The 71,261-nt window shown below is 48.2% G+C and overlaps 2 protein-coding genes across 2 annotated transcripts; one reads left to right on the forward strand and one right to left on the reverse strand.

Moving 5' to 3' along the window:
• Window positions 1–989: 989 nt before the first annotated feature.
• On the reverse strand, window positions 990–9,167 carry LOC123369568 (pepsin A-like). The gene is made up of 9 exons (XM_045015290.1): window positions 9,046–9,167; window positions 8,342–8,498; window positions 7,871–7,988; window positions 4,632–4,750; window positions 4,128–4,327; window positions 3,087–3,203; window positions 2,465–2,600; window positions 2,264–2,356; window positions 990–1,266 (listed from the first exon to the last, which is right to left on the reverse strand). The coding sequence occupies exons 1-9, from the start codon at window positions 9,114–9,116 to the stop codon at window positions 1,123–1,125; spliced, it is 1,155 nt and encodes a 384-aa protein (XP_044871225.1). The 5' UTR covers window positions 9,117–9,167; the 3' UTR covers window positions 990–1,122.
• Window positions 9,168–25,964: 16,797 nt separating this feature from the next.
• On the forward strand, window positions 25,965–56,186 carry LOC123369032 (pepsin A-like). Its single transcript, XM_045014404.1, has 6 exons — window positions 25,965–26,108; window positions 26,192–26,311; window positions 53,364–53,591; window positions 54,122–54,239; window positions 55,561–55,683; window positions 55,987–56,186. The coding sequence occupies exons 1-6, from the start codon at window positions 25,965–25,967 to the stop codon at window positions 56,184–56,186; spliced, it is 933 nt and encodes a 310-aa protein (XP_044870339.1).
• The last annotated feature ends 15,075 nt before the right edge of the window (window positions 56,187–71,261 follow it).

A 71,261-nucleotide genomic window follows, 5' to 3' on the forward strand; every position in this document is an offset into this window, starting at 1 on the left:
GGTGTTCATTTTTTTTGCAACAGTGTTACACTGTTGACTCATATTTAGCTTGTGGTCCACTATGAGCCCCAGATCTCTTTCCACAGTACTCCTTCCTAGGCAGTCATTTCCCCTTTTGAATGTGTGCAACTGATTGTTCCTTCCTAAATGTAGTACTTTGCATTTGTCCTTATTGAATTTCATCCTATTTACTTCAGATCATTTCTCCAGTTTGTCCAGATCATTTTGAATTTTAATCCTATCCTCCAAAGCACTTGCAGCCCCTCCCAGCTTGGTATCGTCCTCAAACTTTATAAGTGTACTGTCTATTCCATTATCTAAATCACTGATGAAGATATTGAACAGAACCTGACCCAGAACTGATCCCTGCGGGTATCCACTCATTATGCCCTTCCAGCATGACTGTGAACCATTGATAACTACTCTCTGGGAACGGTTTTCCAACCAGTTTTGCACCCACTTTATAGTAGCTCCATCTAGGTTGTATTTCTCTAGTTTGTTTATGAAATGGATGGATAACTGGAGGGACCTGCTTGTTTATCCGGATTATATGTAATTTATGGACAGCCCCAAAGCCCGTCTCATGAGATATTGTTGGAAGTAACAAAACAAACAGGCCAGGAGTGAGGGGCATTAGCATAGCAGGGAATAGGGTTGGACAAGAGTGGAATTGAAGCGTGGGGGCTGCAGGTCAGTGTAAGGGGGCATCAGCATAGCTGTGTGTGGGGAGCCAGGGCTGGAAAAGCAAGAGGCTGTGGGTCAGGTTGAAGGGGCTTTGGCAGAGCTGCACGTGGAGGGAGTTCAGGGCTGGCATATCAGGAGGCTGCAGGTCAGGATTAACGGCCTCAGCAGAAGATATGAGAATGTTCCCTACCCCCATCCTCTTCGGTGAAATGTGGGTCACTCTGCCCACCAGAGAGAAACAAGTCACTCCAATGCTCTTATAGTCCTTTATTCTACTGTTGGTAAGATTAGAGAAGAAAGGGTGAGTTTGGGGTGAGGAAGAGCGTGTGTCCATTAAAGTCCCAGCAGCAGTAAGAGTCACTAGATTGAGTTGCATTGTTGGGGCTCTGGAGAAACGGGTCAGTGTTCCATGGCAGTGTCCTGGGGATGGTGCTGTGTTCATGCCACGGGGGCCAGGCCCACCTGGTTGTTGGCCCTGTCGAAGACAACATAGTACTGGCGGATGAAGACGTCTCCGAGGATCCATTGCTGTCCATAGGAGGTGGGGATGCCTTCAAAGCCAGAAAAGCAAGAGCCTGAGCTCTGCACCGGGGGAAAATGGTATATGGGTTATTGGGCTGGAACTTTCATGTCCCCTTGAGTTACTGTCCAGAAGGGAGTGCACGTGCCTGCCCCTGCCCCATCTTGGGATGGGATCTCACCACGGCTCCCAAGCTAAGGAGCATTAGTCTGGGTCAGGCCTTGGCGTGGAGACTTTAAGGGACAGCTTGGGGATGAAAGCAGTGGGGTTGGTGAGTGAGGCCTGGATGCTCACAGGTATTTAGGGGCATAACTCCCAGTGAGCTACCTTTGTGGAACTGGGCCTCAGAACAGCCCCAGTGCCTAAGCCTGAGCCTAAGGGGTGCAGCCTGTCAACTGGGAAGAGAAGCAAGGCCCTGACCACTTCTGTCCATGACACATCCCTTGGGGAGGCAAAGCGTGCTCTCTCCAGGCTCCTGGCCAGATTCCAGAGGGAGCAATTACATTCTGCCACCAGAAATCCTGCTGTGATTATAAGTGGATTTGGGCTTCCCCACTGCCTGCCACCAGCCGGTGTTGCTGTGTGCTGTTTAAAGCAGCTTGCCTGTTCCTCCCCAGAGGGAAGCAAACCTTTATCATGGAGAAGGAAAACTCCTTCCTGATGCCCAGATGCCCAGGCCCTGCAGCACAAGGCAGTGATCTCTCTTGATCTAACCTCCTAGCTGCTCATTTTATTCTCTCCTAGTCCAGTAAGGCCCCTTTCCTAGTGATCTTCTACGATGGCCAGCTCTACACCCTGTCTTGCTTCTCTTGTGGTATGTCACTTTCACTATAGGCCTGCCTTGATCTAGACCGTTCCTTCCCTGGATCTGTTTGTGAAAAGAGCTCTCTGCTTCCCCACTCTAATACTGGTGACAGACCCTGAGCTGCATCTCAGCGATACATCTGCAGCCGTATACCAGCTGTGCAGGGGAATGTTGCCAGCACACTCAGTGCAATGGCCTCAGGCACAAGCCCTGGCTAAGAGGCCCCGAGGCGGCTTTCTGAGCAGGACACTCACATCTATGATGTAGGCACTGGCGGGCACAGGGAACTCGATGCCGTTGATGGTGAAGACGATGTTGGGCAGGCTGCTTGTGGCACTGCAGCTGATCTGCAGGGAGGAAGGCAACACACGGAGGAAAGTTTAGGTGTGTCTTGGTCACAAGGCTCTCCATAGCAGACACCTCTAGAAGTGTCGGTCCCCGATCCCTGCCCTTACCGTGCCATTGTCGGCGCCGATGTAGGACTCGATGTTGGAGATGCCAGTAGAGGGACCAACCAGCAGAGAAGTACCAGTGTCAATTATAGCCTGGCAGCCACCAGAGCAAGCGATGGTCTCTCCGTTCATGGTGATGCTGGAAGAGAGAGAGAGTCAGGGGGAACCTGCCTAGAAACACTCCCAATCTCATTCCCACTCAGCCCACGAGCCAGCAGCGAGAGGCCTGCAGGGTGGAGCTTTCCCCTGATGTGTCAGCCTCAACATTCCTTGGCTATTGCCCATCGCTCCTCATCCTACAACCTTCTGGGACTGTGACCAATCTAGCCTGGGGGTCACAAACAGATGTCAAGGGTTGTGACCACCAAGCCCTTTCCTTTATTGCTAAGCCGAGCTGGCCAGATGAGGGTTCCTGGTGTGGACAAGGTGGAGAACCACTGATCTAACCTCCTCGCGGGTGAGCCCCTTTCCTATAACTCCAAGGAAGGCATGATTCTGACTCCCATGTCTCTCATCTTGTCTAGACTCTGTAATTTGAGCTTCCCCAGGCTCCTGCATGCATCTCCTTTTGCCTGTCTCCTCAAGGTGGCCTGATGAAGGGGAAGGGCCAAGTGGTGGGTGATACCTGTCCATGGTGATTTGCCAGTAAGTCTCATTAGAGAGAGGGATCCAGTTGAGGTTCCCAGAGTAGTAAGATGAGTCAATGCCTCCAAACATCACGAAGCTCCCGCTCTGGTCATCCCTAAGAAGGGAGAGAGGAGAGTCAAGGCAGATGCATGAATGGTTGGCTGACGAGTCAATAGCAAACGCTCTGTCTGAACATAAGAACAGCCAGACTGGGTCACACCAAAAGTCCATCTAGCCCAGTATCCTGTCATCCAATAGTGGCGAATGCCAGGTGCCCCAGAGGGAATGAACAGAACTGAATCAACAAGTGATCCGTCCCCTGTCGCCCATATCCCAGCTTCTGGCAAACAGAGGCTAGCTACACCTTCGCTGCCCATCAATGGCTATTAGTCATTGATGGACCTATCCTCCATGAACTTATCTAGTTCCTTTTTTAACCCTTCCCTGTTAAAGAATGGACCACCACTGAGCAGTGCTGGGATACAATCAGAGTTGGGCCCATCAGCGTCGAGTAGCGGAGAAAGGGCAGCCAGCTGGATGTGAGGGGCACCTCTGACCGTACTTTGATAACTAACTTTTGCCCGGTCTCAAAAGCTAAGCAAGGCTGGGCCTGCCCTAAAACTGGATGGGAGATCTCCAAGGAAAGGCCCAGATGATTGAGGGAGTGGTGTCAGGGACTCAGTAGATGCTACTCTTCCCTCTGTGTCAGCACTGAGCATATGGTGCAGTCTGGTACTGGAAGGTGCTGAGCCAGGGAGTCATGTGGGTGATATGGGGTATTTTCTCCTCTAGGAGTCAGTCTAATACTGATGATCTGCAAAGGGTGTAGGCAGGGCCCCAATGCTTTAATATAATCATTAGAGAGACTAGTGTTCACTTCTGCTCCCAGAATGTACACCACCAGCATAGACTGGCTGCCATGTTCCACCCCAGAGATCTCTGTGTTTGGGAATTCTGATGCAAATATTGCAGGGCTCACTCAATGTGAGAGGTGCTGAATCTCACTGCAGCAGATGGGTTGTTTCCAGCCCTGACTTACGAGCTCAGGTAGACGGAGAAGAGGTCCTGGGACACCAAACCCTCATTCATCATGTTGTCAAAGACGGGTGTGGCTCCAGAGGAGGAGATGCTGGGGAAGGCCAGACCCAGGATCCCATCAAAGGCGGCGTAGTAGTTGGAGGAGCCAGGCTCGGTCTCGCTCAGGCCAAAGATCTGATTGGTGTCCACAATGCCGCTAACCTTAGAGGAGAGTTGGGGATAATCAGACACACCCTGCACCCTGGGAGAAGCTTCCAAGTCTACCAGAGGGTCTTTACAGCGTGCCAATTCTTAGAGGCTACCATGCCCTGAATTGTGCTCTCCCCTATATGAGAATAGTCCATGATTGGCTTCATTGTCTCTTCTCTGCCCTTTCTCTATTCCTGTCTCCCAGTTCACAGCCAATGGAGTTCCTGCTTTAGCTTTGCAGATGCATCCTGTCCTTCTAACTCCTAATAATTTCCCTTCTCTGCTCCAGGGTCTTTCATCCTTTCTTGTGATTTACCTGGACGGTGTCGTAGCCCAGGATTCCGGTCATGCTGCCGGTGCCATACTGGATGGAGACTTTCTCACTGGTGGCCTGGTAGGTGGAGGAGTCTGATGGGTTGAATTTCTTGTGGTTTGCTGCAAGTACAGAAGAGTCAGATGGTCACACAATGACACTTGTAACTCTCCCCATGTGTTGTATGGGAGACTGGTGAGGCTGTGAATTCTTTGGTGGGGGGAGGGTGCTTCAGAGTTATGCACTGCAATGCTCAGCATTGGAATGCCTAGATCCCTTTGTGGATCTAGCTCCTGGGCTTCCTAGAAACCATTCCCCTCCTCTGACACTGTACAATTGGACAATCCACAGACAATGGAAGGAAACCTATTCATCTCTGGCTTCCACGGTAGCTGGAAACTGATGCTTTTTTAATTAAAAAAATGTAAATATGTTTTTCTTTTTAAAAATACTCATTTAAATTAAAGTTTAAATTATCACAACATATGTGCAAGTATAAATTTACTAAAATCAGTTAAAATTAAATAAACAATTACTATTAAGTAATGCATATTTGTTGCTGAAGTTTTAAAGATAGACCACTGAATTGGTGGATTTCACTGGCTCAGCAGCTGGAACTAGACTTTGTTGAAGTGCCAAACCAGCTTTTCACAGCAGTAGCCTCTTCTGCAAGTGCACAGAGAATATTTTCTTCATGTCAGTTCATTCAGCTAGTTCAGTTCACGGACTAGTTCATTCTAACTTAAGAAATGGATTGGGGGTTATAAAAGCAAGACAGCTTGTTTTCCTTTTCCAATCTCCGAATAAAAAGTAAGTGTGAGAGGATGAAATCTAGTAGTTCTAAAATTTTGGAAGGACAACGGTGACCAGTAACAATCAGTTCAATTCACTGACTACAGATAAGAACACAAGAACATAAAAATGGCCCTACTGGGTCAGACCAAGAGTCAATCTAGCCCAGTATCCTGTCTTCTGACAGAGGCCAGTGCCAGGTGCCCCAGAGGGAATGAACAGAACAGCTAATCATCAAGTGATCTATCCCCTGTTGCTCATTCCCAGCTTCTGGCAAACAGAGCCTAGGGACACCATTCCTACCCATCCTGACTAATAGCCATTGATGGACCTATGCTCCATGAATTTATCTAGTTCTTTTCTGAACCCTGATATGATCTTAGCCTTCATAACATCCTCTGGCAAGGAGTTCCACAGGTTGACTGTGCGTTGTGTGAAGAAATACTTCCTTTTATTTGTTTTAAACCTGCTGCCTATTAAATTCATTTGGCGACCTCTAGTTTTTGTGTTGTGAGAAGTAGTAAACAACACTTTCTTATCTACTTTCTCTACATCAGTCCACGATTTTTATAGACCTCAATAAAATCTCCCCTTAGCTGTCTCTTTTTCAAGCTGAAAAGTCACAGTCTTATTAATCTCTCCTCATATGGAAGCTGTTGCATACCCCTAATAATTTTTGTTGCCATTTTCAGAACCTTTTCCAATTTCAATATATCTTTTGTGAGATGGGGTGACTACATCTGCACACAATATTCAAGATGTGGGTGTACCATGGATTTATATAGCGGCAACATGATATTTTATGTCCTATTATCTATCCTTTTCTTAATTGTTCCCAGTATTCTGTTCGCTTTTTGGACTGCTGCTGCACATTGAGTGGATGTTCTCAGAGAACTATCCACAGTGTCTCCAAGATCTCTTTCTTGAGTGGTAACAGCTAATTTATACCCCATCATTTTATATGTATAGTTGGGATTATGATTTCCAATGTGCATTACTTTGCATTTATCAACATTAAATTTCATCTGCCATTTTGTTGCCCAGTCACCCAGTTTTAAGAGATTCTTTTGTAGCTCTTCGCAGTCTGCCTGGGTCTTAACTATCTTTAGTCATTTTGTATCATCTGCAAATTTTGCCACCTTACTGTTTACCCCTTTTTCCAGATCATTTATGAATACGTTGAATAGGACGGCTCCCAGAACAGACCCCTGGGGGACACCACTTTTTACATCTCTCCATTCTGAAAACTGGCCATTTATTCCTACCCGTCGTTTCCTATCTTTTAACCAGTTATCAATCCATGAGAGCACCTTCCCTCTTATCCCATGGCAGCTTACTTTGTGTAAGAGCCTTTGGTAAGGGACATTATCAAAGGCTTTCTGAAAATCTAAGTACACTATATCCACTGGTTCCCCTTGGTCCACATGCTTGTTGACCCCCTCAAAAGAATTCTAGTAGATTGGTGAGGCATGATTTCCCTTTACTAAAACCTCGTTGATTCTTCCTCAACAAATTATGTTCATCTATATGTCTGACAATATTGTTCTTTATTATAGTTCAAACAATTTGCCTGGTACTGAAGTCAGGCTTACAGGCTTGTAATTGCAGGGATCACCTCTGGAGCCCTTTTAAAAAATTGGCATCACATTAGCTATTCTCCAGTCATCTGGTACAGAAACTGATTTAAATGATAGGTGACAGACTACTGTTAGTAGTTCTGCAATTTCACATTTGAGGTCCTTCAGAACTTTTGGGTGAATACCATCTAGTCCTGGTGACTTACTGCTGTTTAATTCATCAATTTGTTCCAAAACCTCCTCTAATGACACCTCAATCTGGGACAGTTCCTCAGATCTGTCACCTAAAAAGAGTGGCTCGGGTTTGGGAATCTCCTTCACATTCTCAGCCACAAAGACCGATGCAAAGAATTCATTTTGTTTCTCCACAATGGCCTTATCGATAACACGTCCTTTTAAAAATACATTGTTAGTTTTAAATGCAAATTGTTTTAATAAACTTTTTTTCTTAGCTATCCAGGACATTTAAGGTAGTTTTATTTTACCAATAATTTTTAAAAGCTTTTTTCCCCCCCATTTTTAATCAAATTCCAATTACCATGTAAAGGTGAACAAATACATCAAGTAACAATATTAGGTAGCTAGCAAAATGAAAAGTGCATCCTTCACTATTTTCTCATAATTAAAAAATGTACAAATTAAAAATCTGAATAAATGTATGTTAAGTAGCAAATTTAGTGTAAAAGCTATAATTAGTTGCAAATCAACAAAAACCAACATCCTTCAGGAAAATAACTAAAAAGTACAAATGCAAAGTAAGATTGAAATCAGTGATTTGAATCAAAGTTTCCTCATGGTTGATTTAAATCTCCCTGATTTCACTCAAACCGCCCAGATAGCATGTCAAGGCAAGAGGCGTTACAGGTGACTTACTGCAGGCTGGGCTGGAGCAGTACACGGAGGGCACCCAGAGATTGGAGGAGCCGGTGTCGAAGAGGACAGAAAAATCCTGGGCTGGGGTGCCGATGGAGATGGTTCCATAATACTCGGCCTGTCAAAGCACAAAGAACGATGTAAAGAGAGGGAACCATTGCCATCCAAGGGCTAGATCCTCAGTTCCCATCAATCTCAATGTGTTGGGAAGCGGGGAGCCAGCAGACATGGAAGTTCTATTCCCAGTGCTCTTCTTAATCCCATCCAATCACAGCTGGGGGCTGGATGGCCCAGCATGGGGGCTGGGGAGGGTTCTTGGCAGCAGCAAGGTATGTGCTTGGTTGGAAGCACATGGGTGGGGGAGTGGGGTTGGGATACTTTTGGGAGGAAGAGAGATCAGCTGTTGTCAGAGGAGTGGGAAGCTTTGGTGAGGAGAGGAAGCTACAAGACTTGCTCTCCTGCCATACTCACGTCCATGTAGTTTGTTAGGGGCTCGCTGGCAGCCTCGTTGGCCAGGCTGGGGAAATACTTGGAGGCCGGGTTGTAAGGGTGTTTCTTCAGGAAATCCTCCAGCAAGCCATGTTCCTTAAGGTTCTGCCTCAGGGATTTCCCCTTCTTCAGGGGGACCCTAATCAACAAGGGTAGGGAGAGAGGCCGATCAAAAACAAATAAACAGTAGACAAGCCTTGTGTTCAGGGAATATTGTGCAATCCGGCTTTTTACATTGCACAGAGACCCATTTTTATAGCTGGGATTAGCACGGGGTATAGGTGAGTTGGGTGACCAGTGCACAAAAAGTCAGTATGAGTTGGGCATATAATTCCCATAGGATGCTTTGAAACTCCTGGCCTATGTGTAACTAGCAGTGAGAGGGCCTAGTATGATGGGAGCTGTACTAATACATTGTATAAGACAGTCCCCCTGTCCTATAGAGCCTACTGATGAAATAGACAAGATGGACAAAGGACATATGTTCCAGTGTTGTAACCACAAGTCCATCCTTCCTCATACCTCTACTGTGCCTTACAGTCAAGGAGTAGTTCCCACCAGCTGCCTATTAAAGAATGAAGTATTGAGGAGAGAGATGTAGGAGCTGCTGCTGCTGCTAAGGGAACATTGCTCTGTAGAAAGCCAAGCTCAGGATCCCAATGTTTCTTTTTCTCCCCGGTACTCACTTTGTCACCCGGCACTGAGAAAGCGCCACCAGACTCAGGAGCAGAAGCCACTTCATGATGTCTCTGTACATCCAAACTGGTGGGGAAAGGAAAGTGTGGCTGCTAAATGCAGCACAACGCCGGGATGCTGCTCCTTATATGCACATAGTGCAGAGCCTTCCCTATCCCATTAGTAACCCTGATAAGAAATACAAACATTCCGGATAAGATTGTCCAAGATGTCCTTGAAAGAAAGGTTTGGAGAACACTCCAAGTTCACAGATTTCCACCTTCACTTGGCTGTGACCTGAAAATGGGGGCATCCTCTAGAGGGAAGGGGTGAGAGTTAGGGGAGATTTCCTGGCTAAGGTTTGAAAAGAGATGATGCTGGGTTGTTTTAAAGAGCAAACAGGAGGCACAGAGGAATTGGAACGGGATATGGAGATATTCACCTCTAGGTCACTGGTTCCAGTTTGGCGCAGTTGCAATACAGCCATGTAGTGGGAACTGGTGTCTCTATGGGAACTGGAATATGAAGCTTTACACCTCTATTTCATTGGTATGAATCTGAGCCCAGGTCAGCGCAAGGAGCTGAAGTTAGTAGACAGGGAAATAGGATGCATGGCACGCGACGGTCTGAGTAACTGGTTGACTCAGAGGATATGGAGCCATTCACCTCTATGGCACTGGTCCAGCTCACTCAGTTCAGTAGAAAAAATCTTTGTCACCTGAAAGTTTGTGGATGAAATATGCTGATGGTCTTCATGCATTTCCTAGTGAGACATGTCAGGGAAGGGAAGGATTGGGTATGAGGACTTGGTTTGGGTGTGGGTAGATGAATGGCACGATGTCTAGTTGGCAGCCGATATCAAAATGAGTGCCCCGGGGTTGGTCCTGGGGCCGGTTTTGTTCAACATCTTCATTAATTATTTGGATGATGGGATGGATTGAACCCTCAGCAAGTTCACAGATTACACTAAGCTTGGGGGAGAGGTAGATATACTGGAGGGTAGGGATAGGGTCCAGAGTGACCTAGACAATTTGGAGGATTGGGCCAAAAGAAATCTGATGAGATTCAACAAGGACAAGTGCAGAGTCCTGCACTTAGGACGGAAGAATCCCATGCACTGCTACAGGCTGGGACTGAATGGCTAAGCGGCAGTTCTGCAGAAAAGGACCTGGGGACTACAGTGGATGAGAAGCTGGATATGAGTCAGCAGTGTGCCCTCATTGCCAAGAAAGCTAATTGCATATTGGGCTGCATTAGTAGGAGCATTGACAGTAGATCGAGGGAAGTGATTATTCCCCTCTATTCGGCACTGGTGAGGTCACATCTGGGGTATTAAGTCCAGTTTTGGGCCCCCCACTACAGAAGGGATGTGGACAAATTGGAGAGAGTCCAGCGGAGGGCAACGAAAGTGATAAGGGGGCTGGGTCACATGACTTATGAGGAGCGACCGAGGGAGCTGGGTTTATATAGTCTGCAGAAGAGGAGAGTGAGGGGGGATTTGATAGCAGCCTTCAATTACCGGAAGAGGTAGGTTGTTTTCAGTGTTGGCAGATGACAGAACAAGGAGCAATGGTCTCAAGTTGCAGTGGGGGAAGTCTAGGTTGGATATTAGGAAACACTATTTCACTAGGAGGGTGGTGAAGCACTAGAATGGGTTACCCTGAGATGATTTAGTTGGGGTTGGTCCTGCTTTGAGCAGGAGGTTGGACTAAATGACCTCCTGAGGTCAGATGGACAAGATGACCTCTTCCAACCCTAATCTTCTATGATTCTATGATTCTATGAATGTGACGTGACTGCTCTGAACAAGTCTGAGGGCAAATGGTAAGTCGTGGTTGGAAATGACAGGACTAAGGCATTTGTGGGCTATGGAGGCCACCAGTGAAAGGGAAGAGATATCCAGCCCTCCTTGGGTAGAGGGTAAGTTCACCATGACATAGGATTTAGGGGGAGAGAAAAGGAGATCCTGGATGGCCCCCAAACTGGCGAGTGATTACCTGCACTGGGAGCAGATCATGGGTTCAAGTCTCCATGGCTGGGATGTGTGGGGAGGCCTCGCTGCTTAGCCCTGACACTGCAGGCCTTCCTATTCCTGGCAGGAGGCCATCCATGGACTTAGGCACCAGGCCATATGGAGACATGCCAGGAGCAGCTGCTCTGCCAGAAAGCACAATGAGAATCTCATGAGATTAAAAAATATCATTTAACTTTCCATTTAGCACTATCCGTTCCTAACCCTGTGGGGACAAGCAAACACCAGGGGAAGGATGACTGGGAGTTAAGTCACCTTAGGCCAGGGACAACCCTAAGAAAGGGGCCTGGAACTGGGCAGGCTTAACTTTGCCACATTGTGTATGAAAACTTATCAGTTTGAACAAGTTTATCTGAGCGGAACTGGTCCTGAAAATCAGCTTATCCGGTGTCCTCTGTTGCCCCACAGTGAGGTCCTGGCATCTGGTGTTAGTCTCGCAAATGTCAGTCTCGCAAATTTTCCATTCCCTGCTCCAGGTTTTTCAACACAGAGGTGAACTAGATCTCAGATTTAGAGAAGGGTGGTTTGCTCTGGGACATCTGACAGCAGAGAGACAATACAGGCACTTTGTAGCATCCTGAAGCAGTAGGGATAAATCCTGTCGTATAGCACCCCCTGTTTTCCAGTCTTGGGTCTCCATCCAGTTCTGCCAGGGCCTCTCAATCTTGACCTTATTATTATAGCCCTGGGATATGAAATACACACCCAGTGCTGCTAAAGCGCCTCAGTCCTGAGCCATAGGCCACCTTGCGGTTCCAGCCCTCAGGCCTGACACATCCACAGCTCTTCTGATGCCCCTCAGTCCTGACATGCAGCTCCCCCTGCTAGTCTATAATATAGTCTCTTCTACAGAAAGTTGGCTGATCATAACCAATTGTGCTATTCCCATTGCAGAATTCCTTGCAGCCTGCAAGAATTTGTGACAGATTTGAGGATGAAGAGCTGAACTTTTAAGTTTGGGGAGGCTAAAACTGAGTCCCTGATAAGAGTCCAGATTGTGACTGGGATCCGGAACAAAAATCTCAGAGGCTACTGGAAGAGCCATAATTAACCGTTGACAAATCTGTTAGAACTTGTCAAGCAATGGAAGTCACCCAGTCCAGAGGGAAGTTTGTGGAGGGTGGGCAGTGCTCTGAGACTGTGGACATGGTAGAGAATCCAAAATACTGCAAGAAAAGAGACCTGAGGCAGAAAGACATGGAGACTTTCAAGTCAGAGTTCTGCAAAAAGAGCACGTGGCTTGAATGGTTGCCACAGTGTGTACAGCTCCAAGATAATGCCCAGAATGTGGGAAAAAGATGCAAGAAATGCAATGGATCCCAACACTTTGCAAGAGCTTTCAAGGACCATTAAAAAAAAACAACTCAACAGCTTTCCAGTCTAAGACAAAATGTTGACAGTGAATGTGAGACCTACTCCTCAGGGTGAGACCCTGTAGCAAGTAACTCACAGAGTGGCCTGGACAGCATATTCCCAGTCCCTATTCTCGAGTTCAGCAGGAGCTGTCCGTATCAGATGGGACTATGTTTAAAGAAATCAGGATGGGGCTTCATAAGATGCTACAGTAAAATGTGTTATGAAGGAGAAAAGAAGGAGATTTAGGAATTGAGAAATCTAAGAGAAGCGCTGGAAATGTTTTACATTGGCCTCAAATGAACAGCAACATTGAGGAAGCCATCAAGGCTTGTCGTATATGCCAAAAGTACAGGCCAAGTCTAGCAAAAGGGCCAATGTTGGTGGCACAGGAATACTTGGCCCCCTGGAGCAAAGTAGGCAGAGATTTGTTTACATTGGCTGGAAAAAAACAATGTCTTCGTTCTAGACTATATAAATGTTGTTTGTTAAGTGGTGTTGTTATTACGTTGTGGCTGGACATTGGGAATTGTACCTTTCCGAGCATTCAGCTTCCCAGACACAGGAAGTCTGGGGGAGGGGCGCTGCAGAAGCCCAGGCCCTGTGAAGCAGAGGCAGGTGGAACTCAGTGACTGAGTGAAGAGGGGCTCTTTCAAGCCCCTTGGGCCAGAGTGTTTCCTGAAGATCACACAGGCCTCCACCCAGACCAGGAGAAGGAACAAACAGAGGCAGAGGCTCTAGAAGCTCTCAGACCTACCTGGGCACCAAACCAGAGCCAGCCAGGAGCATGGCAATTCTTGTGTTCCTAAAACTCGTTCCACACTGGAGCTTTGTCAGGTTTAAATTCTTGTAATCGAAACGTTTTCTGCTGTTTCTGTCGGTGAGCTCATGCATATTCATCAAATATTTAGATCAGGGCGTTGAGTCAGTGGAATAGAATCTCCATAATTTCTAGACCTTCCGCCTTAACAGGGCCACCAGTGGGAGGCAATATGGTACACACAGCTTCACCCAGACAGGAAGCTGAAGGGAAGGGGCATCAGGGATAGATCTCTTATTGTGAATTGAAGGTCCCAGGACAGCAAAGACCTCTGTCCCCAAGTCCAATAACTGTTCCAGCCCTGACCTAGAAGGGTTACCTATAAAGATGGGAGAAAAGAGAGGATTGGTTTCTATGACCCATTTGGTGTCTGACTTGTATACTGAGATAAAGGGGCCCAATTAGTGCCCCTTATGATTAATTTATCTGGTAATGTGGGCACCCGTCCCACCAGGGTCTGGGACTGAGACCCACCCCCTTCCCACTCATCTGGCATGGGTCCACCAAACATCCATCCTTTGACTTTGGCTCAGACTGTTCATAGGGGCCTAAAAGTAGAAGGCTCTGTATGCTAATCCTAATGGTTCTGAGCCAGTCATTCCCCAGCTTGTGGCCCGATTGGGCTGAAGCACAATAAGAAGCAAATGGCTCCATCTTCCATTCTTGAACTTGCCAGATGGCCAGTCCCCTTGGTTGTGATGCTTCTTAAAAGGCTCTTTATTTCAAGCCAGGAACTTCCCATACATGTTTATAATTATTAAGCCATAGTTAGTGGGTGGGGGAATGTGACTCGTGATGTGTTTGCTTGTCAGAAATCTGGTAGTGCTAAATGGAAAGTAAACATTGTGAAATCTGATGGGATTTTTATTCTTTTTCAGGCAGTATGGATGCTCCTGGTGCATGGCCTGGTACCCAAGTCCAGTGGATAGTCTCCTGAGAGGAACAGGAGGGCTGAAGTACCGGGGCTAAGAAGTGAGACCTCTCTCACATCCAACCCATTGGAACTTGAATCCATAATTTGCTCCTGAGCCAGGAAATCAGTCTCCAGGTTTGGGGCCATCCAGGATTTTCTCCTTTTCTCTCCCCCTAAGGTCTAAGTCATGGTGACCTACTCTGTTCCCAAGGAGGGCTGGACATCTGCTTTCTTGCCCTTCAACGGGGGCCTCCATGGGCAATAAACAAACATTCACAGAAGCCCACAACCTGTCCCTGACTTTTACTAAAAATGCCCGTGAGAGACTCTTAACCTTAGGCTACGTCTACACTGCGCAGCTTTTAGAGACATGCTGCTCCACCTGTGCCACTAAAAGGTGCACAGTGTAGCCATTGTTTGTCAGCAGGAGAGAGGTCTCCTGCCCACAGAAAACTTCAACTGCAACAAGTGGCGGTAGTGTTGTTGGCAGGACAGCGCTGCTGCATACAAAGCACTGTTCACACCGGCATTTGTCATTGGCAAAACTTTTGTCTTTCAGAGTGTGTGTGTGTTTTTAACACCTGTGAATGTTGTTAGCTTATAAGCTTGTTTGTCAGCCCGAGACAGAATTTTGGATTTGACATTTAATACTCTCACATCCTTACTAATATGAGTGAAGAACAAAGGACAAAGATGCTGTGTGTTGCATTTCCCACCACCAGCTGGGGCTTTTAGTACAATGAGACAGATAAGGGATGGAGCTAAAAGTGTTATAGGGCATGGTGGGAGTACAATATATGAGTGCACATTTGACAACTGTCTCAACTCCTTATCTTAAAGCAAGGTCAGGCAACCAGTCGGGAGGGGCAAGGGAGGATTGTGGGGGGAGGTAAAACACTAAAAGACCAGAGAAATGCCTGCCCCTGACCGGAGCACAACCTCACTCCTTACCCCTCCCATGGGGTACAAAAAGGGTGGGATGAAGGCCCCAACTCACGACTCTCCAGAACGGAACACGACCATAAGTTATAAGGGGTGTGACTAGGGGCGTGCAGTGCAGGTATATTTGGGCCTGCTAAGAAGAAGGAGGGGGAGTGGGAAGGGGAACGATAATGGTAATAGGGGAATGGGAAACTGGGAGAGAGGGAATAGGGGATGAGGAACAGGGACACAGGCAAGGCTTTGCAGCATCAGAGCTGGGAAGGGGGACACAGAGTAAGTGCTCTGCAGCATCAGAGCTAGAAGCAGAACACTGGGAAGAGGGAGCTCCATTGGAGTGCGGAGCTGGGGGTTTGAAGGAGAAGGGGTTCCATTGGCGTATAGAACTGTAGTTGGGGGAGGGGAAGGGGAAAACTCCATCGGCATATAGAGATAAGCCATTCTATCCCTTGGCTTACCATGCACTTACTTGTCCTGGTTAGCACAGACATTCTGTGTTCAGCCTACTGATCTGTTCACAGTACCTTACTAATCCTGTCTCCTAAAAAGAGGCCTCCCCATGTTCAATTACCGGTACTCCCATCAAGTCAGGCCTAGAAGGTCAAGATTTCAGTTTGGACAGAAGGAGACAGGTCTGGAGGAGGGAGGCAGATCTGTGAGTCATCAGTATAGAGGTTGTAGTGGAATTTGTGTTTGTGGATGAGATTACACAGAGATAAGGGGTAGAAGGAGAATAGAAGGGGCTCAAGGACAGAGTCCTGTGGGACTCCCACAGAATGTTGGAGGGCCGATCCTCTGAAGGCATCAAAGGAGTGATTACAGATGTACGAGGAGAACCATGAAAGGAGAGACATGGAAGCCAAGGGAGAACGTGATTTCAAGCAGAATGGCATGGTTGACCGAGTCAAGGTGGTGGCTACTACTTCCTTTGTCCATCTTGTCTATTTCAACAGTAACCTCTACAGGGCAGAGACCATCTCCTTCTATGTATTAGTACATAGAGTGCATGTATTAGCACCAGAACGTTGAGCCGTCTCTCTTCTAGTACATATAGGCTGGGATTTTCCAAGAGTCCTATGGGAATTATGTGCTCAACTCTCATTGACTTGCAGTGCACTAGGCACCCAACTCCTTTACATTCCTTTGATAACACTGCTCTACAGGCAAAATGCTTCTGAAATAAATGTAGTCCAACGTTACTAATTCTGGGTCACTGAGAACGAAAATGATGCTTAAAATTGTTGATTGGCTCTAGTTTTCAAGTTATGCTATTGGGTCAGTATATATGACCCTTGACTTGGGAATAGCGGAGGATAAGTGAGTTATAAAGGGAAGGGATCTCAATTTAAACCAGAAATGACTAAAATACATCTTTGACTAGATCTATGAATAAATCTATGACTGGGTTTGGACAGTACTTGCTTTTTAGGCAAAACAATGAATGATGCAATCTGAAGCTGGTATTGCGTCATACATGATATGAATTGCATCATGTTATTCCTAGAAGTCATGGATGATGCAATCATAATGAAACTTACATCACTCTGCTGAACAAATTGCCCTATATCAGCTCTAGAAATCATACAGTGTCGTGCTCTCTTATGTGTCAGTGTTTGATTTTGCAAAGGGACACATTTCTGTTTAGCCAAAGTGAGCAGAGATGCCTCGTACTTGTGTGAACAGTGAAGATAACTTCTGCTATGTTTGTGGTGAAGTGACTTTTGCATCACAAAAGCGCAGTATAACCACTATGGTTAAGAAAGCCTATCACCTTTATTTTGGCTGCAAAATTGGAGAGCAGGACAAGAGGTGGACCCCACACATATGCTGCAACACTTGTGCAACAAATCTTCGCCAGTGGTTGAACAGGAAAAGGAAATCTATGCCTTTTGCAGTGCCAATGATGTGGAGAGAGCCAACAGATCATACCAGCGATTGTTACTTCTGCATGGTGCCTCCAGTTGGGAAAGGTGTGTCAAAGAAGAAAAAGTGGACTGGGCATTATCCAAACATTCCATCAGCTATACGCCCAGTACCCCACGGAGAAGGACTGCCGGTTCCTGATGCACCAGAATCATTCTCACTTCAGATGAGGAAGAGGATGAAACTTCTGGTCCTGAACCATCAATGTCACAGGACCCACATTTTCTCCCATCTTCCTCCTCTGAACCATACCTCATAACACAAGGTGAACTGAATGACCTTGTCAGGGATTTGGAACTACCCAAGAGTAAGGCAGAGCTGTTGGGCTCCAGACTACAGCAGTGGAATCTCCTGGCAGGTGATGTTAGGGTTTCCATGTTCCGTGACTGTCAAAAGGATCTTGTCCCATTCTTCTTCATGGAAGGTGATCTTGTAGCCTGCAACAACATCGATGGTGTGATGGCAGCCCTCAACATCGTTCACGATCCAGATGAGTGGAGACTGTTCATTGATTCATTGATGTTTTGCCATCAATTCCAGTTGGTCATGCAGTCCATATGAAGGAAACCTATGACAATATGAAACAACTTTTGAGGTGCATAAACTATGACCAACATCAGTGGCAGCTTTGTGGCGATTTGAAGGTTGTTGCTCTCTTGCTTGGTCTGCAGACTGGATACACAAAGTACTGCTGTTTTCTCTGCGAATGGGATAGTCGTGCAAGAGATTCCCACTACATCCAGAAAGATTGGCCACTCCGACAGTCATTGGAGCCTGGGAGGAAAAGTGTTCAGCATCCACCACTTGTTGAATCAAGGAAGATTTTGTTACCACCCTTACACATCAAGCTGGGTCTGATGAAGAACTTTGTCAAGGCCATTGACAAAACACAAGCAGCTTTCAAGTACCTCTGTGGAAAATTTCCAAGCTTAAGTGAAGCTAAGATAAAGGAAGGTGTCTTTGTTGGTCCTCAGATTCGTGAACTTCTTCGAGATGATGCATTTGACCATGCACTGCGTGGCAAGGAAAAGACGGCATGGAAAGCCTTCCAGTTAGTGGCAATAAATTTTCTCGGAAACAACAAGGCAGACAACTACAGGTTGTTGGTGGAAAACCTCCTCAAGGCATACAAAAGCCTTGGTTGCAACATGTCACTAAAGATACTTTTTTTGCACTCTCATCTAGATTTTTTTTCCACCGAACTGCGGAGCAGTGAGCAGGGACACAGGCAAGGCTTTGCAGCGTCAGAGCTGGGAAGGGGGACACAGAGTAAGTGCTCTGCAGCATCAGAGCTAGAAGCAGAACACTGGGAAGAGGGAGCTCCATTGGAGTGCGGAGCTGGGGGTTTGAAGAAGAAGGGGTTCCATTGGCATATAGAACTGTAGTTGGGGGAGGGGAAGGGGAAAACTCTATCGGCATATAGAGATAAGCCATTCTGTCCCTTGGCTTACCATGCACTTACTTGTCCTGGTTAGCACAGACATTCTGTGTTCAGCCTGCTGATCTATTCACAGTACCTTACTAATCCTGCCTCCTAAAAAGAGGCCTCCCCATGTTCAATTACTCCCATCAAGCCAGGCTTTGAAGGTCAAGATTTCAGTTTGGACAGAAGGAGACAGGTCTGGAGGAGGGAGGCAGATCTGTGAGTCATCAGTATAGCGGTTGTAGTGGAATTTGTGTTTGTGGATGAGATTACACAGAGATAAGGGGTAGAAGGAGAATAGAAGGGGCCCAAGGACAGAGTCCTGTGGGACTCCCACAGAATGTTGGAGGGCCGATCCTCTGAAGGCATCAAAGGAGTGATTATAGATGTACGAGGAGAACAATGAAAGGAGAGACATGGAAGCCAAGGGAGAACGTGATTTCAAGCAGAATGGCATGGTTGACCGAGTCAAGGTGGCGGCTAATACTTCCTTTGTCCATCTTGTCTATTTCAACAGTAACCTCTACAGGGCAGGGACAGACAGTACAGCACCCAGAACGTTGAGCCGTCTCTCTTCTAGTACATATAGGCTGGGATTTTCCAAGAGACCTACGGGAATTATGTGCCCAACTCTCATTGACTTGCAGTGCACTGGGCACCCAACTCCTTCACACTGTTTTGATAATCCCAGGTGTACTAAGCGGTTTCAGTGCAATGTAAAAGCTGAATTGCACTGTAGGCTCTGAACAAAAGGCTTGTCTGTTGTTTATTTGTTATTCAACGGTCTCTCTCCCTACCCTTGTTGATTAGGGTCCCCGGTGCCCCTTTAGCTGAGGTGCTGACCCCTCGCAGTAACCCCTTTCTCTCAGGGACTACCCTACCCAGGGAACCCCACACCCACTATCCCCACCTCACCTCAATATACGGCTACTGCCAGTCATCGTCTCACCCCCATGCCCTGGGGCAGACTGCAGTATCAGCCATTCATCACTGGCAAGGAGGGTTTGGACCTGATGCCTTGGCTTACCCCTGGGCTGCCCTCTGCAACTCCCAGGACCTCTTGGCCTTCTGCTAGGCCCTGCTCCACTCAGGTACCCTGTCTCTAGCTCCCTGCAGCCAGGGCCGCCCCAAGCAGGGCGGCATGCCGCAGGGGGCACGCTGCCGGGCGCCGGTCCCGCGGCACCTGGTGTCCTCTTGCAGACTGTGGAGGGGCCGCTGGTCCCGTGGCTCTGGTTGAACTTCCGCGGGACCAGCGCACCCTCCGCAGTCATGCCTGCGGGAGGTCCGCTGTCCCGTGGCTCCGGTTGACCTCCCACAGGCATAACTGCGGATGGTCCACCGGAGCCGCCTGCCGCCCTTCCGGCAAAATGCCGCCCCACACGTGCGCTTGGCACGCTGGGGTCTAGAGCCGGCCCTGCCTGCAGCCAGACCCATCTCCCTCTACAAACAGAGAGAGACTGATCCTTCTGGTTTCCCTGGCCTTCTCATAAGGCCCTGTTGCTCCGTTTGGGGCGTGGTCCCAGCTGCAGCCACTTCCTCCAATAAGCCAGGGTTTTACCTTGCCCAGCCCCAGCCCTCTGCAGGGCTTTTCCAACTCCTTTCAGGCTGGAGTGGGGGAGGTCACCCTATTATACAGCACAGAGATAAAAGATTTTCTTTCTATTCCAAAAAAACCAAAGGAAATTAACAAACAAAAATCCTTCATTTAACGTTACTTACGTTTGCTTTCATCAATAAAATCATTAGGAAATACAAAGTCAAGGTTTTTAAACAGGATGGAAAGGTTACAAAGTGAAGCATTCTCAGGTTAGCAAATGTCCAAAGAAGTGTTGCCCTGGCACCCTCAATTCAGTCCTGTTGTGCATTTGCAGGATGATGCAGTCTTTAATGACATGATCCCATAGTATTTTTTTTCCATGGGACCCCTTCCTCATTCAGTGCACAAGGTTTTCTTCTCTGGGGCTGTGTATTGAAGGAGTCTGTTGCCAGTAGGATGCCTTATTTCTTGCAGAGTTAACGTTGTACAGGCAATGCTCATTCTGGTATTTCCTAACCTGAGAGTGCTTCACTTTGTAGCCTTTAGTCCTCTGTGCATTTCCTAATGTTTATAGCTTGCTTTACTGAGGAGAACAGTCTTTATGACAAAGGGTTGGGGGTTTTTTTTGGTAATGTCTCCATTATTTATCTGATCAGTGTCAATAGTGTATGCTTTACAAGACAGAGAAAGTAAGGACACTCCCCGATACAAAGCCCCTATGATCTAAGGAAGACTGACACATACAAAGAAAGCAGGAGATGTAAGAACTAGGACGTTCTTTCTTTCTTTTGATGAATAGTAATTTATTTATTATGAATTATTATTATGATTAAAGAAAGGGTTGTGGATTGGGGAACTTGTGCGGTGAGAATGTTCTATGCAGAAGTTTCCATTGTTTGGCACATGCAGCTGATCTGAAGTGCCACGCAGTGCTAGGTTTTGGGTAGCAAGCCCTCTCACAATGGCAAAGAGCCTTTTCAGAACTCTGATGCAATCTTCTCTTCATGCTGATCATCTATAGTGGCCTTTAACCTTACGCTCATCTCAAGTTCTTGGGGATTTCACACCAGGAATGTGTTGGATGCAAACTTCTATTTTCATTGTCTTTGGGGAACGTGAAGTTTTTCACTTGCTGTGGCCCAGGCAGTACAAAGAAGTCCTTCAGGCTATTGCTCAAGTGGGTCCACAGCCCTGGATCATCTAGATTTAAAGAACTAAACTCAGCAGCAGCTGTTTCTTGTGCCTCCACCACACTCTTTTCTGATCTACACTTTTCTTCAGGAATGTGCATGGTTACATCCATTTGAGATGGAGCTATGGATGCTGCAGTAGCTGCCAGATCACCTGCACTCTGACTAACTGGAAGATCAGGCATCTTCTCACCACTCACATCCTCATTGGGGCCGGAAGGTCCAGCGTGAACATTTGTGTCTCTGTATCTCAGGAGAGCTCCTTCCTGCTTAGATAGAAAAGCTTCCTTTGCTTTCATTCTTTTTCTGAATGTTGCCCCAGAGGGGCGTTTTCTTCTTTCACTCATGACTGCTGTTCTGTGCCAGCTAGAGTGGCTCTCAACACTCAATTGAAGGGGACAAATAAGCAGGCTGGTAGCAGGGCCTGAGTGAGGGAAGATATCAGCCTCTTAAGGGCCTAACCGGCTCCTACTACTTCAGCTGACTGTCTGTTCTCCTCAAGCAGGTTCAGGGAAGCAGCAGGAAATAGGAAGCTCCCTGATAAGCTGGTGTTAATCAGTCCAGGCACCAGCGGGTGCTCAAGAGGTACATAAGAGGCTCCTCCTCTCTCTCTTGGACCATTGAGTAGCCTCGTGAAAACATCCCAGCTGTGGACATAGGCACCAGCAACCGATTCCCCAAGCTAAAGTCCCTTTTGCAATCCAGGGAAACAGCCGGGGTTGTCTGGAGTGCAGGGTTTGGCCCATGGTGACTGCAGACCCTGCCCCTGCTGCACAGCGACTCCTGGGACCCCTCTAGCCCATCACCACGTATTTTTGACAGGTTTTTACACCCTGTTTAGGGCTTATGTCCCACCCTCCGTTCCCGTTTCCGTTGGTGTAGAGATGCCCAGGGTTCCAGAATTGCCACCGAGGCTGCCAATTGGGCACTGGGGAGTCTTGACAGAGGCTTCCTGGGCCTGACTGGGGAATGTCTGAAGCCCCTGAAGCTCTCCTTGACCTGCCAGAGGGGGATTAACAGTTTGCCCGAGGACAGACTACCAGCTCTCACCGTGGACAGTTACCCATTTCTGAACCGTCTATCCCGGTTTTACCATGCCTGATCCCATATTACTTCGGACCGTTGGGTCCTCCGCATGGTGCAGACAGGATATTCTATCCATTTCCATTGCATCCCACCCTCCCACCCCATCCCTCTTCAGGGACCCTTCTCATGAGAAACTCCTCGTCCAGGAGGTACAATCCCTCCTTGCCCTAGGGGCAGTGGAGGAAGTGCCTCAGGAGCTCAAGGGCAAGGGTTTCTACTCCCGTTATTTCCTTGTCCCCATGGCAAAGGGAGGCCTACGGCCCATTCTGGACCTCAGGGAGCTCAACAAGCACATCGTCAACCTGAAGTTCCATATGGTCTCCTTAGCCACTATCATTCCCTCGCTGGATCCGGAAGACTGGTATGCCGCCCTCGATGTGAAAGACGTGTACTTTCACATTTTGATTATCCCATCTCACAGACCTTTCCTCCGCTTCGTGGTGAGCAACACACACTATCAGTTTACGGCCCTTCTGTTCGGCCTGTGCGCAGCCCCTCGTGTCTTTACCAAGTGCATGGCGGTTGTGGCAGCCTTCCTTCACTGTCACCGTGTGCATGTCTTCCCATACCTCGATGATTGGCTTATATGGGGTTGGTCTCATCAGCGTGTCCAGTCTCAGGTACAATTGGCCATGGACACGTTCACTTGCCTGAGCATCATGCTGAATGTCAGCAAATCTGTCCTCTCCCCTACTCAAATAATAGAGTTTATAGGTGCGGTCCTGGACGCAAACCAGGTGAGGGCTTTTCTTCTGGAGGCATGGCGCTTGGCTATGGCAAACATAATTACCATCCTCTGCAATTTTCCCACCACCACAGCAAGACAGTGCCTCAGGTTGCTGGGTCACATGACATCCTGTACTTACGTGGTACAACACGACAGGCTGAGGCTCAGGCATCTACAGACGTGGTTGGCGTCCGCCTATTGACCGGGACGCAACAGCCTGGAAATGGTCCTCACAGTCCCAAAGCGCACACTCGACTCCTTCTGATGGTGGCTGGTCCTCGGATGGTGGGTGCTGGGATCTCCTTCCACCCCCCTCAACTCACCTTGACCCTGGTCACAGACGCGTCTGCCCTGGGATGGGGGGCTCACCTTGGGAGCCTGACAACGCAGGGCTTATGGCATGAAAGCAAGCTGTTGTTGCACATCAGTATCAAAGAGCTCAGGGCGATTAATCTTGCATGCCAAGCCTTCCTTCCTCACAAGGGCGCTGCGTAGCGGTCCTAACAGACAACACCACCACCATGTTCTACCTGAACAAGCAAGGCGGAGCCCGGTCATCGCCGCTCTGCCAGGAAGCCCTCCTTCTGTGGGACTTCTGCTTAGCCCACTCCTTCACCCTTCAGGCCTCGTACTTCCGGGTGTCCAGAACATACTGGAGGACAGCTTGAGCAGGTGTTTTCTCACACATGAGTGATTGATATACACGGATGTCATTCACTCCGTTTTCCGCATCTGAGGGTTTCTCTAAGTCGACTTGTTCACTTCACGGACTAACAGGAAGTGCCCAACCTTCTGCTCTTTTTGGGGTCACAGCCCGGGCTTGATAGTGGATGCCTTCCAGATCACGTGGTCCAGCCAGTTGCTTTATGCTTCCCACCATTCCCGCTCGTTCACAAGGTGCTCCTCAAAGTCTGCCAGGACAGAGTGGATGTCATACTGGTAGCCACCGCCTGGCCGCGCCAGGGTTGGTACCCGATCCTGCTGGACTTGTCAGTTCGAGCTCCCATACGCCTTCCTCTCTACCCCGACCTCATCTCCCAGAACCACGGTCGTCTCCTGCACCCGGACCTTCCGTCGCTCCACCTCATGGCCTGGAGGATCCATGGCTGAACCAGGCCAAATGCACCTGTTCAAAGTCAGTGAGGCGGGTGCTCCTCGAAAGCCGCAAGCTGTCGACTAGACTTACCTACGAGGCTAAGTGGAAGAGGTTTTCCAGCTAGTGTGCTCAGAGGCAGGTGCTCCTGTTCCAGGCTTCAATCCCTTGCATTTTGGACTACCTGATGTTCATAAAGGACCAGCACCTAGCTTTTGGATCCCTTAAGGTTCACCTCGTGGCCATCTCTGCGTTCCACCCAGGCGTGGCAGGGCACGCGGTGTTTGCACACCTGGCCGTGCGACGTTTCCTCAAAGGCCTGGAAAAAATTCATCCTCCAACAAAGCCACCCGTGCCTGTGTGGGATCTTAATCTGGTCCTTTCCTGCCTTATGGGCCCTCCCTTTGAGCCGCTGGCCACCTGTTCACTTCTCTGTCTCTCCTGGAAGGTCGCCTTCCTAGTGGCCATCACTTCCGTACGCCGGGTGTCCGAACTATGGGCTCTCACCTGTGATCCACCCTATACCATTTTTCATAAAGATAAGGTTCAACTAAGGCCTCACCCAGCCTTTCTGCCAAAAGTGGTGTTCCGCTTCCATGTAAGCCAGGATATCTTCCTGCCGGTTTTCTACCCCAAACTGCATGCTGACCTTCGGGAACAGCATCTCCATTCCCTGGATGTTAGAAGGGCACTCACTTTCTATATAGACCGAACAAAGCCCTTCCATAAAACAACCCAGTTATTTGTCACCATCGCGGAGCAGATGAAAGGCGCTCTGGTTTCCTCTCAGCGAATATCTTCCTGGATCACCAGCTGTATTCGTGTTTGCTACAACTTGGCAAATGTCCCTCCACCTGCTGTCACGGCTCACTCCACGAGGGCTCAGGCATCATCAGCTGCTTTTCTGGTGCACACTCCGCTCCAGGAAATCTGCAGAGCTACCACATGGGCCTCCGTTCACACCTTCACGTCCCACTATTCCATCATTCAGCACTCTCGGGACGATGCGGCCTTTGGCAGAGCGATCCTCCGATCTGCGGTTGCTTGACTCCGACCTCACCTCCGAGATAAGGCTTGGGAGTCACCTAACTGGAATTGATATGAGCAATCACTTGAAGAAGAAAAAACGGTTACTTACCTTTCTGTAACTGTTGTTCTTCAAGATGAGTTGCTCATATCTATTCCATTCCCCCCCACCTTCCCCCCTGTTGGAATAGCTGGCAAGAAGGGGGATTGGGCCGGCAGGGTCTTATATAGAATGCCATATCGGCACCACTCCAGGGGCTCCCCAGCCGGGCTGATGGGTAGCTGCTAGGGAAAAAGTTTCCGACTTCCGTGCACATGGCATGCACACACATCTAACTGGAATAGATATGAGCAACACATCTCGAAGAACAACAGTTACAGAAAGGTAAGTAACCCGTTTATTTTAGGGAATAAAAAAAAGCAGCAAGAGAGTCTGTGTTATTGAACACATGCAGAGTGAAACATCCTACCCCAGCGACTGCTGGTAGTGAAGTGATAGCTGTTCTGGGCGGTGAACCTTGGGAACTGTCCCCGCTCCTCGGTGGACCAATCAGAAGCTATTTTATGTCTATGTCACAGAATGCACTTTTTGAGCCAATCCTTTCATACCAAGATTTTAAAACAAGAGCTTTTCATAGACGGGCTATCACAGTGGATTATTTGAAAATCTCTAGCCAATGAGCATTTGACCGTGTGTATAAAACCATGTACTTTTTTGAACTGTGGTTTTAAAATTGGGAGCTTAGACACAATGGCCATGTCATTTTATAAGACACCTACAGATGCAAAGAAGCCTGAATTGGGTGCCCCAGCTCATGTTCAGAAGAGAAGACCCATTTACACTTATTTTACTAAAGAGGCAGCCCCGATGCTGAGCCCCGTGTTTCATCCTGAAATTGAACCAAAGAAACAGGAAGACTTTATGGGGGCATTGCCAGTTGTAAAAGAGAAAAAGGATAGCATGTGTAAAAAATTGTTGCCGGCTTTGGAGGAAGCAGACTTGAAGGCGGAGGTAAGGCACTCTTTAGAACAAATTGATGAAAAATTACACCCTTTTGATAAATATTTATGGTTAAATATGTTTGTTTTTTATAGGTAGGAATGGAAGAAGAGTCTGTATACAAGGACATGGCAGCTGAGAGGTTGTCAGAGGATAGCGATGTCGAGAACCAACCGATAGACCCTGAGTCATGGAAAGACGGCGACATTGTTACAGTAAAAGCAAATGAAAGTTTTACTAGTTGTGAAAAAAATTATTACATTTATGTGCTTAAAATTAATTATTTTGTTCTTTGGGCAGATAACCAAGCCAGGGCCATACAGGATCACTGTGCTGGTGTGTGACGAGTGACTGACAGATGCAGAGCCAGAAGAGCATAACGAGGTAAAAGCATCTTAAATTATTTGAAAGAAAATAAATATATCTATGTAAGGCAGGAGTTAAACGCAACTATACATTTGTGCTTAATAACAGGTTGGAGTGCCCGCCGAGGTGATTCAAAAACAAATGACACAGCATGGGTGTGTAGTGAGCAGACGTCAAATGTAGAACTAAAAGAACATGAGGAGGTAAAAACAACTTAGAATATTATATATATATACATATATATAATATTCTAAGTTAAACATGGCTATATGTTTGTGCTTAATAACAGGAGGCTGATATGGTTCCTGATTGTATGACCGCTGGGGATGATGATGATGATTCAGAATCAGATGCGGGTATGATTGAGATAGCACGAGTAAATTGTTTGCCTTTTTTTATTTTTAAATGATTGCAACAAAGAATTTAAAAAATGCTTTTTTTCTCTGCTTTTGACAGACATCTTCAGAGGATGAAGAGGAAAAAGAGAGACAGCCTTTGAGAAGAAGCACCTGCTGTTTTTTCATGAAGCAAGATTTAAAAAAAAAGACTGTAAAAAGTAAGGAGGATGACCAGCAGAGCTGCGAAGATGACATTATGGCTGACATTATCAGGGCTGTTGTAGTAAAAACTATTTACTTTTTTGAAAACTGTACATCCTGTGCAGTAGACGCTCCCAATCCACTTAGTCACTCTTGTATTTCTTGGGATCGCTCAGAAGTATTTCACCAGATTAGATGTATTTCTTCTAAAATCAAAGATGTGGAGGTATTTTACCGCCCGTAGCACCTTTTGATACATCGATGTGCTGCAGGCAGTGGTGAGCTCCAGCCGGTTTGCACCAGTTCGCAAGAACCGGTTGTTAAATTTAGAAGCGTTTTTAGAACCGGTTGTTCCAGGACAAACGGTTTTTAAAAGCTTTTAAATTTAACAAAGACTCGGGCAGCTGTCCACCCACCCGTGGCCCCAGCTCACCTCCCCTTCTCCCCTGAATGCTCAGCCCTCCTTCTCCTCCCTTTCCCTTGCTTCCCGCAAATCAAATGTTCGCGGGAAGCCTGAAACAAGCAGCAGGCAGGTAAGCCGGGTGTGGGAGGGGGCGGGACGGCACATGCAGCCTAGTCCGGCTCCACCTGAGCGGCTCCCCCTGGCCCCGGCTGAGCGCCCCAGCCCAGTCCCAGCCAAGCACCACCAGCTCGGGCTGGTCCCGGCTGAGTGGCTCCGGCCCGGCCCAGCCTGGGGAGTCGGGCCCTGCGGCGCCGGCCCCGGAGCTAGCCGAGCAGCTCCGGCCCGGGGAGTCGGGCCCTGCAGCGCCGGCCCCAGCGCCGGCTGAGCAGCTCCGGAGCCCGGGAGTTGGGCCCCGCGGCGCCGACCCCGGCATTGGCCAAGCAGCTCTGGCTTGGCCCGGCCTGGGGAGTCAGGCCCCGTGGCGCCGGCCAAGCGGCTCCGGCCCGGCCCGGGGTGTCGGGCCCCGCGGCGCTGGCCCCGGTGCCAGCTGAGTGGCTCCGGCCCGGCCCGGCCCAGAGAGAAGGCGTGGTTGGATGGGGCAGGAGTCCCGGGGAGCCATCAAGCATGAGAGGAGGGGTTGGATGGGGCTGCAAGGGGCAGTCAGGGGACAGGGAAGGGGGGGATGGGTCAGGGGTCCCGGGGGGGTGTCAAGGAACATGGGGGTTTGGATGGGACATGACCCCCCGGGGGGGCACGACCCCCTTGTGAGGTGAGGAGGAGGGAACTGGTTGTTAATCACTGGCTGCAGGTCTTCATAGATGGTTACAACAGAAGTTATCAGAACTGTCAGAGGACGCCCAATCAACGTGACATGCTAAGACACTGAGCATATGGAAAATCGTCTACGGGGATAGTTTTAAAATCAAGGCACCGTGAGTGATTTTTAAGAAAGGGGATCACGTAAGGGTATCTAAAACGAAGGGTACTTTTGAAAAGGGATATCAGCAAACTTTTACCAATGAAATATTTATTGTGTTTTGGGTTTTATTACGAGGACAGTGGCCTGTGTATGCATTTTACCCCAAAGAATTACAAAAAGTAAACCCTAACCAGGAATGTATTTACAGGGTAGAAAAGATTCTAATGAAGAAAGGCTGGGGAAGGCACAAGTATTTCTTGGTGAAATGGAGAGGATGACCTGAAAAATTTAACAGTTGGGTTAAAGTGTTTCCAGTTCAAGACCTCTAATAAAGGGGGGAAAAAAAATGACTGAAGGAGGTTTTTACGTTACCTTACCTAGCAACGCCTCTGTGGGGGCTTTTCCTCAAAATACTAGTTCCAATTTTACAATACAACTGGCCAAGCCTTTAAATTTGATTGGCTATTGGGATGTTGCTTTATCGGAAATTCATTATTGTCACTCGTGGAACACACTCTTTCATGATACGCCGTTTGTGATAGCATCAAAAAAGAAATTAGATCCTGCAACATAGAAGCCAGCTATTATTCAAGCATTCATCATTCAACAAGAACACCGACAAAGATTCTGAAAAACCGAAGGTCAGCATCATTTACAACTCGGTGACCAGAAGGGTTCAGTTAAAAGCAAATGATGAAAATTAATTTTTTTCCACATGGTTAGAATTGGCAGCAGTATTGGGAATGATTCCAAACAGTCCATGTAAGATAGCACCACACCCCACCGACATCATGGGAGGGTTTAACTCTTTATACGTGTACATGGACATAGTGGAACATCAGTTACTGGGGAAATACTAGTGCTGCTGTTGCGCCGTGTTCCCATCCGCGGCAGCAACAACGAATTTAAACCATCAGGTATAACAAACCGCACTACATCCCTGTGAGTAAGCAGCACAGCGGTACCATAAATACTGAAATAAAGACGGATCAGAATAAACACGTTTCATTTAGTTTCGGGAAGGTGATTGTTAAACTGCATTTGTGCCCCAGAAAAGTTAAAGAATAGTGACTATAAAAAACTACAGGGACTCCTTTTTGTATAGGAACTACTACAAGGCTCAGGCTGGTTATGCCTTACCGAGATATCAAGGATTACCCATCATGTACAGGGCCAGTTTAGGAGGGATATTCCGCAGTCTTTTTAGAAAAGCCGTGCTGCTTTTGAGAAGGCGTTTTGAAGTTATTAAACCCCACATGAAAACAGCTGCAAAAAATATAACTAGAGACGTAGTGAACCCCATGTCTAGTGCTGTTATAAACAAAATAGGAGCGCAGACGCCACAGGAAGGTTCCGGTTTAGTGGTGATGAGGAGAAAAAGAGCAGGATTGTGCCTGCCATTTAAAGAACCTCCTTGGCCCTTTTAAAAAAAGCTGCCAGAAGACGCCTCAGCCATAAACCTAAAAAGTGCCCCAAGAAGAGGAAGCGGAGCATCGCCTGCGGTAAAAGGGACATGTTTTTAAATGGCTTTCATTCATTGTGGTCTGAAGAATTTACCAACTCAGAACTGGATTTATTTCAAATAGCCCCCACACAAACCAGCATTGAGAATAGCTTTTATGGAGAGGTGCTGCCTTTGGCCGCTTTAATGGTGAACATCCCTCTAGAATTTTTTATTTCGGAACACGAGGATCATTACTTAGATGGTAACAACATGCTGTCAAACGTGTGCTGCGACGAGGTAAAAGAAGATGGATCAGGCATTAACACCGCCGGGGTTGCCCTAACAAACTACCCCATCGCCACCCTTTTTAACCAGATGGATGTCACTCAAGGCGACTGTCTTATCGGTCAGAGCAACAAATGTTACCCTTACAGAGCCTCGATAGAGCTGATTCTGAACTACAGCCATGACACCTGCTCTATGCAGATTTTGTCAGGAGGGTTTTATAAAGACACGGTGGGAGCCCATGAAAGCACTGTTTTGGATGGCACGGGTAACAAGGGGCTTATGCGCAGGGCCAGACTGACAGCCAGCAGCAGGAAGCTGGATATGTTGGGGGTCTCTACACAGTGATTTGTTTTCTCAAGAAAAACTTGCTGAATGGCGTAGACTTGAAAATTAAACTGATGCGTAGCAAAGATGTTTTTTGCTTCATGAGCGGGATTATAAAGTTCACATTATTTCAGCATCCCTGTTTGTAAAATGGGTGAAAGTGACCCCGGGGGTCCTCTTGGGGCACACTGAAGCTCTAATGGCCGCCAACCCTAAGTACCCGGTAGACAGGGTGGGCGTAAAGGTTGTTTAGCATTCTGGCCAGCAGTCATGTCAGTAACCAGGAAAACCTCTTTTTGGGACAGCTACCCAAGGAGCTCGTAATCGCTTTTATAGATAACAATGCCTTTAGTGGCAGCTACGTTAAAAACCCTTCAAATATTACAATATTAATTTTGTGGCCTTGTATGCGGATGGCGAACTGGTGCTGGCGAAACCCCTACAACCCAGTTTTGAGAATGGAAACCGCATGAGAGAGTATATGCAGCTCGTGCAGGCTACTGGGAAATATGTATGTGATTGACTGTAGTGAATTTGCCCAGGGCTACACGCTGTACGCCTTCGATCTGACCCCAGACCGATCTGATTAAAACTGGAAACCTGAGAGCAGAGATTTGGTTTGCAACGGTGCTACCCTCTATGGTTAACATGATAGTGTATGGGGCTTTTGATAATGTGCTTGAAGTGAACCATAGAAGAAATGTCCTGTTTGACTATATGTGATTATGAACACCATGCAGCTAAAGCATGTTTTATCAAAGAACGCATCTTTTTTAGATGATTTTCCTAGTGACTTGCTCCCAAAGGGATTTGTGTCAAGAAGACCTTTGGGGCTTATTATTAAGTTATACACACCCCCATGACTTACCCGGGGAACACTGCCTGGCCCTCTATTTACCAAAACAGGGGCCAGGTGAGTTCTTTGACTCCTGCAGATTTCCTCCATACGGTAACTTCTTTCCTAAATCTATTATAACTTTTTAAAACCGTAACTCTAGTAACGTGTTTCACCAGAGACAACTACAGCACCCTCTAGCTGTAACCTGCGGTTATCACTGTATATATATTTTTAAAGCAACATAGTAGGGGTTTCTTTGGATTGCATTTTAAAATTGTACACCAATGATTTACCAGAAAATGACTGCATTGTGGTGCGGTTTGTAAAAGGGAAAAGGGCAGGTATGTCCAGACTCGTCCCAAACATGTTTCAACATGTCCAGACATATTTGTCATGTCGTGAGCTTAAATAGGTACATCAATAAAGCATATGTTGAATTTTGTTCACGTCTTTTATTTTACACCATTAATCAATTAAGCTTTCATTTTTTAGCAGGTACATTTTTAAAAAGGGGTGATGCTACTTATGGCCTTGGCAGGCTTTAGACCCGTTTTTAGATGTTCTAAAAACTCGTTATAGGTAACGTCCTATAATGGACGTGGCATGTTCACCTCTGCCAAGGCTTTCATAAAAACATTCCACCCTATAGGAGGCCTCTTGACTTCAGGAGGTTGAATTTCCTCTTGCTCTCATAAAGTTTCACCTTTTTGTAGGCTTCTGACGACCCGGTAGCGGCCATCTCAGAAATAGCACTCAACGCTTTAAAAGGAAACATTCCTCTGAAACCCCAACCAATAAGTGTACTAAAAAGAAAACGGGGGATGATTAAAAAGTGGAGCGATAAAAAGTTATCCCTCAAAAGAAAAACGCGAATTGTAAAACAGGCCGGGGGCTTTATCGGGCCTCTGTTGAGCTTTGCACTCTCTTTACTGTCAGGCCTTTTAATTAACAAATAACGGAACACACTGAAAAATTGTACCTCCTTCCTAGCCATCAGTCAGAACAAATAAAACACCCCTCTAGTGGTGAAGAAAATATCAGAACCACAACCACTTGCCAATTGGATTCAGAGATAAAAGACGTTCTTCAAAGAACCTGAGCAAGGTGACACCCCTGACCATGCCCAGAGCATGGACGGGCCCCCAGCATGCGATCGGCCCTGCCCCTGCCCTCGAGCCTTGCTGTCCCCACTGTATGGCGCCAGCCCTGGCCTAGCCTCCAAACCTGGGGGCCCCCAGCACGGCACCAGCCCTGGCCCCTCCCTCAACCCTGGCCAGCCCCACATCATTGCGCTGGCCATGGCCCCACCCCCGACCCTGGCCGACCCGTCAGCAAGGCGCTAGCCTTGACCCCGCCCCCAAGCCGCCAGCCTTGGTACCGCCCCCGAGCCTGGACGGTTCCCAGCAAGGGGCTGGCACTTGCCCCATCCCCGAGCCTGTCTACCCCACCAGCATAGCATCAGCCCTGGCCTCACCCCCGAGCCTTGCCAGCCCCACACCAGGGCACCAGCCTTGATGCCACCCCTGATCCCGATCGGCCCCCAAGCAAGGCACCGGCCCTGACCCCGCCCCCAAGCCTGGCTGCTCACTTAGACACCGGCCCTGACCCTGCCCCTGAGCCTGGCCAACCGCCTGCAAATCGGCAGACCTGGCCCTATCCCCGAGCCTGGCTGCCTGCCAGCTAGGCACTGGCCCTGGCCCCTTCCCCGACCCTGGCTGACTCCCCAGCATGGCATAAACCCTGGCCGGCCCCTCCACAAGTCACCAGCCCTGGCACTGCCGCCAAGCCTGGGCAGCCCCCCAGCATGGTGCCGGCCCGTGCCCCGCCCCCGAGCCTGGCCATCTCTCCACAATGGCACCTGCCCCGGCACTGCCCCCGAGCCTGGCCACCCCCCCAACAAGGTTCCAGCCCTGGCTCTGGCAATGCCCCCGAGCCTGGCCACCCCCCCAACAAGGTTCCAGCCCTGGCTCTGGCAATGCCCCCGAGCCTGGCCACCCCCCCAACAAGGTTCCAGCCCTGGCTCTGGCAATGCCCCCGAGCCTGGCCACCCCCCCAACAAGGTTCCAGCCCTGGCTCTGGCAATGCCCCCGAGCCTGGCCACCCCCCCAACAAGGTTCCAGCCCTGGCTCTGGCAATGCCCCCGAGCCTGGCCACCCCCCCAACAAGGTTCCAGCCCTGGCTCTGGCAATGCCCCGAGCACGGCCGGCAAACCAGCATGTTGCCAGCCCCGGCCCCGCCCCAAGCCTGGACGGTCCCCCAACAAACTGCAGATCCTGGCCCAGCCCCGAGCCTGGCTGGCCACTCCGGATCTGTGAGGGGGGCACTGTACTCTGCCAAAAGGCAGGTGATGTGCATTTTAGCCCCCCTCTTTTTCCTCAGGGCGTAGAAGAAGAGTGAGCCGCTATCCAACTCCTGAGGGAGATGGATGTGGGATCGAATGAACATGCCCTGGGCCCAATGACCCTCCAGGGCCCAGAGCTTCTCCCAGCACGCTCCGCAGAGGAATGGATCACCGGGGCTGGCGGCCAGATGCCTCTCCAGCTCCAAGACCTCCCACTCCAATTGTCCTATCGCTGCATCCCTCCACTGGCTGGGATCCTGGCTGTAGTCATGGCAGAAGAGCCAGGCGCGCACCTTCCCAGGTCCCACCACTGCCGCGCCGAGGGAAAGGTGCGCCTCTGCCCTCGCCAGGCCAGCCAGAACTCCCGGAAGGATATCACAAAGCCGGCCCCAGTCTCTCCAAGCTGAGAGGCCTTCATGGTCAGCAAGTGGTGATCCGAGAACAGGGCCGGCCGAATGCTGGAAATGTGATAGATAAATATGGTCCAACTGGGAGTGGCGTGACCTATCACCCTCCACCCAGACATAAGTGAAGGTGGTGTTGTCATCTGGATGGTGGTCGTGCTAGACATCCACCGCGGAATGATGGTTGATGATCTTCCTGAGGATGCCTGTGGCCCGGCTGCTCTCGAGCCCAGAGCAATCCCAGTCCTCAAGGCTGGTATTAAAATCCCTGCCCAAGACCAGGCACTCGCAAGGATCCAGAGTGCTGAGGAAGGTGGACGCCTGCTGATAAAAACGCACCCACTCCAGGCCTGAAGTTAGGGCATAGATGTTGACTAAATTCAACGTCAGCCGCTCTGCACAGGCCCGGACATGCAGCAGGTGACCCAGCACGACCTTGGTGACCCCCGAGTCTGGGCGTTGAGGTGGCTAAAGTACACCCTGTCTCCCGCACCACAGCTGCCAGCTAGCCTCCGAAGCAGGAGCCATGTGGGTTCTCCTGCAGGAAAAGCACAGAGTACCCCCCACTCCTGAAGGAAGGAGAGCACCTGACTCCTGCGGAGACCTACCCTACAGCCCCAGGTGTTCACGGTGGCAAAGATGGCACCGGTGGTCAAGAGGTTAGCTGCCGGGAGACACAGGGGAGGTGGTGGTGGTGCGGGGTGGGGACCACAGAGTCAATGGGAGGGGCTTCCCCCAGTTTCCCTGCAGTGTTACCAAGGGGCAGGGGGCTTCACCTGTGGAAGGGGTAAGTAAGGAAACAGAAGGTAGAAGCCTACCACTGCTCCCTGCTAGGCTGCGGGCAGGGGAGGAGGGTGCCAATGGGGTGGAGGGACAGGGGAGCCGATTGAGGAAGGGAAAGGGGGGTGCAAGTACTGGTGCGTGGCAGGGATACCGGCTCCTCTGGGTGCACTGGGAAGTGGTGGGGACTATAGCATCATGAAGGGGTGCAGTGAACAAGAGCAACAGAAAAGGGGGCAGGGGCAAAAGCGCCTCGGGAGTGGGCATAGGTGCACAGGGCAGATGGACTAAGCTGGGGGGAACAAGGGAAGGTAGGTGGAAAAGGGGCGCATTCCCCCAAGTGGCCACCCAGTGTCACTGTTCCTCCATGAGGGAAATGCTCTGTGCAGTACCCAAACTTGGCCACCTGGTGTCACTGTTGCCCAATGAGATCAGGGCTCTGTGCTTTACCCCATGTGGCCACATGGTGTCACTATTGCTCCATGAGTGAAATGCCTTGTGCATTCCCCTGATATTCCACTGGGTGTCACTGCTGCACTGTGTGGGAATTGATTTGTGCATTACGCTGAGTGGCCACCTAGGGTGTCATTGCTGCTCTCTCAAGGAAATTATTTGTGTACAGGTCTGTCTCATCTTACGCTGGGGTTACGTTCCGCAGTCAGCGCCTAAAGCGAAAATCGCGTATAGTCAAAATTACATTGAGTGTAATGAAAGGGGGAATCACCTGCACTACAGTAAGAGTATTTAAATTGTTACTTTTCTCTTTTTTGTTTGTTTTTTTCTAGGTTTTGCTAACCACATAAAGCTGAAATTGCGCATGTTCAATGCGCCTAAAATGCGACAGACCTGTATTACCCTGAGTGGCCAACTGGTATCACTGTGTCTCCATCACGGAAATGCTCTGTGCATTAAACCAAGTGGCCACCTGGTGCCACTGTTGCTCAAGGAGGGTAATACTTTGTGCATTACCCACAGTGGCCACTCGGTATCACCGTTGCTTTGTGAGGGAAATGCTTTCATCTTATCCCAAGTGGCCACCTAGTCGCATTATTGCTCCATCAGGGAAATGCTTTGTGCATTACCGAGTGGACAACTGCTATCACTGTTGCTCCGTGCACTCACACACACTGTCACTATTGCTCCATGAGAGAAATGCTTTGTGCATTCCCCTGACATTCCACTGGGTGTCACTGCTGTACTTTGGGAGAAATGATTTGTGCCTTACCTCAACTGGCCACCCGGTGCCACTGTTGCTCCATCAGGTAATTGCTTTGTGCTTTACCCTGAGTGGTCAGGCTGCAGCTTGTGCGGATAATTGGGCAAAAGCCCTGGGGTGAACACTGGAAAAGGTTGTGCTGTCCCAGGCTACATTACGCTCCTACTGTAAGTTAAGGTTATTTGCTGGGTGTCCCATCCCAATACCTGGGGAAGAGGAGTTTGAACCCTGGTTGGAACATACCACTGAAATGCTGCAGGCATGGGCCGTACCAGATGTAGAAAAGCGAAGATGTCTAGTAGAGAGCCTAGACATCTACAACTTCATGCCTGATTATGGGGTTGCTAGGAGAGCAAGAGCCTGAGTTCTGCACCGGGAGAAAATGGGACATGGGTTATTAGGCTGGAACTCCACTAACTTCCTGTATGTTGGGCTGAGAGCTCAGAGCACCCAAGCTAAGCTGCATGAGGCTGGAGCAGGCATGGATAGGAGACAGGGAATGAGTACAGTTGGTGAGTCAGTACCGACTCAATGCCTCAGCCAGCTGCTAGGGGTCGCCGCCCTTCAGACGGGATATACAATGATCACTCTGGGATCAAGGTGCTTGAAGGAATTCCCTGGTGCTCAGTTCTAACTGCTTCTGCAGAACAGCACATGGGTCTCAGCAGCCCCTCCCCTAGACTTCCTGTCTGGGATGCTAACCCTCTTAAGGGACAGTGACCAATGCCACCTCCTTCTTTTCCAGACAGTACTCAGTCACAACTCTACGTAAACAGCACTCATAGAATGCTCTTTTCCATATACTTATAACCAACCACTAGTAACGCTCAATTGATTTCCAAGGCACCCTTCGCTCTAGCTAGGATTGCCGATTTCCCTTGATGTGTCAGTGCTACTGCTGCCGGGAGGCAGTCAGTCCATTTGCTCCATGGTGGTATGTCCCGGGGCTCACTTGTCTCCACCTGCTCTATTTGTTGCCTAAGTGAGACATCCTTTGGCCAACTAGCTGACCCAGCGCCCCTCCTCCCTCCCTTCTGGATATTGGAGGTGTCACTTCTTCCTCTTCAGTATGTGTCCGTCTGGGATGACTGCCTCATACGAGCTCAGGCAGCCTCACGTGACCTCACCGCTGTTGGTGGCCATTAATTTCCATCACAGATGTGCACTGCATCATGTCCACGATTTGGTGGAAGCTCCTGGGATCCCAAATCATCTGACTTTTTTTTAGTTGTCTCTGTCTCTCTTCATTCTTCTGCAAATCCCCAGTTCCTTGGACAGCAGATTCTATTGTCGCAGGCGTCCTAGTTCTCAGTATTCTGTTAAACCACGTCTGCAGGTGACAACCCATGTTCATTGGTGCCATCCCGTAGCTGAACTGTGATAAGCATGGACCAGAGTTTGATTCTCAGCCCTTTGTTATTTTAACACTATTTGTCATCGTTCTATTGGATGTGGGATAATGGGGACTAGCGTGGTTTTTACAGGGTGTGCCATGCCGCCAAACTTTATACAGTCTCTCTGGGAGTGTGCCCCTTAAAATACTAGGCCCTAGGCCCCCAATTTTTCAAGGGCAAGCCCCATGGCTCCAGTACTTCAAGACCAGGCCCTCTGGATTCAGCCGCTGTGTTTTTCAACAGGGTTCTCCAGTGAGTCCAAACGAGTGAGATTTTACCTCTTTGGGAGCAATATGACCATTAGAGATTTGCTGTGCTGCCTTTTCAAAACAATCCAGCATTCATTAGTCACCTGGAATCCAGGGCTGAGGAGTTCTTAGATTAGCCTAGGACAGCACAATTTAACTCTAAATCCATGTTGGCGGAATCTCCTGCCCCCTCTTCCATAGCCTCGTGTATGTAATCTCTGTGAATTGGGAGCAGCCTGCTTAACAGTCTGTCCCCATCTCCAGTTGCAGTTCCACTGTGGTCACATGTTCCACTTCCCTTGGCTGCCAATCAGTGCCCAGTTGTTGGTCTTCCATTGTCTCTGCAGGGCACTACATTGCTATGAGGTCAGTTCCTGATAGGTCAGTCATGCCAACCTGGGCAGGCTTCGGTGACCAGCAGCCATCTCTTATTCGCCCTGTCCCTGAGAAGAAATTAACTCCTCCAGACCCAGTGCTTAGCAATACAAAGTAAGTAGGGGAAACTGAGTCATGCATATTTTCCCTATAAATATTACAGACATTTCCATATTCTCCCCACTTCTAAACCCAAGCTTCACAGCAAACCGCTAAAACTCATGCCTCAGTGCAGCCCATTGTCAGACATCACTATGGCAGGTGTACTATGACTAGCGAAAATAGAGATGCACAATCAACTGTTTAGCTGTAGTACCTTTTAGTATGGCTGCCTCAGGGAAGTGAGACTAGTAGTTTAGGAGAAATATATAGTCGTCTTTTTTCCAGCCAATATAGACAAATTTGTACACCAGGGGGGAAATTTTTCCTCTGCCACTAACAGAGGTTTTTGCTTGACTTGGTCTGTATTTTTGGCATATACAACAAGCCTTGACAGCTTCCTCAATGTTGTTGTTCATTTGAGGCCAGTGTAAAATGTCTCTGATCCTTTGCTTTGATTTTTCAATCATTAAATGACCTTCATGTCTCCTTTTTAACATTTGTTTCTGCAATAGCTCAGAGATCACCGTCCTGGTGCCTTTCAACAAAATCCCATCTAGGACTGAGAGTTTCTCCCTGAACTGGTGATGGGGCTGGGAACATGTGGTCACAGTCACTCAGTGCTAATAGCCGTAACGGATTTCTGCAGCATCTCGTCCTAAGTAACTCTGGCAATCGCAGTCCATGTTTTGTCTGAGGCTGGATGGGTTTTTTAATCAAATTGACATGTAGAACAGCTCTGGACTTTGCTCCACTGCTGTCTTGTCAAATGCTCTAGGGACCGTGTCTGAGACCACCCAGGATCGTATTCGATTTGCAAATCCTGCCTTTGCAGCTGAAAAAGTAATCTTTGTATTCTTGGGGGCAGTGGGATGGTTCTCACCCAGGCTCCTTTTGGCAATGGTAATACGTGGTTTCTGGTCAGTTTCAGCGAACACTGGCCTCCATAAATAAAGACATGAAACTCTTTACATCCGTGGACAAATATCCGAAGTCTTCTCCTCTCTCTGAATGTATGGACACTCCAGTTTTGTTTGCATCTGTGATGCGTAAGCCACTGGTCTCTCGTTCTGACCATCCTGCTGTAGGAGGGCTGTGCCAATATCTTCTTCAGAGGTGTCCATGGACAACTGAGTTTTGAGCTTACTGTCAGAGTTTCACAGGACTGTGGCCTTTTAAACCCCTTCATTGTCTCAAACTTTCTATGAAGATTTGCACCACAGTGCATTGCATGTCTTTGCACAGCAGTGCTCTCAGCTGGCTTGTCTGAGCTGTTAGTTTAGGCACAAATTTCCCTACATAGTTCACTGTTCCAAGGAATCATTGTACCCTTCCTTGTCTGTTGGGGCCGGCATGTTGGTGATGGTCTCACTTACTCTGTGATCGACCTGTGCCCCTTGCTAGACTAACTTCTCGCCCAGTGACATTGTTTCCATTACACAGAATTTATATGCTTGTTCATTTCCCAGCTGCCCAGAGCCTCTGATCATGATGTTCTATTGGTTTTCTCCAGATCAGAACATCTCCTGCGTAAACCATGGCACCCTCCATACCATCAAAAGCATGTTGTATTTTCCGGTGAAACACTGGTGCTGAACACAAGCCAGGTGTCCCTCTGTGGAAATGGTGTCTCCCAAAGGAGATGCTGAAGGAGAACAAACATGTACTCTGTCCTTCTTAGGGCACCAGCCAGAACCCTGCTGTGATGCATCCCCTGTAGAAAAACACTTGGCATTCGCCATCTCCCCCCAAATGTCTTTCCCTGTAGTAGTGAAAAACGTCCCCTTTTTAAAGACATTTAATTCTTTTGAGGTTATTCATAAGTGAAGGGTTCTATCTGCTTTCTACAACAACCAATGATTATACCCACTCTGTTAGTTCCTCTACCTGCTCTGTGATTCCCAGATCAATGAGTCTATCCAGCTCCTCTCTCAGCCTCTGCCTTAGAGTGAGGGAAGCTTTCCTTGGGGTGTGAATTGTGGGATGGTTGGGCTCTTTCAGATCTATTCTGTACTCTGCTGAAAGATTCTCCATCCCCTGGAAGATGTCCTCAAACTCTTTGCACCCTCTTGATGAGACCAGGGGCTTGACACACGTAACCCAGTAACATGTGCACTTTTCCCGGGTACTATCCCACATTGTAGCTTTCCCAGTTTACCCATATGTCTAGTTCACATACTCCTTTAGTGGGGATAAGGGCACTGCTATAAGCCCTGAGTTTACCTGTGGCTTTTCTTTTAGTGTCGATAATACTGTTTGTGGAAACTCACCGTCTTGTGCACCAGTGTCCAACGTAACATCAATAAACCTCCCATTTGCTTTCTGGCTGTGACAGCCCGGTCATCTTTTGCTGCAACCGTTGCTCCTCTGAAACATACAGCTGAGCTAGTGGTACTGTCATTGTCCTCTTTGTCCAGGCTGCGTGTGCTCTGCCGGTGCTGGCAAACACTTGCAAAGCGATGGAATTCATGGTGGTTCTTGTATCTCTTCTGATATACCAGGCATTGCCTGAACTTCTGCTGGTGCTGTTCTTCCCTGATTCTGTCTGAGCTGCATGTGCCTTTCTGCCTTAGGTTCCCTATTAGAGAGACAGGGTGGGGGAGAGAATATCTTTTATTGGACCAGCTTCTGCTGGGGAGAGAGAAACTTTTGAGCTACACAGAGCTCTTCTTCGGGTTTCCTACAGCATTTTGGATTCTCAATCATGCCTGTAGCGCCAGAGCTCTGTCCATCCTCCATGAGGTTCATTCTGGACTTGGAGTGCTTCATGAAGGGTTGATTCTGGGTCTCCTGGCTTTGTTCCACATTCCAGTCACAGTGTTGTCTCTTCTCAGGGACTCAGTTAGTCCCCACTCTGCCCCCTAAAAAAACCTGCAAAATTGGCTCCCCAGCTCTAGATCAGGAACAAATTCTACTCTAGTTTCACTTTCCTTTTGGAACCTCAGGTTAAACTCTCCTAAGTTTCAGTTTTATGTGGAGTGCAGTACTCCTTGCATTCTTGTAATACAGTTCCATAGTTAGCCTGACTTAACTGAAATTTTAGACACACATGCACGAGAACCTGCTCTCGTCAGAAATAAGGCTACGTCTGATTGCCTCCCTTTTCACTGGCACCTGTTGCTTGCAGACACAATGCAAGACCCTGTTTAAATCTCTTCCACTTGAGATTCAACAAGGACAAGTGCAGAGTCCTGCACTTAGGACGGAAGAATCCCATGCACCGCTACAGGCTGGGACCGAATGGCTAAGCGGCAGTTCTACAGAAAAGGACCTGGGGATTACAGTGGATGAGAAGCTGGATATGAGTCAGCAGTGTGCCCTCATTGCCAAGAAAGCTAATTGCATATTGGGCTGCATTAGTAGGAGCATTGACAGTAGATCGAGGGAAGTGATTATTCCCCTCTATTCGGCACTGGTGAGGTCACATCTGGGGTATTACGTCCAGTTTTGAGCCCCCCACTACAGAAGGGATGTGGACAAATTGGAGAGAGTCCAGCGGAGGGCAATGAAAGTGATAAGGGGGCTGGGTCACATGACTTATGAGGAGCGACCGAGGGAGCTGGGTTTATATAGTCTGCAGAAGAGAAGAGTGAGGGGGGATTTGATAGCAGCCTTCAATTACCGGAAGAGGAGTTCTAAAGAGAATGGAGGTAGGTTGTTTTCAGTGATGGCAGATGACAGAACAAGGAGCAATGGTCTCAAGTTGCAGTGGGGGAACTCTAGGTTGGATATTAGGAGACACTATTTCACTAGGAGGGTGGTGAAGCACTAGAATGGGTTACCCTGGGATGATTTAGTTGGGGTTGGTCCTGCTTTGAGCAGGAGGTTGGACTAAATGACCTCCTGAGGTCAGATGGACAAGATGACCTCTTCCAACCCTAATCTTCTGTAAGCAGAGTCAGGATGAGCCCCACCCTGACATCTGGTGGTAAATTATGGGGAGTGCGGAAAGTGTTGCATTGGTATTTCGGTTATTTGCATGGGCACTCCCACCCCACTTAGCATACCGCAAAGCAGCATGGGATCGTTATTTTCGCAGCTGTGGGAGCCCCAATTTCGTTGTTATTGGGGCAGGAGGAATGAAATGTTGTCACCCTGATTGGGTAAATGGGGAACTACAAAATTGTGTTGTGATGGGGGGTTTCATTGTCAGCTGGATAGCGCTTGCTAGATGGGGCACATGGGTTCCAAAACCCATTGAAAAGAGAGAGGCTGGGGACAGAGATCTGTACTTGGTGGTGCAGGCTCTTTGTGTGAGCCAGAAGCACCCGTTCCACCTATGCCTCTCTCCACTGTGGAATGTAAGAGTTAATTTTTGATTCCCTTAAGAATCTAAATGCAGGTTACTGAGCTGAATTCACTGGTACTGGGGCTCCCCTACTAAGAGCTGGAATCACTGAAGAGCTGGACTTGCTGAGCTGAGAGCACTGAGTACTGTGCTAATGAGTGGGGGAGCCTGAAGCCATACCGTGGAGCAGAGCAGCTGGCAGAGCAGAGTGGAGCAGTTTGTGCAGCCACTGGGTGAGTGGAGCCAAGCAGCTCGTGAGGATGGCTGGAGTGGCTCACAGGACAGCTGGTGGACCAGAGCAGCTGGCAGAGCGGAGCAGCCCACAGAGCAAGCGGAGCTGAGCTGTTTGTGGAGATGACTAGTGGAAGCAGAACCCCATGAAGAGGCAGGGCAGTTGGCCCCGAAACCACGTAAAGTGCCCTTTTTCTTCTACCCAGGCTGGGGAGGGGGACCTCTGCAGAGAGACTCTTGAGCTCTGGGGCTGCACTGACCCGGGGCAGAGACTTTTGGATTGTGGGACTTTTGGGACTGTGGGTGATTTGGGGGTTGCTGGACTCAAGGACCCCGAGAGAAGGACATGGCCCAATTTGCTGGAGTGGGTCTTTGCTCACGGTTTGACCTATGAACTCTAGCTGAGGTATTTTCCCAGTTTAATGCTTGTTGTTTGTCATGTAATTAAACATTTTCTGCTACACCAAGACTCTGTGCTTGCGAGAGGGGAAGTATTGCCTCTTCGAGGCGCCCAGGGGTGAGTGTAAGATTTTCCCAGGTCACTGGGTGGGGGCTCAAGCCGGTTTTGCATTATGTTGTGGGGAAGGGACCCCTATGTATTGAACCCGGCCCTTGCTGCTATCGTTTCGGCCCGGCAGAAGGGTTACACTTCTATGATTCTATGATTCTATGAATGTGACGTGACTCCCCTGAACAAGTCTGAGGGCAAATGGTAAGTCGTGGTTGGAAATGACAGGACTAAGGCATTTGTGGGCTATGGAGGCCACCAGTGGAGGAGAAGAGGGAAGAGATATCCAGCCCTCCTTGGGTAGAGGGTAAGTTCACCATGACATAGGGTTTAGGGGGAGAGAAAAGGAGATCCTGGATGGCCCCCAAACTGGCGAGTGATTACCTGCACCAGGAGCAGATCATGGGTTCAAGTCTCCATGGCTGGGATGTGTGGGGAGGCCTCACTGCTTAGCCCTGACACTGCAGCCTTCCTATTCCTGGCAGGAGGCCATCCATGGACTTAGGCACCAGGCCATGTGCCCACATGCCAGGAGCAGCTGCTCTGCCAGAAAGCACAATGAGAATCTCATGAGATTAAAAAATAGCATTTAACTTTCCATTTAGCACTATCCACTCCTAACCCTGTGGGGACAAGCAAACACCAGGGGAAGGATGAGGTTTCCACATGACTGGGAGTTAAGTCACCTTAGGCCAGTGACAATCCTAAGAAAGGGGCCTGGAACTGGGCAGGCTTAACTTTGCCACATTGTGTATGAAAACTTATCAGTTTGAACAAGTTTATCTGAGCGGAACTGGTCCTGAAAATCAGCTTATCCGGTGTCCCCTGATGCCCCACAGTGAGGTCCTGGCATGTGGTGTTAGTCTCGCAAATGTCAGTCTCGCAAATTTTCCATTTCCTGCTCCAGCTTTTTCAACAAAGAGATGAACTAGATCTCAGATTTAGAGAAGGGAGGTTTGCTCTGAGACATCTGACACCAGAGAGACAATACAGGCACTTTGTAGCATCCTGAAGCAGTAGGGATAAATCCTGTCATATAGCACCCCCTGCTTTTCCAGTCTTGGATCTCCATCCAGTTCTGCCAGGGTGTCTCAATCTTGACCTTATTATTATAGCCCTGGGATATGAAATACACACCCAGTGCTGCTAAAGCGCCTCAGTCCTGAGCCATAGGCCACCGTGCGGTTCCAGCCCTCAGGCCTGACACATCCACAGCTCTTCTGATGCCCCTCAGTCCTGACATGCAGCTCCCCATGCTAGTCTATAATACAGTCTCTTCTACAGAAAGTTGGCTGATCATAACCAATTGTGCTATTCTCATTGCGGAATTCCTTGCAACCTGCAAGAATTTGTGATTGATTTGAGGATGAAGAGCTGAACTTTTAAGTTTGGGGAGGCTAAAACTGAGTCCCTGATAAGGGTCCCGATTGTGACTGGGATCCGGAACAAAAATCTCAGAGGCTACTGGAAGAGCCATAATTAACCGTTGACAAATCTGTTAGAACTTGTCAAGCAATGGAAGTCACCCAGTCCAGAGGGAAGTTTGTGGAGGGTGGGTAATGCTCTGAGACTGTGGGCATGGTAGAAAATCCAAAATACTGCAAGAAAAGAGACCTGAGGCAGAAAGGCATGGAGACTTTCAAGTCAGAGTTCTGCAAAAAGAGCACGTGGGTTCTGTTGGTTGCCACAGTGTATACAGCTCCAAGATAATGCCTAGCATGTGGGGAAAAGATGCATGAAATGCAATGGAGTCCAAAACTTTGCAAGAGCTTTCATGGACCATTAAAAAAAAAACCCTCAACAGCTTTCCAGTCTAAGACAAAATGTTGACAGTGATTGTGAGACCTACTCCTCAGGGTGAGACCCTGTAGCAAGTAATGCACAGAGTGGCCTGGACAGCATATTCCCAGTCCCTATTCTCGAGTTCAGCAGGAGCTGTCCATACCAGATGGGACTATGTTTAAAGGAATCAGGATGGGGCTTCATAAGATGCTACAGTAAAATGTGTTATGAAGGAGAAATGAAGGCGATGTAGGAATTGAGAAATCTAAGAGAAGTGCTGGAAATGTTTTACACTGGCCTCAAATGAACAGCAACATTGAGGAAGCCATCAAGGCTTGTCGTATATGCCAAAAGTACAGGCCAAGTCTAGCAAAAGAGCCAATGTTGGTTGCATAGGAATAATTGGCCCCCTGGAGCAAAGTAGGCAGAGATTTGTTTACATTGGCTGGAAAAAAACAATGTCTTCGTTCTAGACTATATAAATGTTGTTTGTTAAGTGGTGTTGTTATTACGTTGTGGCTGGACATTGGGAATTGTACCTTTCCGAGCATTCAGCTTCCCAGACACAGGAAGTCTGGGGGAGGGGCGCTGCAGAAGCCCAGGCCCTGTGAAGCAGAGGCAGGTGGAACTCAGTGACTGAGTGAAGAGGGGCTCTTTCAAGCCCCTTGGGCCAGAGTGTTTCCTGAAGATCACACAGGCCTCCACCCAGACCAGGAGAAGGAACAAACAGAGGCAGAGGCTCTAGAAGCTCTCAGACCTACCTGGGCACCAAACCAGAGCCAGCCAGGAGCATGGCAATTCTTGTGTTCCTAAAACTTGTTCCACTCTGGAGCTTTGTCAGGTTTAAATTCTTGTAATCGAGACGTTTTCTGCTGTTTCTGTCAGTGAGCTCATGCATATTCATCAAATATTTAGATCAGGGCATTGAGTCAGTGGAATAGAATCTCCATAATTTCTAGACCTTCCGCCTTAACAGGGCCACCAGTGGGAGGCACTATGGTACACACAGCTTCACCCAGACAGGGAGCTGAAGGGAAGGGGCATCAGGGATAGATCTCTTATTGTGAATTGAAGGTCCCAGGACAGCAAAGACCTCTGTCCCCAAGTCCAATAACTTCCAGCCCTAACCTGGAAGGGTTACTTATAAAGGTGGGGGGAAAGAGAGGATTGGTTTCTATGACCCATTTGATCTCTGACTTGTATACTGAGATAAAGGGGTCCAATTAGTGCCCCTTATGATTAATTTGTCTGGCAATGTGGGCACCTGTCCCACCAGGGTCTGGGACTGAGACCCACCCCCTTCCCACTCATCTGACATGGGGTCACTAAACATCCATTCCTTGAGTTGGGCTCAGACTGTCTATAGGGGCCTAGAAGTGGAAGGCTCTGTATGCTAATCCTAATGGTTCTGAGCCAGTCATTCCCCAGCTTGTGGCCCAAATGGCTCCATCTTCCATTCTTGAACTTGCCATATGGCCAGTCCCCTTGGTTGTGATGCTTCTTAAAAGGCTCTTTATTTCAAGCCAGGAACTCCCCATACATATTTATAATTATTAAGCCATAGTTAGTGGGTGGGGGAATGTGACTCATGATGTGTTTGCTTGTCAGAAATCTGGTAGTGCTAAATGGAATGTAAACATTGTGAAATCTGATGGGATTTTTATTCTTTTTCAGGCAGTATGGATGCTCCTGGTGCATGTCCTGGTACCCAAGTCCAGTGGATAGTCTCCTGAGAGGAACAGGATGGCTGAAGTACCAGGGCTAAGAAGTGAGACCTCTTCCACATCCAAACCATTAGAACTTGAATCCATAATTTGCTCCTGAGCCAGGAAATCAGTCTCCAGGTTTGGGGCCATCCAGGATTTTCTCCTTTTCTCTCCCCCTAAGGTCTAAGTCATGGTGACCTACCCTGTTCCCAAGATGGGCTGGACATCTGCTTTCTTACCCTTCAACAGGGGCCTCCATGGGCAATAAACAAAAATTCACAGAAGCCCACAACCTGTCCCTGACTTCTACTAAAAATGCCCGTGAGAGACTCTTAACCTTAGGCTACGTCTACAGTGTGCAGCTTTTAGAGACGTGCTGCTCCACCTGTGCCACTAAAAGGTGCACAGTGTAGCCATTGTTTGTCAGCAGGAGAGAGGTCTCCTGCCAACAGAAAACTTCAACTGCAACAAGTGGCATTAGTGTTGTTGGCAGGACAGCGCTGCTGCATACAAAGCACTGTTCACACCGGCATTTGTCATCGGCAAAACTTTTGTCTTTCAGAATGTGTGTGTGTGTTTTTAACACCTCTGAATGTTGTTAGCTTATAAGCTTGTTTGTTAGCCCGAGACAGAATTTTGGATTTGACGTTTAATACTCTCACATCCTTACTAATATGTGTGAAGAACAAAGGACAAAGATGCTGTGTGTTGCATTTCCCACAACCAGTTGGGGCTTTTAATACAATGAGACAGATAAGGGATAGAGCTAAAAGTGTTATAGGGCATGGTGGGAGTACAATATATGAGTGCACATTTGACAACTGTCTCAACTCCTTATCTTAAAGCAAGGTCAGGCAACCAGTCGGGAGGGGCAAGGGAGGATTGCGGGGGGAGGTAAAACACTAAAAGACCAGAGAAATGCCTGCCCCTGACCGGAGCACAACCTCACTCCTTACCCCTCCCATGGGGTACAAAAAGGGTGGGGTGAAGACCCCAACACACGACTCTCCAGAACGGAACACGACCATAAGTTATAAGGGGTGTGACTAGGGGCGTGCAGTGCAGGTATATTTGGGCCTGCTAAGAAGAAGGAGGGGGAGTGGGAAGGTGAATGATAATGGTAATAGGGGAATGGGAAACTGGGGGAGAGGGAATAGGGGATGAGGAACAGGGACACGGGCAAGGCTTTGCAGCATCAGAGCTGGGAAGGGGGACACAGAGTAAGTGCTCTGCAGCATCAGAGCTAGAAGCAGAACACTGGGAAGAGGGAGCTCCATTGGAGTGCGGAGCTGGGGGGTTGAAGAAGAAGGGGTTCCATTGGCGTATAGAACTGTAGTTGGGGGAGGGGAAGGGGAAAACTCTATCGGCATATAGAGATAAGCCATTCTGTCCCATGCACTTACTTGTCCTGGTTAGCACAGACATTCTGTGTTCAGCCTGCTGGTCTATTCACAGTACCTTACTAATCCTGTCTCCTAAAAAGAGGCCTCCCCATGTTCAATTACTCCCATCAAGCCAGGCCTAGAAGGTCAAGATTTCAGTTTGGACAGAAGGAAACAGGTCTGGAGGAGGGAGGCAGATCTGTGAGTCATCAGTATAGAGGTTGTAGTGGAATTTGTGTTTGTGGTTGAGATTACACAGAGATAAGGGGTAGAAGGAGAATAGAAGGGGCCCAAGGACAGAGTCCTGTGGGACTCCCACAGAATGTTGGAGGCCGATCCTCTGAAGGCATCAAAGGAGTGATTACAGATGTAGGAGGAGAACCATGAAAGGAGAGACATGGAAGCCAAGGGAGAACATGATTTCAAGCAGAATGGCATGGTTGGTGGAGTCAAGGTGGCGGCTAATACTTCCTTTGTCCATCTTGTCTATTTCAACAGTAACCTCTACAGGGCAGGGACCGTCTCCTTCTATGTATTAGTACATAGAGTACATGTATTAGCACCAGAACGTTGAGCCGTCGCTCTTCTAGTACATATAGGCTGGGATTTTCCAAGAGTCCTATGGGAATTATGTGCTCAACTCTCATTGACTTGCAGTGCACTAGGCACCCAACTCCTTTACACTCCTTTGTACTAAGGGTATGTCTACACTACCAGAGTAGTTCGATTTAACTTAACTCGAATTTGTGGAATCGACCTTACAAAGTCGAACGTGTGTATCCAAACTAAGGACAGTAATTCGACTTTGTGAGTCCACACTAATGGGGCAAGCGTCGACATTGGAAGTGGTGCACTGTGGGCAGCTATCCCACAGTTCCCGCAGTCTCCGCTGCCCATTGGAATTCTGGGGCGAGCCCCCAATGCCTGCTGAGGGAAAAAAATGTGTCGAGGGTGGTTTTGGGTAACTGTCGTCATTCAACCGTCACTCCCACCCTCCCTCCCTGAAAGCGCCGGCGGGAAATCTGTTTGTGCACATTTCTGGTCAGTGACAGCGCGAATGCCACAGCACTGCGAGCATGGAGCCCACTGCGATCATCGCTGCAGTTATGGCCGTTGTCAACTCCTCGCACCTTATCGTCCACCTCTTCCACAGTCTGATGTTGAAAAATCGGGCGAGGAGGCTCCGGCAGCGCGGTGAGGACATGAAGTGTGAGAGTGGCACAGCCCTCTCACAAAGCACGGGACCCTGCGCCGTGGACATCATGGTGGCAATGGGTCATGTTCATGCTGTGGAACGGCGATTCTGGGCCCGGGAAACAAGCACGGACTGGTGGGACCGCATAGTGCTGCAGGTCTGGGATGAATCACAGTGGCTGCGAGACTTTCGCATGCGTAAGGGCACTTTCCTTGAACTGTGTGACTTGCTGTCCCCTGCCCTGAAGTGCAAGGACAACCGGATGCAAGCAGCCCTGAGTGTGCAGAAGCGAGTGGCCATAGCCCTCTGGAAACTTGCAACGCCAGACAGCTACCGGTCAGTAGGGAACCACTTTGGCGTGGGCAAATCTACCGTGGGGGTTGCTGTGATGCAAGTAGCCCACGCAATCATTGAGCTACTGCTCTCAAAGGTAGTGACCCTGGGAAACGTCCAGGTCGTCATAGATGGCTTCGCCGCGATGGGATTCCCAAACTGCGGTGGGGCTATAGATGGAACTCACATCCTTATCCTGGGACCGGACCACCAGGCCAGCCAGTATATTAACAGAAAGGGCTACTTTTCAATGGTGCTGCAAGCACTGGTGGACCATAGGGGACGCTTTACCAACATCAACATCGGGTGGCCGGGCAAGGTTCATGACGTGCGTGTTTTCAGGAACTCTGGTCTGTTTAGATGCCTGCAGGAAGGTAGTTTCTTCCCGGACCACAAAATAACTGTTGGGGATGTGCAGATGCCTATAGTGATCCTCGGGGACCCAGCCTACCCGCTAATGCCCTGGCTCATGAAGCCCTATACAGGCGCCCTGGACAGTGACAAGGAACTCTTCAACTACCGGCTGAGCAATTGCAGAATGGTGGTGGAGTGTGCTTTCGGGCGTCTCAAGGGGAGATGGAGGAGCTTACCGACTCGCTCGGATCTCAGCGAAACCAATATCCCCATTGTTATTGCAGCTTGCTGTGTGCTCCACAATCTCTGTGAGAGCAAGGGGGAGACCTTTATGGCGGGATGGGAGGTTGAGGCAAATCGCCTGGCTGCTGATTACGCTCAGCCAGACAGCCGTGCGATTAGAAGAGCCCAGCGGGAAGTGCTGTGCATCCGGGAGGCTTTGAAAGCTAGGTTCCTCAGCAAGCAGCGTGACCTGTGACTGTTCTGTTTCTTTACAGAGAAGCTGAACCTGCCCCTGTTTCTTTACCCAGTTACTGTTGACTATCCTCTGCAGTTACATACCCCGTTCACCCCGTTTCCCCCCTTCCAACACACATTTAAAAATAAAATTCATGGAACATTGTTAATTAACAACGTTTTCTCTTCTAATGACTTCGCGTTAAAGGGTTGAAACTGGGACACAGACTGTGCTGGGTAGGGTGTGCAGTGATGTAAAGACCGCCTCTGAACTCGAGGAATGACAGGCTCCTGCTCCTAGAGCGGTCTGCAGTGCTGGACTGGTTGTTTCAACGGAGCCTGCCATCCCTCCTTTTCAGGACTCTGTGTGCGGGGGCTATGTGACCTTGTGGCGGGGGAGGACGGTTACAGATTCCCCTGCTGCGTGGCTCTGTGGTCCAGGACAAGGACCGCTGCATAAGATCTGTAACCGCCCTCCCCCGCCACAAAGTCACGTACCCCCCACCCACACAGAACATGAAAACCACCTCACAGACCGACCAGGGTGCCTACTGACTGCACTGTGTGTGTGACCTGCTGCTGATCCGGCCCCCGTGTCTGTACCCTGGTAAAGGTGACTGTCCTATGCAATTTCCAACCCCCTTCCCCCCCCATTCAAACACAGTCTTCTGTACAAGAACATGATGGAAACAGTAATTAACAGCAAAGTATTTTTAATAATCAACTAAACAGTTAGGGGATGAAACTGGGACTGGGGCTTGGGTGAGTCAGGAAGGGAAGGACTTCTCAAAATTTAGGGAATGAGAGTTTTTTGCTAATTGAGCACTCTGCAGGGGTGGAGTGACCATTTTCACAGCCCCTGGCGCCCCTCCTTGTTACTTTGGGTGAGGGGGGTATGGGACTTTGTGGCAGGGGAGGACGGTTGCAGATACACTGCAGGGGGGCTCTGTCCTCCTGCCTGCGGTCCTGCAGAACATCCACAAGGCGCCGGAGCATGTCCGTTTGCTCCCTCATTAGTCCAAGCAGCGTTTGAGTCGCCTGCTGGTCCTCTTGTGAGTGCTGGTACTGAGAGAGGTTCTCCCTCCATTGGCTCTGCTGGGTCGCCTCTGCTCGGGAGCAGACCATAAGTTCAGCGAACATCTCGTCCCGTGTCCTTTTATTTCGCCGCCTAATCTGCGCCAGCCTCTGTGAGGGGGATGCTGGGGAAGGTCGGGAGACAGTCGCAGCTGTGTGATGGGAAAAAGGGAGTGAATTCCTTACAAAGATACATTTTTGTGAACAATGAACATAGTCTAGTCTGTCTCTGTGAACAAGACCATGCATAGCACCTATCTCATGCGCACTCAGGACAAGTTCGAACTTTCGGCCTTTGCATTCATTGCCTGGGGTCTTGCACTGGAGATCAGACAAGCGGGGCAGGACAACAGAATCCGTGGAGCAGGCAGGCATGGTAAGCCGTAGACTTTTGGCTGCTTAAAACTTAATGTATAGCAGTGCCCTCCTGCTGCAGGCAATCCCGAAAGCATGAACTCTGCCCCTGTTCCACCCCCTCGCGGCTGTCCCCGGGAAAGATCCCTGTATGCTGCCCCTCTGCAGCCTCCACCACGTGGCTGTAAACCGACGCTTATTGTTATGCAAAGGAACAGTGAAGCATTCCCAATACTAACATTACCCTAATTACCCTAATTCAATGCAGGAGTCGCCGAGTGAGATCACCCTGAGGAGGATCACTGACAGTGATAGAGAGCGCATGCTGCGTGAAAGCCAGCACAAACCAGGGGCCTATGCTGCCATGCTCGTGGAGGCAATGCTTCCAGCATACCTGATGATAGCCTGGCGCGGAAAAGTGTCCTACCATGGAGCACCCGATAAGGCAGCTCTCCCCAGGAACCTCATGCATAGGCTTTTCGATTACCTCCAGGAGAGCTTCGTGGAGATCTCCCAAGAGGATTACTGTTCTATCCCCATATATATAGATCTTCTTTTCACATAGTTCAGATTCCTGTTCCATTAAAAATAAATGTTTACATGTTTAAAGCACTTACCGACTGATCCTTCCCCCGATTCAGGGTCCGGGTTAACGGCCGGGGAGGGTTGGTAGGGGATCTCCGTGAGGGTGATGAAGAGATCCTGGCTGTCGGGGACATCAGCGTTCTAAGCGCTGTCGACTGCCTCGTCGTCCTCATCTGCTTCCTCATCTTCCCCGTCCGTGAACATCTCAGAGGAACCGGCCGTCGACACTATCCCATCGTCAGAGTCCACGGTCAGTGGTGGGGTAGTGGTGGCGGCCGCACCTAGAATGGAATGCAGTGCCTCGTAGAAGCGGCATGTCTGGGGCTGGGATCTGGAGCGTCCGTTTGCCGCTTTGATTTTTTGGTAGCCTTGTCTCAGGTCCTTGATTTTCACACGGCACTGCGTTGTATCCTGGCTGTATCCTCTGTCTGCCATGGCTTTGGAGACCTTCTCATAGGTCTTTGCATTCCGTTTTTTGGAGCGCAGCTCTGAAAGCACAGACTCATCGCCCCACACAGCGATCAGATCCAAGACATCCCGGTCAGTCCATGCTGGGGCCCTCTTTCTATTCTGAGATTGCATGGACTCCTTTGCTGGAGAGCTCTGCATCGCTGCCAGTGCTGCTGAGCTCGCCACGATGTCCAAACAGGAAATGAGATTCAAACTGGCCAGACAGGAAAAGGAATTCTAATTTTCCCGGGGCTTTTCCTGTGTGGCTGATCAGAACATCCAAGCTCAGACTGCTGTCCAGAGCGTCAACAGGGTGGTGCACTGTGGGATAGCTCCCGGAGCTATTAGCGTCGAATTCCATCCACACCTAGCCTAATTCGACATGGCCATGTCGAATTTAGCGCTACTCCCCTCGTCGGGGAGGAGTACAGAAATCGAACTAAAGAGACCTCTATGTCAAACTAAATAGCTTCGTTGTGTGGACGGGTGCAGGGTTAATTCGAATTAACGCTGCTAAATTCGACATAAACTCCTAGTGTAGACCAGGCCTAAGGGGTCTCAGTGCAATGTAAAAGCTGGATTGCACTGCAGGCTCTGAACAAAAGGCTTGTCTATTGTTTATTTGTAATTGAACGGTCTCTCTCCCTACCCTTGTTGATTAGGGTCCCCCTGAAGAAGGGGAAATCCCTGAGGCAGAACCTTAAGGAACATGGCTTGCTGGAGGATTTCCTGAAGAAGCACCCTTGCAACCCGGCCTACAAGTATTTCCCCAGCCTGGCCAATGAGGCTGCCAGCGAGCCCCTAACAAACTACATGGATGTGAGTATGGCAGGAGAGCAGGTCTTGTAGCCTTCCTCTCCTCATCAAAGCTTCCCACTCCTCTGCCAACAGCTGATCTCTCCTCCTCCCAAAAGTATCCCAACCCCACTCCCCCAGCCATGTGCTTCCAACCAAGCTCCCATCTTGCTTCAGCCAAGAACCTGTGCTGGGCCACCCAGCCCCCAACTGTCACTGGATGGCATTAAGAAGAGCATTGGGAATAGCACTCCCAGGGTCTGCTGGCTGCCTTCTTCCAATCGTGCTCTTCCACACGCTGAGATTCAGGAGTCTGAGGCTAAATAATTGCGTGCATTTGATCGCCCGTGGCTATTGGATGCCAGGAGTTGCTAGGAGCCATGCTGGGCAAAGTGATGGCAGAGAAACACCAGCTCAGGCTGAGTCTTTAGCAAGAACACTGTAGCCCAGACCCTCAACTGGTGGAGCTACGCCGGTTTTCTCCAGGTGATGATCTAGCTCTTGGATGGCAAGGGTTTCCTCTTTTTCCATTGTTTTTTGTCCTGCTTTGACAGGTTGATTATTATGGAACCATCTCAATTGGTACGCCCGCTCAAGATTTCACTGTCATTTTCGACACCGGTTCCTCCAACTTGTGGGTGCCCTCCGTCTACTGCTCCAGCACAGCCTGCTGTAAGTCACCTGCAACGTCTCTTGCCTTGACATTCCAACTGGGCGGGTTAATTGAAATCATAGAGATGTACATTAGCAAGGAGGAACCTTAATTGATTTTAATTATTTTTCTAAAGGAAGTTTATTCTCACTGATTTGTTACCACTATAAACAGGTTGACTTTCAATTATATATTTACATTCTATTTGGTACTTCCTTTAGGAAATCAGGGGCTAACACTATGTAAATACACATATATTTAAGCAATTAACATAGCTTTGTAAACACTTATTCAAATTCTTACTTTGTTCATTTCTTAGTTATTTCAGAAAATGGTGAAGGAGGCATTTCTTATTAACTACATAATGATTAATTTTTGGTTTCTGTCAGACTGAATTTGGATGGAAATTGGAATTCACTTTAAAATTAAAAATCCAGCTTTTAAAAAAACTTAGTTAAAACACCTTTCAATGGGCTGTATATACAAGAAAGAAAAATTTATCAAAGGTTTTGCATTTAAAACTAATTGATTTATGAAACAGGTAGTGCTATCTATAGTCAGTGAATTGACTTCTTGTTTCTGACCAGCGTGTCCTTCAAGATTTTAAAACTTGTAGAGCTCATCCTCTCGCACCTAGCTTTCATTCAGAGATTGGAAGAGGAAAACGAGTGTTCCCACTTTTTCAATTCCCAATCGGTTTCTTAAGTTGGAATGAACTAGTCCATGAACTGAACTAGTTAATACACTGACTTGAAGAAAGTATTCTCTCTGCACCTGCAGAAGAGGCTACTACTGTCAAAAAAGCTCATTTAGCACCGAAACAAAAGGAAACTCTGGTTCCAGGTGCAGAGTCAGTGAAATCTTCCTGTTCTGTTGACTTTCTTAAAAGCCACTGCTTAATAATAACCTTTGTATTTAATTTAAATGATTTTAGTAGATTTTAGTAATTTTAGGCCTTACCGTATGTTGTCAGAATTTCAAAGTTAATTTTAAATAGGTTTATTTTTTAAAAGAAAAATATACTGACATTTTAGAAAGTCAGATTTTATTTTTATCATTGATTTTTATTCACCCAGAAAGCCAGAGAGCAGCAGGTCTCTCTCCATTGTCTCTCCACATATTACACAGTGTCAGAGGTGGAACAGGCCCTAGTAAGACAAGAAGCTAGATCCACAAAGGCATTTAGGTGTGGCAATGCTGAATACTGCAATGTGTGACTCTTAGGCACCCTGGTCCCACCAAGGAATTCACCGTCGCACTAGTCACCCAGGCTCTCCATACAACACATGGGGAGAGTTACAAGTGTCAGTCTGTGACCATCTCACTCTTCTGTACTTGTAGCAAACCACAACAAATTCAATCCATCAGACTCCTCCACCTACGAGGCCACCAGCCAGAGCCTCTCCATCCAGTATGGCACCGGCAACATGACCGGACTCCTGGGCTACGACACCATCCAGCTAAATCACAAGAAAGGATCAATGCTCCTGGAGCAGACATGGTGAAAGATTAGGAGTTAGAAGGACAGGACACATCTGGGAAGCTAAAGCAGAGTATGGGTGTGAACTGGGAGAGGGAGGATAGAAAAAGAGAAGAAAAGAGGCAAGGAGACCATTCACAGAATATTCTCATATGGGGGAGAGACCACAGTGCATGGCACGCCAGCCTCTGAGAACTCCCCAGGCCATCAGGACCCTGTGGTAGACTTGGCAGCTTCTCCCAGGGTGCAGGTTGTGTCTGATTGTCCCCATCCTTCTCCCAAGGTTGGAGGCATTGTGGAAACCAACCAGATCTTTGGTCTGAGTGAAACTGAGCCCGGCTCCACCTTTTACTACGCCCCCTTTGACGGGATCCTGGGTCTGGCCTTCCCCAGTATCGCCTCTTCTGGAGCCACCCCCGTCTTTGACAACATGATGAATGAGGGTTTGGTTTCCCAGGACCTCTTCTCCGTCTACCTGAGCTCGTAAGTCAGGGCTGGAAACAGCCCATCTGCTGCAGTGAGATTCACGTTCCTATAGCGCCTCTCACAATGAGTGATCCCTGCAACCTTTGCATCAGAATTTCCCGAAAGCAGCCACCTCTGGGGTTGAACATGGCCGCTATTTGATGCTAGTGGGAGCAGAAATAAACACTAGGGCATTGGTATTAACCTGACTCCTGGGAGAAGAGTTCCCCCTAACATGTCACCCAGATGATACCTTGGCTCATCACCTTCTAGCACCAGGCTGAACCATCTGCTCAGTACTGACTCTGAGGGAAGAGGAGCACCTACTGAGTGACTGACACCAATGCCTCAAACACCTGAGCCTTTGCTTGGTGGTCTCCCATCCACATATTGGCCAGGCCCAAATGTGCTTAGCTTTTGAGATCTAGGAAGAGAAAGCCCAAAGTGATATCAAAGCAGGGGGTTAGGCCGCTCATCCAACCATCCTATCCTATCTCTGCTACTAGATGCTGATATGCCCAGCTCTGACTCTACCCCAGCACTTCCCAGCTGTGCTTCTTCTCTAACAGCTGGAGCATTTGCTATTGTCTCCTTAGCCGACCATTCATACATCCTCCTTGACTCTCCTCTCTCCCTTCTCCAGCAATGGCCAGACTGGGAGCTTTGTGATGTTCGGCAGCATCGACTCATCTTACTACTCTGGGAGCCTGAACTGGATCCCTCTCTCCTCTGAGACTTACTGGGAAATCACCATGGACAGGTGTCACCCACCCCTTGGCCCTTCCCCTTTGAAAATGTTACTTTGAAAAGACAGGCCAAAGGAAATGCATGTTGGATCCGGGGTGTTATATCCTTGGGGGCAGCCAGTTTAGGAAGAAATCACTTGAGGCCAGACAGCAGACAGCTAACAAAATTACCCATTTTATTTACAGACTCAGAGCTCACCCAACTGGCCGAAGCTGGCTGGGCTATCCCCTAATAATCTAACTCAGTTGCCATAGGAACAAAACCCATGACAACCAAATACACAACATATTCCTCCCTCCCTAATAAGAATATCCCCTAAATAAAACACACACTAGAATAGAGAAGGAGGGTAGACTACCTCCATTCCCGGCTAAACCCTGGGGATTATTTTGCCCCATAACCGTGGGTTCGCCCTAGCTAAAGATCCAGCCGATGAGGAGGTCTTCTGTCTCTAGGTGGATTACGGAGAACTTCTGGTGTTGTTGCACCCGAAAGTACCATGGGCTCAGGGTCCGCAGCACGAACAGGTGAGGAGGTGGTATCAGCTCGTGCTGGGCAAAGGGGTATCTCAGCCACCGGCAGTAATGGAGGAGAACAGTCAGGAACAGGTGATTCATGATTCGGTGTCTCACCAGAAGAGGTGAAGTCAGACCACTCAACTGCAGATGTGTCCTGAGGACTGGCATGACCTGGCAACAGCTGATCTACATGTCGCCCGCCAGGTAAGATTCTCTGCAGTCCGGACTGTGTAGGAAACAGGTCCTGTTTGAGTGATGATTGTGGCAGGGACCCATTTAGCTCTGGAAGTATAATTCTGAGCCAAAACTGGCTGTCCCGGGCTAAAGGTTCGGTCTTTTGCTCTGGGTGCCCGTCTGATGACTTGATGTTGCTGCTGATGTTGCACAATTTTTGGGGCTCAGAAGGTTTCAGCAGATCAAAGCAAGTGCGCAGCTGTCGTCCCATCATTAGAAAGGCCAGGGATGCCTGGGTCGTAGCATGAGGTGTGTTTCTGTAGGAAAGTAAGAAGGTATCCAGACGCTTTTGAATGGAGTGTTGTTCCCTTGCTGATTTCAAAGCATGTTTCATTGTCTGCACAAATCTTTCAGGTAATCCGTTGGTGGATGGATGATATGGTGCTGACGTGATGTGGTGTATCCCATTTGCCTTCATAAAATTTTGAAACTCCTGAGAGACGAACTGTGGTCCATTGTCGCTCACAAGTTGTTCTGGCAGATCAAAACGACTAAAGAGTCCTCGTAGTTTTTGGATAGTACTCTCTGCAGTAGTGGACTGCATTATAGAGACTTCTGGCCATTTAGAATGGGCATCTACTGCCACCAAGAACATGCTTCCTTCAAGGGGAAAGTCAATGTGAATACGTTGCCACGGGTTTTCAGGCCAGTCCCATGGGTGTAGGGATGCCCACTGGGGTGCATTCCTCACACCCTGACATGACATACAAGCTTTTGCCTTTTCTTCAATAGCACTGTCCAATCCAGGCCACCAAAAATAGCTTCGTGCAATTTCCTTCATGCGCACTATGCCACAGTTATAACATCTGTGATCTCAATGGTGGTGGAATAATGACGCGTCTCCCCCACAACAAACAACCAGATTGGACCGATAACTCTGTCCTCCTGGACATGTAGGTAACAAGGTCGGGTGAGACCGGAGAGGTTTGTCGAGATTTTCCATGCATCACCAGGTGCATAACTTGGGACAATACTGGGTCAACGCGAGTTGCCTTCTTTATCTGAGTAGCAGTGATGGGTGTATTCTCTACCTGTTAAAAGTAGAAGATTTCCTTTTGGGCACTATCTTGATGTTTGACCGGCAAAGGCAACCTTGAGAGGCCATCTGCATTGCCGTGCAGAGTGGATTTCCGATATTTGATTTCATATGTGTGTGCTGAAAGTAACAATGCCCAGCATTGCATACGACTAGCAGCTAATGGGGGGATGCCTGTGTAGGGTCCAAAAATTGACGTTGCTTAGAGTGCGTGAAGCAAAAGCAATAGGTCTCTCTTCTCCCGAAGGCATAATATGTGACACGACTGCTCCCACTCCATAAGGGGAGGCATCGCAGGCCAACTGCAGGGGTAAGGATGGATCAAAGTGCGTTAGAACTTCAGAATTTAGCAATGCTTCCTTAGCTTTGTTAAATGCAACATCACAGGCTTCAGTCCACTTCCAGGCCTTGTTCTGCCCGAGGAGCTCATGAAGTGGTTTTAGCAGTGTGGCTAACTGTGAGATGAACTTTCCATAATAGTTCAGTAGTCCTAGAAACGAGCGCAGCTGGCTTACATTTCGAGGTGGGGGAGCCTCCACAATAGCTTTAACTTTTGCAGGGGCCTTATGAAGACCTGCAGAATCAATGATGTGTCCCAAATATTCAACAGAGGGTTTGAAGAATTCACACTTGTCTTTGCGAACTCGTAGGCCATACTCTTCCAGTCTTTGTAGGGTGGCCTCTAAATTCTTTAAGTGATCTTCATTTCTTCCAGTGACCAGGATATCATCCAGATAGCACTGAACTCCTGACAAGCCACACAAGATCTGGTCCAAAGCCCTCTGGAACAGAGCGGGAGCAGACGTTATTCCGAAGGGTAGGCGACAGTATCGATAAAGCCCCTTATGAGTCACAATAGTCAACAGCTCTTGGGACTTTTCATCGACGTGCATCTGTAAATATGCTTGACTCAGATCAATCTTACTGAACTTTTGTCCCCCAGCCAGGCCTGCGAAGAGGTCATCGATGCGGGGAAGCGGGTATTGCTCTGCACACAACACTGGGTTGACAGTGACTTTAAAATCACCGCAAATCCAGAGAGAGCCATCTTTCTTCACTATTGGAACGATAGAAGTGGCCCATGAGCTATGGGTAACTGGTATTAGGACTCCATTGGTGACTAGGCACTCCAGGTTTGCTTCAACTTTTGGCCTGATGGCATATGGCACAGTTTGGGCTTTCAGATATTTTGGTGGACTGTCAGGTTTAATGTTCAGTGTCACAGTGATTCCCTTCATACTTCCCAAATCATCTCCAAAAACAGCAGCATGTTTCCTTAGTATAGGGGTTAGACTGGTTTCTTCTTTAGTCATCCGGTGCACTTCTGCCCAGTTCAGTTGAATCTTCCCAAGCCAGGACCTAACCATTAAGGCTGGGTAGTTACCTCTCACCACAAACAGTGGCAATTTAGCAGCTTGTCCATTGAGCTCCACCTTAACATCAATAGTGCCCAACATAGGCACAGCTTCTCCCATATACGTCTTCAGAACAGTTTTTGTTGCCTTAAGCGGAAGATGCTGTAGCTTTTCTTTATACACAGTCTCGGAGACCAGCGAGACGGCTGCACCGGTGTCCAGTTCCATGCGTATAGGTTTGCCATCCAACAACGGGGTTACCCAGTATTCATGTGAGCCCACTGCCAAAGACAAAACATGCAGTGGCACTTCCTCTTGTGATGAGGTGTCACCTTGATCATCCTGGGTCTGCTCTAGGATATCCAGGGTTCCTCTTTTTGTCGGCCACACCACAGGCCTCTTTTTCTTTTGTTTACAGGCACACTCAATGTGTCCCTTTTTGCCACAGTGTCGACACACCAGGTCCTTACACCAGCATTCTGATGCTTGGTGACCTGGCTTACCACAGCAGTAACATTCTTGACTCTGCACAGTTTTGTGGGTCGGTTCTTGTGACACTTTTTGCACCCTAGGGGATGCACCGATGTATTGCGCCTCCCTTGTAGCCAGTTCCATGGAGACAGCAATATCAACAGCCTTCTGTAATGTAAGATGAGCCTCTATCAGTAGGTGCTGCCCTATAGCTTCACTGTAGAGGCCACACACTAACCTGTCACGCAGGGCATCATTTAACATCTCTTTACATTCACAGTGTTCTGCTAGCTTTTTAAAAATTGCTACAAATTGTACAACTATTTCATCTTCCTTTTGGTCTCTTTTGTGGAACCTATATCACCCGATTAAGGGGGCAAAAATCAACTACCAGCCTCAGATCTCGCTGTCACTTTTAAGGATCGGCCAGAGGGCAGCATTACTGGTATTTGACTGTTCCACTAAAACCATTGGCCTAAAAGCCCATCAACTGGGCGGGGGAGGGTTAGGTTGGCTTCTGCCTTTTTTTGATAGCTGTACTGTTCCTGGGGTGGGGGATCGGGATCTGTAACTAGGATTGTTGCCTCAATTTTACCACATTCTATTTTATTTTTGGCCTACATCTCCCAGTGGTTTTTTGCAATTGCTAGAATTTCTGGAGTTCACGCTGGCCACTTTAGCTCTTTAGATGCCTTAAGGGCTGATACTCAGGAGCTTGCCAAAATTTTTACTGGCTTTTAGGATGTGCCAGGAGGCATTTTTCATAGAACCCTGTTAGCAAAATTAATTAACATTTTAAATTTTGTAAAGACATTAATTTTTAAAATCCCTTTTTAGATGTATTAAGCTAAATTGCCTCTTATGTATGTATGTATTTATTAATTTATGTAACTGATACAAAATATTTTTGCAAAAAGGAACAGTACTTTTTCCCTTACTGAACCCCTGTAAGGTCTTCATGCCAGCCGGAGGGCCAAACGGGTTTTTATTTTGGATACTACTTAGAGAATAAGTGGCACGTGTATTTAACAACAAATTTTGTCCAAACACCCCTCCTACAAACTCCACACAAAGCGTGAACCTCCTCCACCCATCGGTGTCCAAATGTGCCATTACTGTGGGTACTGTAGGTACAGGGCCTCCCTACAGGGAGGCAACTGGTGGTGGCAGTAGCGGTGCACTCGGGGTTTTCCCTGCCTGCTCAGCCAGCCTTAACAGCTGGGGAGCAAAGTGTTAGGAAAAAGTTTGTTAGGATAGCTTTAGAGAACTGTTTTACAGTATATTTTATTATTTAGTTTTTTCATAATTAATTTTATAAAACACACATGTTATAGTGACTCCTATTGGGTCATTGCCTTTTTTAATTTAAATAACATATTGATTAATAAACATTGTAACCATTTTAATTATATTGAGCTCTCATATTAAAGGTGCTTAAATTTAAGGTTTTTATTTACTTTTTTTTATTTTAATTTAAAAAAAAAATTTAATTAGCAAAAACTGCAAGCCTAGAGCTAGTTTTAACCTCATAGACTCATAGACTTTAAGATCAGAAGGGACCATTATGATCATCTAGTCTGACCTCCTGCACAATGCAGGCCACAGAATCTCACCCACCCACTCCTGTAACAAACCCCTAATGTATGTCTGAGTTATTGAGGTCCTCAAATTGTGGTTTGAAGACCTGAAGCTGCAGAGAATCCTCCAGCAAGTGACAGAGGAAGGCGAAAAACCTCCAAGGCCTCTGCCAATCTGCCCTGCAGAAAAAATCCTTCCCGACCCCAGATATGGCAACCCTGAGCATGTGGGCAAGACTGACCAGCCAGCACCCAGGAAAGAATTCTCTGTAGTAACTCAGATCCCACCCCATCTAACATCCCATCACAGACAACTGGGCATACTTACCTGCTGATAATCAAAGATCAGTTGCCAAATTAATTGCCAAAATTAGGCTATCCCATCATACCATCCCCTCCATAAACTTATCAAGCTTAGTCTTAAAGCCAGATATGTCTTTTGCCCCTACTACTCCTCTTGGAAGGCTGTTCCAGAATTTCACTCCTCTAATGGTTAGAAACCTTTGTCTAATTTCAAATCTAAACTTCCTAGTGTCCAGTTTATATCTATTTGTTCTTGTGTCCCCATTGGTACTAAGCTTAAATAATTCTTCTCCCTCCCTAATATTTATCCCTCTGATATATTTATAAAGAGCAATCATATCCCCCTTCAGCCTTCTTTTGGTTAGGCTAAACAAGCCAGGCTCTTTGAGTCTCATAGAATCATAGATTATTAGGGTTGGAAGGGACCTCAGGAGATCATCTAATCCAACCCCCTGCTCAAAGCAGGACTAATCCCCAAATGGCCCCCTCAAGGACTGAATTTACAACGCTGGGTTTAGCAGGCCAATGTTCAAACCACTGAGCTATCCCTCTCCCATAAGATAGGTTTTCCATTCCTTGGATCATCCTAGTAGGCCTTCTCTGTACCTGTTCCAGTTTGAATTCATCCTTCTTAAACATGGGAGACCAGAACTGCATACAGTATTCCAGATGAGGTCTCACCAGTGCCTTGTATAATGGTACTAACACCTCATTGTCTCTACTGGAAATACCTCGCCTGATGCATCCTAAAACCGCATTAGCTGTTTTAACAGCCATATCACATTGGCGTCTCATAGTCACCCTGTGATCAACCAATACTCCGAGGTCCTTCTCCTTCTCTGTTACTTCCAACTGATGTGTCCCCATTTTATAACTAAAATTCTTGTTATTACTCCCTAAATGCATGACCTTGCACTTTTCACTATTAAATTTCATCCTGTTACTATTACTCCAGTTTACAAGGTCATCCAGATCTTCCTGTATGATATCCAGGTCCTTCTCTGTGTTAGCAATACCTCTCAGCTTTGTGTCTTCCGCAAACTTTATTAGCACATTCCCACTTTTTGTGCCAAGGTCAGTAATAAAAAGATTAAATAAGATTGGTCCCCAAACCGATCCCTGAGGAACTCCACTAGTAACCTCCTTCCAGCCTGACAGTTCACCTTTCAGTATGACCCGTTGTAGTCTCCCCTTTAACCAGTTCCTTATCCACCTTTCAGTTTTCATATTGATCCCCATCTTTTCCAATTTAACTAATAATTCTCCATGTGGAACCATATCAAATACCTTACTGAAATCGAGGTAAATTAGATCCACTGCATTTCCCTTGTCTAAAAAATCTGTTACCTTCTCAAAGAAGGAGATCAGGTTGGTTTGGCATGATCTACCTTTTGTAAAACCATGTTGTATTTTGTCCCAATTACCCTTGACCTCAATGTCCTTAACTACTTTCTCCTTCAAAATTTTTTCCAAGACCTTACAGATGTCAAACTAACAGGCCTATAGTTACTCGGATCACTTTTTTCCCCTTTCTTAAAAATAGGAACTATGTTAGCAATTCTCCAGTCGTACGGTACAAACCCTGAGTTTACTGATTCATTAAAAATTCTTGCTAATGGGCTTGCAATTTCATGTGCCAGTTCCTGTAATATTCTTGGATGAAGATTATCTGGGCCCTCCGATTTCATCCCATTAAGCTGTTCGAGTTTGGCTTCTACCTCGGATGTGGTAATATCTACCTCCATAGCCTCATTCCCATTTGTCATCCTACCATTATCCCTAAGCTCCTCATTAGCCTGATTAAAGACTGAGGCAAAGTATTTGTTTAGATATTGGGCCATGCCTAGATTATCCTTAACCTCCATTCCATCCTCAGTGTTTACTCGAATCAAGGTTGTCCCCTACAACCATTTCTTCTATGAGGTCCTCACTACTCACCAAAACCAAATCTAAAATAGCATCCCCCCTTGTTGGTTCTTCAACTACTTGGTGAAGAAATCCATCAGCTATCCCATCCAGAAAAATCTGAGCCCTATTATTATTACGAGCACTTGTCCTCCAGTCTATATCTGGGAAGTTAAAGTCTCCCCTGATCACACAATTCCCATTAGTGTTTACTTCTTTAAAAACATTAAAGAGGTCTCTATCCATATCCAAATCAGATCCTGGCGGTCTGTAGCACACCCCAAGCACTATCTCAGGGGAGGCTCTAGTAGCTTTCTTTCCCAGTGTGATTTTTGCCCAGACAGACTCTGTCTTATCCATTCCATCACTTCTTATTTCTTTACAGTTAACCTCATCATTGATATACAATGCTACTCCACCACCTTTGCCTTTATTTCTGTCTTTTCTAAACAGCACATAGCCTTCAATACCTGTACTCCAGTCACGACTACTATTCCACCATGTTTCTGTTATCCCTGTAATATCCGGTTTCACTTCCTGCACCAGTAGCTCTAGTTTCTCCATTTTGTTACCTAGGCTCCTCGCATTAGTGTACAGACATCTTAATTTTTGCCATTTGGGTTCACTGACATTCTTTACCCAGTTAGGCACAGACATTCTACCACCAGTATCACCAATTAGACTGGTATCTATACTACCCTTCCTCCTCATGTCCATTCTCCTGCCCACGGCTGCATCCTCTCTTAGTTTGTTTTCTTCCCTCTCAATGCTGAATTCCAGAGTGGAGATTACCTGGACATCTCCCAACCATCTCCCCCAAATTCCTAGTTTAAAGCTCTCTTAATCAGTTGTGTCAGCCTCCATCCTAAAAGTCTATTTCCCTCCTTACTCAGGTGAAGTCCATCCCGAGAGAACAATCCTCTGTCCATGAATGCTTCCCAGTGGCTGTACATCCCAAAGCCCTCCTTATAGCGCCACTGCCTGAGCCATCTGTTGATCACCGTAATCTTGTCACACCTTTGTTGCCCTTCTCTAGGAACAGGCAGAATCCCACTGAAGATCACCTGAGCCTCGACTTCCTTAAGGGTCTTCCCCAGTCTGGCATAGTCTGCCTTGATACTTTCCAGCGAGAATCTAGCCCTATCATTCGTTCCCACATGAAGGACAATCAGCGGATTCTTTCCCGCTCTCGTTAGGATCCTTTTCAGCTTCAGGTCAACATCCCGTAACTTAGCAGCCGGCAGACAGCACACCCTTCTGTTCTCTGGATCAGCTCTAGTTATAGGCCTGTCTATTCTTCTCAGTAAGGAGTCCCCAATCACATAGACCTGCCTTTTCCTGGTGATGGTGTGGTTCTCCGGTCTATCCCCTGTTCCCTCTGGCTGCAAGTCCTCTCGATTTCTATTGTCCCTTGCAATCCTCCGCAACCCATCCCGTATCCTTCTGGGGCTCATATTTGGTGTTGTCTCCATTGACTCTTCCCCTCTTCCTGTAGGACTAGCTGCTCTTTTCTTCCTTGCCCTCTCACCTTCAGCGACCACCTGCTGTGCCCCTTCTTCATTTTCCAACTCTGCAAACCTGTTCCAGAGCTCTATTTCTCCTTCACTGGCCCGTCTTTTCCTCTGCCTGGTTCTCTTAGTCACGTGCTTCCACCGTCCACTTTCCTCACCCAGCAGTCTCCCCTCAGAATTTTTTGGTCCTGTTTCCATCTGCAAGTCTGAGCTTATCCCTTCAACCTCCTCATGTCTTTGCTCCATCATCCGCTCGAACCCCCTTCTACACTCTACCAGAGTTTCCACCTGCATCTCCAGTCCTCGGATCTTTTCTTCCACCAGCTTTATCAGGCGGCACTTCATGCAGACGAAACTCTTTTCAGGAACCCCCTCCTGGATCATGTACATGCTGCAGCTTCCACATCCAGTCATCCTCATTGTGTCTTTCACTGCTGCCTCTGTATCGATCATAGCCTTCCCACCTAAATCCTGTTAGTCCAGGAAACACAAACCAAAACAAACCCCCAACAGGCACCAGAACACCGGCAGACCACCACCCACTCCCTTCACTAGGCTGTCAGTTCCTCTGCCTAGGTCTCTAAGTCTCCCCCGCAAACTCCCCCTGTAAACTCCTGTTTGCTGGCTCCTGTGCCGCTGCAGCTGTCTATGCCGCTGCCTGACTGGCTGGCTACCTTTATAGGAGCCCTAAGCAGAGAAGCCCTGCCCCCTAATCAGGGCTCAGCTTCTCTCCCAGCACACTGCCCCTACCAGTCTCCACACATGCAAACTACAAAATACAATACACAAAATACAAAAACCATATTTAAAATTATTTTAATTAACCCTTAACTATATAGTGTATTTATTTCATTAAGTTATAATAGCTAAACGCACACAATATAATTGCAATTAGCTTAATTCAATTTTAATTTTAATCCGCTGCAACAGTACAGCTGAGTCTTTATGACTGTGACATGGAGGCATGGACGGTTGCAGGCACTAGCACACAAGTGCGTGCCTAGGGCGGTAAGCCGTGGGGGGGCACTCTGCCGGTTGCTGTGAGGGTGGCAGGCAGGTTGCCTTCGGCGGCATGCCTGCGGAGGGTCCACTGGTCTCGCGGCTTCGGCGGACCTCCCGCAGGCTGCCGCCGAAGGCAGCCTGCCCGCAGTGCTTGGGGTGGCAAAATACCTAGAGCCACCCCTGCATGGAGGAAGCGGAAGGGTCTGATTCACAGCTGTTCTGACAGCTTTGTCACACCGGGAATAGTAATGTTTGATTCAAACGCTGATGGCTTGACTCAGTTTATGAGGCCTTCTACACCTAGCGGTGTAACAACAAGCTGCAGTGTAAGATGCACAATCTAACGGCTCCTCCTGTTATGGCCTATGTTTACGGCATTAGCCTGAGGCTCAGGATGCCTAGATTCAATTCCTGGCTGTGCCACAAATGCCCTGTGGGATCTTGGGCAAGTCACTTTCCTTCTTTGTTCTGTAGTTCTCCACCTGTACAATGGGACTAATGATCCTCCCTTTGTCTGTTCAGCTTGGAAGCTCTTCAGAGCAGATGCTGCCTCTCACTACATGTAACGTACAGTGCCTTGCACAATGGGATTTTGATTGCAGCCTCTGGCACTACTCCAGTACAAATAATAACTCACTGAGTCCACGCAGAACATCCCCTAGCTGATGGCAGGAACTGCCTCCACGACCAGGGCAAGTAGCAGGGAGGGCAGCATCCTGTGGGTGAGGGAAACTGTATCTTTCAGTGGTTTCGTTCTCTTACAGCAACTGGTGAAGTGGAGAGCAGTAGCTTGTGTAGCAAACGCTAACAAAACCTGAGTGTCAATATGCTCAAACAGAGGAGGCGACTTTGACTTTAATCCCTGTTAGTAAAGAATTTCTCATTGTTATATATATAAGGGCAGGTCTACACTAAGGGCGGGGGTCGAACTAGGGTACGCAAGTTCAGCTACGTGAATAGCGTAGCTGAACTCGAAGTACCCTAGTTCGAACTACTTACCCGTCCAGACGCCGCGGGATCGAAGTCCGCGGCTCCAAGGTCGACTCCGCCACCGCCGTTTGCAGTGGTGGAGTACCGGAGTCGACTGGAGCGCGCGGGGAGTTCGAACTATCGCATCCAGATTAGACGCGATAGTTCGAACTCCAAGAAGTCGAACTCACCGCGTCGACCCGGCAGGTAAGCGAAGACTAGCCCTAAGAGAGCAGTGTGAGCTGAAACTGACTATAAACCACCAATTGCCAAAAGGGGTCTGGCAGATACTCCCCGTGAGAACATAGAGTATTTTCGCATTGACAATTGTGTGATTTGCAAATCGAATACAATCCTGGGAGAGATTTCATGGTTGTGGACATGCTCTCGAGTGCATTGGATCAGAGTGTAGTGGAGCAAAGTCCAGAGTTTGATATTGTATATGTCAATCCGATTTTTAAAAAATCCCTGTCTCGTCTCCGTGGTATGAGGACTGTGACTGCTTAGAGCAAGTGCGCAAGATGAGTTGCTGCAGAACGTGATTAAGGCTATCAGCACGAGGTGGCCACGACTGTGTTTCCAGCTATACCACCAATTCAGGGATAGCTCTCGGTGCTGGATGGTCTTTTGTTTAAAGGCATCAGGGAGGTGGCCCAGTAACATATTATAGAAAAATATGTTAACAAGGATACATAATGTCAGTTAGGGACAGGAAAATCTAAGAGAAGGGCTAGAGACATTTATACTGTACTCAAATAAGCAGCTAATTCAGAATAAGACACTCATTCCAGAATAACAACATCCACACAGAGAGTTAATCAGGAACAGCAATTCCGCTTTAAATTCACACCTTCTCTTAACACAAATGAACTTCCCAGCATAGATAAGTCCTGAGTCCTTTTCCTTTAAGTCAGACTGACACATTTTTCCAAAATAGTTGCTTTTACTGTAAGAGGCCTAGCCCATAGCACAGAGTTAGGCCGAAGCCCGGCAGCTGACGTTGACCTAGTTGTGCACGTGGCTACACTTAAATTTGTCTCCCACCAATGTAAGTGCCCTGTTATGCTGACACCACTTCCCCAAGCAGTGTAGCGCCACAGTCAATGTTCCTAGGGCAACACAATGTGACTGTAGACATTGTGTGACTTATGTCAACCCTAACTGTCCTCCAGCAGCTGTCCCACATCATTGTAAATTTCACTGCCTAGGGGTCACATAGAACAGAAGGCCTCCCTCAAGCCCTGCGGATTTTTGAAATTCCTTTTCCTGACTGTCCGGCTTTGCAAACATTCCTAGTAGAGCTCTATGGTTGACCGCAACTGCCCAGCTGACCATGCCAGCTTCATGCTCCAGAAAATCTCCGGCCAGGAGTAAACAGGAGATACTGGTTCTCCTGGGCTTGTGTGGAGAAGAGGCTGTGCAGGTACAGCACTAAACCAACCGCAGAAACATCGACTTCTATGAGTAGATTGGAGAACATTCCAAGTTCATAGATTTCCATCTTCACGTGGCTGTGACCTGAAAATGGGGATGCCCTTCACAAGGAACAGTTGAGAGTTAGAGGACGTTTCCTGGCTAAGTTTGAAAAGAAATGCCTCTGGGTTGTTCTAAAGAACAATACGGTCGCAGCACTGAAGAATTGGAATTGGATACAAAGACATTTACCTCTCGGTCATTGGTTCCTATCTGGCTGGACCCCTGTTGGGAGAGAGGGTACCACCATGGAAATGGAGCTTTCCACACCTTGGGCCCCAGTTACAATACTGCCATGTTGTGGGGAACTGGTGTCTCTATGGGAACTGGGATTTGAAGCATTACATCTCTAACTCATTGGTATGATTCTGAGCCCAGGTCAGCACAGGGAGCTGCAGTTAGTGGACTGGAAATAGGACGTGCAGCATGAATCTGAGTGACTGGCTGACTCAGGGGAGTGGGCTCCAGAGCCTGTTACTTGTATGGTGCTGGTTCCAGCTCAACCAGTTCTGTAGTGAAAGGCTTTGTCACCTGACAGCTCTTGGGTGATATTTGTAGGTGAAATATGCTGGAATTCTCCAATAGGTCTAGGGCAAATGGTAAGTTGTGGTTGGGAATGACAGGGCTAAGGCATTGGTGGGCTATGGAGGCCACCAGTTGAGGAGAAGAGGGAAGAGATGTCCAACCCTCCTTGGGTAGAGGGTAAATTCAACATGACATACGATCATACTCTGGATGGCCCCCAAACTGGCGAGTGATTATCTGCACCGGGAGCAGACCATGGGTTCAAGTCTCCATGGCTGGGATGTGTGGGGAGGCCTCACTGCTTAGCCCTGACACTGCAGCCTTCCTATTCCTGGCAGAAGGCCATCCATAGACTTAGGCACCAGGCCATGTGCCCACATGTCAGGAGCAGCTGCTCTGCCAGAAAACACAAAGAGAATCTCATGAGATTAAAAAATAGCATTTAACTTTCCATTTAGCACTATCCGTTCCTAACCCTGTGGGGACAAGCAAACACCAGGGGAAGGATGAGGTTTCAACGTGACTGGGAGTCAGGTCACCTTCGGCCAGTGACAACCCTAAGAAAGGGGCCTGGAACTGTGAAGGCCTAACTTTGCCACATTGTGTATGAAAACTTATCACTTTGAACAAGTTTATCTGAGCGGAACTGGTCCTGAAAATCAGCTTATCCGGTGTCCCCTGATGCCCCACAGTGAGGTCCTGGCATCTGGTGTTAGTCTCGCAAATGGGCAGGTAGCTTCCATTCCCTGCTCCAGGTTTTTCAACAAAGAGGTGAACTAGATCTCAGATTTAGAGAAGGGAGGTTTGCTTTGAGACATCTGACACCAGAGAGACAATACAGGCACCTTGTAGCACCCTGAAGCAGTAGGGATAAATCCTGTCATATAGCACCCCCTGCTTTTCTAGTCTTGGGTCTCCATCCAGTTCTGCCAAGGCCTCTCAGTCTTGACCTCATTATTATAGCCCTGGGATATGAAATACACACCCAGTGCTGCTAAAGCGCCTCAGTCCTGAGCCATAGGCCGCCTTGCGGTTCCAATCCTCAGGCCTGACACATCCACAGCTCTTCTGATGCCCCTCAGTCCTGACATGCAGCTCCCCCTGCTAGTCTATAATATAGTCTCTTCTACAGAAAGTTGGCTGATCATAACCAATTGTGCTATTCCCATTGCAGAATTCCTTGCAGCCTGCAAGAATTTGTGACTGATTTGAGGATGAAGAGCTGAACTTTTAAGTTTGGGGAGGCTAAAACTGAGTCCCTGATAAGAGTCCAGATTGTGACTGGGATCCGGAACAAAAATCTCAGAGGCTACTGGAAGAGCCATAATTAACCGTTGACAAATCTGTGAGAATTTGTCAAGCAATGGAAGTCACCTAGTCCAGAGGGAAGGTTGTGGAGTGGGCAGTGCTCTGAGACTGTGAACATGGTAGAGAATTCAAAATACTGCAAGAAAAGAGACCTGAGGCAGAA

This window comes from Mauremys mutica, chromosome 4, assembly GCF_020497125.1.
Source record: "Mauremys mutica isolate MM-2020 ecotype Southern chromosome 4, ASM2049712v1, whole genome shotgun sequence".
Classification (NCBI taxonomy): Eukaryota; Metazoa; Chordata; order Testudines; family Geoemydidae; genus Mauremys; species Mauremys mutica.

Coding starts and splice junctions, on each gene's coding strand:
- LOC123369568 (XM_045015290.1), bottom strand. CDS start 9,116: ATGTACAGAGACATCATGAAGTGGCTTCTGCTCCTGAGTCTGGTGGCG. Junction 2,601..3,086: donor TGGCAAATCACCATGGACAG/GTATCACCCACC, acceptor TCTCTCTTCCAG/CATCACCATGAACGGAGAGA. Junction 2,357..2,464: donor TCGGCGCCGACAATGGCACG/GTAAGGGCAGGG, acceptor TCCTCCCTGCAG/ATCAGCTGCAGTGCCACAAG.
- LOC123369032 (XM_045014404.1), top strand. CDS start 25,965: ATGCTGAGCCCCGTGTTTCATCCTGAAATTGAACCAAAGAAACAGGAA. Junction 26,312..53,363: donor AAGACGGCGACATTGTTACA/GTAAAAGCAAAT, acceptor ATTGCACTGCAG/GCTCTGAACAAAAGGCTTGT. Junction 54,240..55,560: donor CTGCTCCAGCACAGCCTGCT/GTAAGTCACCTG, acceptor CTGTACTTGTAG/CAAACCACAACAAATTCAAT.